Below are 72089 nucleotides of genomic sequence, written 5' to 3' on the forward strand. Positions count from 1 at the left end.
GTGCTCTTAACCAGGGACCACCAAGGAAGTGGGGAAACACATAAAGGGAATTTGTTTCACTTTTTCATTAAACAACAAGTTCTTTGAATTCTTAATTGGAAACTTTCACACATGAATTGAGGTTGCTGCAACTCATTTCCTGCAGTCCTGCTTACCGTTTATTTTGAGCAAAATAATTGTCAAATGGGGAGGGTGACCTTGGACCTCTGATGTCTGCCTACGATATACTTTACTGGCTCATTTGAATATATGGGTGTTGGAAAAATGTGCTGGCACATTCTTCTCTTTTTACATAAAATGCTGATTCCTGGATTCACTAGGGACTAAAAAAACAAGAGCTCAAGACAGAACACGGCCAGAAAGGACTGGAGATTTTTTTCCCCCTTCTTCTGTTGGCAAAGAAGGTCTCAGTTCAAATCAAGAAGCACAGTTGAGTGAGACACCGAGTCCGGCCCTCTGAGGGAAGGGGTGGCCACTGTGCAGAGTGCAGGATCCAGAGCATTTGCCCTCTGCTCTTGTACAAACGATGAGATTTACAAACAACAACAAGGAATCTTTCCTCCGTTGGACCTCCACATGGGACCGTCACTCCTTGCCCAACAGACCCTCACCCACCCTGAGAAGGTAGAGAGGAGGAAAGAGATGACAAAGCCGGGCTCTAGAGGAGTCTGCCTCTGTCCTGATTGGGACAGGGAGGGAGGGACAGAACTGAAGCTGAAGAAAGATAGCAGAACAGCCTCCCAAGGCTTTGCCCAGCCCCCTCTCTGGCCTTGGCCCTTCCAAATTCTGATAGCAAAAGGACTGAGTCAGTGAGTCCTAAAAGTGAGAGGCAGGTGTTTTTCCATTTGCATGACATTAGTTGGAAATACTATATGCCCATATACATCAGAAATACCCTTTATGGACTCTGGCGCAGAAGTGGGTTTTCTGGGTTATAGACCCCTTTTCACGCATCAGCATTAGGTGAACACACCTCCTCCAGGTCCCCAAGACATGACAAACTCTTCTTCTAAAAGGAGAGCAGAAGCAATGCTTCCATGAGGCTGGCTCCTCCTAAGAACCCGGTTCCACATCTCAAGCAGGTTTCAGAAGATTTAGAAGAATCCAGAGATTCCAGAAGATTCCGATTCCTTTTTCTCTTTATAGCCGGACATGTTTCCGAGTCTTCTCATGGAAAACCCCTGAGCCAGCTACTTCCTGTTTTTGTTTTGTTTTCCTCCCTCTCTGGTGTACCCTTTGACCTTCTGTCCTCCATTGGAATCTGATCTTGGGCTCAAACTGGAAAACTAATTCCTGGCACCAAACGGTTTCACTCAGCACCCAATTGGGACAAGTGAGATTTCCACCTCAGCCCTGCTCACTCCCTGTTTGAGCTTAAGCTCATTCTCTTAAGGGTCCTCTGAGTTGCTCCCTCACCCAAAACAGAGACCCTGAGAAGACAAACAGATTTGTTTTTAAAGATGTTCGTCCAATAGGAACACAAATGTTAGTAACAATCACCTTTGAGTTCTGATCCACTTTTATTCTGGGCTAATGCATGTCCTTTTGCTTTGTTAACTAGACTAGCTAGGAGTGTGCCCTGAGTCATGGGCTGTTCTTTTTCCTTCTTTCCAGTGCTTTGTCCCCTTCCTCTGGGCCCAGAATTCCTGACATATTTGGAGAGAGTAGGAGCTGGCCCAAGGCTACTCTTCTAAGTATCTTCTCAGCTCTGCAGTCCTGTTTCCAACACAGTGTCTTTGCTTTGTTTATTCTCTTCTCACTCCCGGGCAAGTACCAGATGCCGGACAGGCGCATGGCAGGCAGGCCTCCCCAACACTGGCCACCAACACTGAGCCACAGGCAGTGGCTCTAGATCAAGCTGGCTGGAAACTCCGGGGCCCCCCATCTCCAGAGGGGGAACATGTGACACGGTCAGACAAAGGAGGTGTTAACTATGCACTGGTCTAATGGGGAATTTCCCCCAAACACATCTGGCACATACAAGTAAAAAGGAAGAAAGATACCAAACAATAAACCGCCACTGCCTCTGAAAATTTACTACTGGAAACAGGTGTCCACTGCCACTTAACGAGGGCTTCTGGGTTGAACTTGACTTTCCCTCAGTCACTAGCTCCCTGGGTGACCCTTGCTAATACACTGAACCTCTCTGGGCGTCAGTTTTGCTCTCTCTGCAGACAAGGAGGGGAGCTAGGCACCTTCAGTTGGAAAGAGCATGGCAGCCAAGGGAGAAATCTGGTGGCACCTGGCTCCCTCACTGTCTGTCAAGCCCAGCTGGGTCTCCCTTAAATCTTACCTCAAGGAAAGGTCAACCAAATTCATATCTGAAGTTTATTCTCTAAATTGTTTTCAATTTCCCATAGGGGAAAGAGATTGATTCATTTTGTTAATAAGCAAAGGTCTTACTTTTCCACCTTTGGTTTTGTAACTGTCAAAGAAAAAAGCTTCAAGTTCAATCAAAGAACAGTTCCAGCTTTTCAAAAAAGTCAAGTGGAGATAAAGCAGATGATATTCCAAAACAAAAACAAAAACAAAACAAAAAACACAAAAAATGGGCTTAACTCCAAAACCATAATACTTCAAATTATCTAATGTTTAACTCTCTCAAACAAAGGTCTCGTAGAAATGTAAAAAAAAAAAAAGTTAAAAGCATAGACTGTTCAGAAGTAACAGCCCAGATGAGTGCAGGTTTACCATACCCTGAGATGAATCAAATTACTAGATTATAGAATCCTTGAGGGATGCCTGTAACTCAAACTGTAACATAAAATTCAGATTTCTGATGGCTAATTCATATTCAAGCAGCATTATTCATATTAGCCATGGGATGAAAGCACCCAAATGTCCATCAGTGGATGAATGGATAAACCAGCTATGGACAATAGAATATTATCCAGCCTTAAAAAGGAGGAAAATTCTGACCCAGCCTACAATGTAGATGAACCTTGAAGACATTATGCTAAGTGAAATAAGCCAATCTCAGAAGCACAAGTGCTGTATGAGTCCACTCATACAAGATCCCTAGGAGTAATCAAATTCATAAAGATAGAAAGTAGGATGGTGGAGGCACCGGGGTGGCTCAGTCAGTTAAGCATCCGACTCTTGGTTTCGGCTCAGGTTATGATCTTGGGGTCCTGGGATTGAGCCTGGCTTCGGGCTCTGCACTCAGCGAGGAATGTACTTGATATTTTTTCCCTCTTCCTCTCTCTCCCTCTCTCTCCCTGCACCCTTCTTCCCTTCCCTGCTTATGTGCTTGCTCTCTTTCTCTCTCTCTCTCTCTCTCTCTCTTTCTCTAAAACAAATAAATAAAATATTAAAAAAAGAAAGTAGGATGGTGGTTGCCAGGGGCTAAGGGGGAGGTAGAAGAACGAGGATTTACTATTTGATGGGGACAGAGTTTCAGTTGGGGATGATGAAAAAGTTCTGGATGGGGGTGATGGTGGCACCACAATATGAGGTACTTAAAGCCACTGAACTGTATGCTTAGAAATGGTTAGGATGGCCAACGTCATGTGTATTGTGCCACAATTCAATTTTATTTAATTAAAAACTTTTAGAATTCAGAGTTCTAAATAAAAGTATTGAGTGACTAACTCTGCCCCGTCTTTACACGTATACATACCAGCTCTTATCTGAGAAACCCACTGATTGTGCCTTTAATTTAGAGCCCACACAGACTCAGGAATCCACACAACCAAGTTTCTGCTTGAGAACTTAGCTGGAGCTACCACATCCACATCCGTGAGGCAGAGAAAGGGTAGTTCTTTGCCCCATTTGACTAATGGAAAAACCTAGGGTCATGGAGGTTAAGCAGCTTGCTCTGGGTTACACAGTTCACAGGGTCAGCCCCAGTTAAAAGTTCCTGGTGGAGCTGTCTCCAGATTTATAACCCCCCAAAGTATTGAATAAATACAGGACAAAACCAACATTGGTCTGGAGAGACAGGAGTATACCAGGACCAATTTCCAAAATGAGTTCTGAAATGTTCCAGAAGGACTACACATTCATTCGCTGAAAGTGTGTTCACAGGGCCCCTCCCATGGCTGGAGTCTCTGTTAGGCTCAGCATCGTGAGTCCTGGTCCCTCCCAGAGTACTGGGAAGTGGGTGGCAAGTGCACGGATGGGGAAGTCGTGTGTCTGGAGCAGAGGGGATTGTTCCAGGCCCCCTAAAGAGGAGGCCCATCTAGTGAGGACTGGGCAGGTGGACAGTCTGGGGGCCATGTGTGCAAAGGCCCAAGATTCAGAGAACCTGGTCTTTTCAGGGACCCATCCCTTTGCTCACCCACATCCCCCATCTTCCCTCAACCCCAGATCATTCCCATTGTCCTGTAAGCATATTGTTCCATCACCCCTCTTAAAAGGCCTGCAGTAAACTCCATGTGTGCCTCAGCTACCTCCCATGGTAGTTGCTAGGGGTGCTGTAACAAAGTACCACAGACTGGACCACTTGAATCACAGAAATTTATTGTCTCACAGTTCCGGAGGCCAGAAGTCCAAGATCAAGGTGTCAGCAGGGTGGGTTCCTTCTGAGAATTGGGAGGGAGAAGCTGCTCCAGAACTCTCTCCTTGGTTTGTCAATGGCTGTCACCTCACTGTGTCTCTTCACATCATCTTCTCTCCATAGGTATCTCTCTACATCCAAACCCTCTTTTTAGAAGACCAGTCATACTGGATTAGGGCCCATCCTAATTACCTCATCTCCAAAGACTTTATTTCCAAATAAGTTCATATCCATGAGTTCTGCAGTTTAAGACTTCAACATCCTTGAGGGGACACAATCCAACCTAGCACACTCCTCATTTCTCAGCTTTTCTTTGTAGCAAAAAGTCCTCAGAAGAGTAATCTAGAGCCAGGGGACAAACCCTGGGGCCAAGTGCTCTCATTCTGTCTCTAAAATACCATTTATTCCTGATGACCCTCAGATTTGTGTCTCTAGCCTCAACATCAGCCATAGCTTCAGACTCATACGCCCCCATTCCTTACTTCAGTGAACAACACTCTTATTCAGAGCAAAGCACCCCAGTCATTCTTGGCTATCCTCTTGCCTCCTCACACCTGACATCAGCAAGGATGGCTTTATCATCAGCATCTCTTGCAACCATTGCAGCCACCTCTTCAGCATCATCTCTCCCCTGGAACAGTGAAGGAACCTCCTAACAGCTCTACTACATCAGTGTACTCACTCCCCACACGGCAGCCTCCGGTCATGTGAATGGCTACCGTGACGTGAGCAAGAGGGTATCCATAGCATCCAGCTCTCCAATGGGCCGCCTCCCTTCAGAACATAGCTGGCCCTGTGTCAGCTTCCTCTGGATCCTCCAAGCAGCCTGGTGGAGACTCAGATTGGTTCTAGATTGAGCCATTGCCTCTGGGTCTTTCTGCCTTACTCTGAGGGCTCCTTTAGTGCTGTGCCACCAGCCTGTCTCTGCAACATCATGGCCCCTCCATAAGCCCAGGACTCAGGTGTGCCTTCAATCAAACTTAACGCCTTTCCAGGACACAAGCCCACTGTGTCCTTCCCCCAAACACTGGCCCTGCTTCTCTCCAGCCTCATCCCCCACCGCCCTCACCAGCATCTCCCACTCCGCTTACCATCCCAGTCGGCCTCTCTCCCTCCACCTTCCCCTCTTGTCACTCCCACCCACTCACTCCCACCCCCTCTTCAAGACTCAGCCCAAATTTAAGTGTTGGCTCCCACCTCCCACCACTTGGGCCAGCTAATTGACTGGCCTAATTACTCAGAGGGGTGTCTTAATCCATCCCAGCTGCTATAATACAGGCTGGGTGGCTTACAAACAACAGACATTTATTTCTCACAGTTCTGAAGGCTACAAATCCAAGACCAGGGTGCCAATGTGCTCAAGTTCTGGTGAGAACCTTCTTCCAGGTTGCAGACTGCCAACTGTTTGCTATATCCTCACATGATGGAAGGGCTCAGGAGCTCTGTGGGATCTCTTTTACAAGAACACTAACCCCACTTGCGAGGGCTCCACCCTAAGCATCTCCCAAAAGCCCCACCTCCCAATGACATCACATAGGGCATTAGGATTTCAATGTACAAATTTGAGGGGGACACAAACCATCAGCCTACAGCAGGGGGCGTTGGGATGGGGCACACAGTATAGAGTGATGGTGATGTCGCCAGGCTCTCCAGTCACATTCAAATTTCAGATCTATCACTTACTGACAGTGAGACCTGGGAAGGGTCCCTCTTAACTAATGTGGACTTCAGTTTCCCTCTATCTAAAATGGACCTAATCATCGGTACATAAAAAAATGCTCAGCATCACTCATCATCAGGGAAATGCAAATCAAAACCACAATGAGATATTTCTTCATATGTCAAGATGACTATTATAAAAAAAAAGTAAAATTTTAAAAAGACAAGACTTAGCCAGGATGTAGAGAAAAGGGAACCCTTCCACATTGTTAGTAGGAAAGTTGGTGCAGCCATTATGAAAAACAATATGGAGACTCCTCAGAAAATTTAAAAAATACGACTACTATACAACCCAGCAATTCTACTTCTGGGTATTCATACAAGAATTGAAATCAAGATATATTTTTTTAAATGTTTATTTATTTATTTGAGAGAGGGGGTAGGTAGAGCGGCAGAGGGAGAGAAAGAAACTCAAGCAGACTACTCCTTGCAGAGTGTGGAGCCCAATGCAGGGCTTGATTCCACGACCCTGAGATTATGACCTGAGCTGAAACCAAGAGCCTGATGCTCAACTGACTGAGCCACCCAGGAGCCCTAAAGTTAAGGTCCTGAACAGACATCCACACTCCTATGTCCACTACAGCATTATTCACAATTGCCAAGATGTGCAAACAACCAAAATGTTCTCCAACAGATGAATGGATAAAGTATGGCATATACAATACAGTGCAATGCTATTCAGCCTTTAAAAAGATGGAAGTCCTACAATATGGCACAACATGGACATTAATAAATTGTCCTCGGTGACATTTAAAAACTAGTATCCTTTGCCAAAGAGCATCCCACTACCTAGTCAAGCAGCAATGCAGATGGTGGTCCCCACACAACAGGAACAACATGCACTGCCTCGAGAGGCATTTTTTCTCTTCAGAGCTGAAAGCCAAAACAATTGACAAGGCCCGGCAAGGGGGGACATAATTCATTCACTTCCAGCAAAACTCCAAGACAAGGAGCACACAAGTGCAGGATGAAGCCTGCAGAGATTGTCAGGAGTGCAGAACCCCACGTCCCACTGGGGTCTGGCCCCCCCTTCATTCCATGAAGGATTTACTGTAAATCACCAGATCCTCAGTACACTGTTTTCCCACTTCTCAAGGGCAAATATCACACAAGCTGATCTAAGCCTTCAAGGGCAGCTTCTCAGACTTTCAAAGCAAACAACCCGTGAGTTCTATTCGGAATGGTCCCCAGAGGCCTTCAAAGCTGGGCCCTGTGGCCCCCAGGGAGAACTGAACTGTGTGCAAAGACCCCATTAGCCCCACGCCCCACTTCTTGGGCCTCAGCTCCAGGCTGCCAAGCACCTGTCCCCATGTAACAGGTCATCACAGGTGGGTCAGGCACAAAAGATGCCCGAGGACTGGCATGTATACCCCATGTTAGTAGGTCATAAATTTAAAGGACTGCATTTTTGCTATACACATGCACACAGGCATATGTGCGTGCACACAACTGGACAAGCTCCAGCACATGCCCAAATCCCCATGACAGCACTGTCCTGGAAGGAGTCAACTCTCCCCATTTCCTTCTCTTCTTAGGAAGTTACCCAGACGCTGACAGCCATCAGAAACAGAGCTCCCTGTGGCAGCCCTTCTTGGAGGGAAGTCCTGTAATGGTAGTGTAATACCTGCCCAGGGGACCTGAAACAGACTCTTTTTCAATGCACACTTTTTCAGTCAAAGTCTGGTCAAAATGCATTTATAGAAAAGTAAGAGATGGAGGCTCATGAGAGCTAAGAGGATCCACAGTTGGTTTGCAAGCCTCCCTCTGAAATTACAGAAAAACATATTCTATAATTCATCCTACGGGTGCCATCAGACAAGGACGTGTATGTGTGTGTCTGGATCCTGTGTGTGTGTGTGTGTGTTGAGAATCCTGTGTGCATGTATTTATGTGACTATATATGTGTGTGAATATACATACACAGTCATATACATATACAGGCAAGATTTTCACACACACACACGTCAAAACCAGTCCAGGACTTATCTTTGTAAATAAAGTTTTATTGGAATATAACCACACCTGTTCATTTACATATTTTACGTATTATTTTTGACCATTTAGAACTATAACCTGCAGAGTAGTTGCGATAGAGACATCTGGCCTACAGAACTGAAAATATTTATCATCTAGTCCTGACAGAAAGCCTGCCGACCCCTAGGTTAAATTATGAATCCTCTATATGCATCTGTTAAAATTATTATGCAAATTTATAATTTTGGCTGTAGAAAGTTGTTATGATATATTACTAAGTAAGAAATTTGGTTAGAAAATGTTGACTTAATCCCATTCATATAAAAGGAAAATATACTCACTTTTTAAAAAAGATTTTATTTGTTTATTTGACAGAGAGAGAGCACAAGCAGGCAGAGCCACAGGCAGAGGGAGAAGGAGAACGACTCCCCGCTGAGCAGAGAGCAGGACCCTGGGATCATGACCTGAGCCAAAGGCAGATTCTTAACAGACTGAGCCACCCAGGCACCCCAGGAAAATATATTCAACTAAGTGTGCATATTTGTGTAGAAAAGTACATCTATTTTCTCTAGAAAGTTGTGGAAGGAGAGAGGTAATAGGTAATTTCTTAATTTCTTCTTTATACTTTTCTTTTTATGTCTGATTTTTTTAAAATAATGAGTACACTTCACTTCTTTGTTTAAAAATTAGTAATATGTTCCTTTCATGTGGATTAAGCTGCTCACATCCCCCATTCCCCTATCCCCAAAGCCAATGAGGAGTGTCAGGGTTTGAAGGGCCCAGGTCAGGGTGGGGACGGACAGCTTGGCTTCTATGAGAGGGTGGCAGCAAAAGGCCTGGAGAGACAGCTCCAGGGGAGAAGACCTCACTGAAGCAGCTTCTGCTTTGGGGCTCCTCCTCCCACTATAATCTCAGCACTTGGCTGAGGTCCAGGCTCTGATGGTGAAACTTATCACCAAGCATCACCTCCATTGCACCCAACCGGGCAGACAGAGAGTCCAGGGAGCCTTCTCTCTCCTCAGCCAGTCCCTGGCCTCGATGCCTGCAGCAGGATGCCACAGGAGTTGGCTTGGCACTGAGTGCCAGGCCTCTGAGGAGACAGAAGCCTGGTGCCCAAACATGAATGGCTTATTTTTAGAAAAGTCCACTCTTGTATCCTGGCCCCACTCCAGGGTGAGAGATGGCATTCCCTCTGACTCAACTCCCCAAAGAGACCCCATTCCAGGGGGGTCTAAGTAGACTGCCCTGGCTGACATGAGCCAAAGACAGCCTAGTCCTTCAAAAAAAGCAACTTTACAGCAGTTCCAGATCCTTCTGGGCCTGTGTGAGGGCTGCTTCTGGAGAGAACATGGCCATCCCCTTTATGTTTATGCTTTGGAACAAAATGCAGAGCCTTCTGCACTAAATCTCCCAGGTCCCCATTTTCCCAGCAAGTACATAAGTGACAGTGGACCTCCCCCTATGATTTCTCAGCCCAGTGAGATTCCTTAAATCTATCAGATTGCAAGTCCAAGGAAAATGCAAGGCCACCTTCTCCCTCTTCCTCCCACACAGGTCAAGGTCCTCCTGCAGCCCTGGTCCTCAACTGGGGTCCATTTCTCAGTTATTTCTCTGTCTCTTCAGTCAGGCTCCAGTAAATGAGATAAATGAAGGGAAAACTAGCTTTCTTCCAAGAAAGACACCAGAACCCATCTTTCACTGTAACTCACTGTGTAGGTTTGACCAGAAGAAGCGCCATTAACGTCAAGGAGAGCGGTGCCACACATGGACGTCTCTTGCTAGAGAGGATCACAGACCTGGTGGGTTCACAGGGCAGAGGGGGCGGGCAGAGAGTGAAAGAGTGGGAGCTTATCTTGCCTCTGGAGGCTGGTGTTGCCAACATTCCAGAGATAGCAAGACACAGCTGTCCCTCCCCAGTTGTCCCTGGGTGACGGGAGTTGTAGATGTCAGTTGTCTCAAACCATGTATCTGAATCTTCTAAAAGAAGAGGGCTCTGTTCTTCTGAGCTAGCACCTGGGTTTCTCATTTGCCGCTGTCCCGCACATGCCACCACCTCTATCCTGAGCAACAAGGGCAGCCCTGACACCACTGAACAAGTCAAGGCCTCTCTGGGTGAGGTCAAGAGCTTATGCTGCCCCTTATTTTGTTAGTAGGCATCATGCATCAGCCTTTATTCATGCCCTTTGAAGTTGTAGCCTATAAGGTTAGGCTTGCCCCCACCTCTGATTCTCCACCCATGGACAGTGGCTCTGAGTCACGACTTCCCAGTGTGCCCCCCACCCACCCCAGAGGAGCCACCAGTCACATTTGAGCCTCGGGCTGCTCTGTGACATAGAGAAGTTGGCCAAGTCTTACCTGTGCTCATAAGGTCTAGGGACTTCTCAGGATGAATAAAAACAATAGAACCCTCTGGCCATCGCCCTTGGTCCACTCTCTTGGCCTTTGTTCCTCGTGCAAGGGTCAGACCTTCCAGCTCTGCCATTGGTCTTTCAGATCCTCAGTTCTACTGTTTGAATTGGCAGGATTCTCCATCCCCTTGGCATGGCAATGTGCTTTTCATGATCTTCATCTGGACATGAAGAGTCCCGGAACCCCCAGAGCCATCTTAACTGCAAGGGATGTGGCCCCACTATGGAGTCCAAGTCTCTCCAGAACCTCTCCTGGACTGTTCAAATGGCCCAAGACAGCCCTTCGAGGGACTTCCCTTCTTTGGGATTCAATTTCTTCATCTGACCAATGGAAGAGTTGGAGTCAATATTTGCTACATTTCCATCCAGCTCTAACATACCTAAAGCCTATGATTATCTGGGTTTTCACATTTCTGGACAAGACCTGATCCTGTTGAACTTTCACTTATGGCCACCATGCTTTAGTCCTCAGAACCGACCCTAACCCTCAAAATGGTTTTCCGTTCTTGATCATAATTCTCGCTTGAACCTCACCATACCTTGACGACATGGACAGTACTGTGACACAACCACCCCTTGGAGATGAGAAACAATTTGCCAGAATCCACAGAGCTAGCAGGTGGCAGAGCTGGACCTGGTCTTCTGCCACGAAGTCCAGGGCTCCACCCAGAAGCTCCACACCTCCCTGGTATGTGTCTACACACTGTGAACACTGGCCAAGGGTATAACCTCAACCTGGTGCAGTCCATGGGCATTCAAGTGGACATGCTGGATGAGAGAACAAGAATGAGAAAAGCAGGAATGCATGTTTCTTCTCCCATTCTGACAAAGAGTGGATCAGCCAGATTTCAGTAATTCCCAATCATCTGACAACCCCCAAATTAAACTCAGTTTTCTTTGTTCTTTTCCTCCTTCTTAGTCACATGGATCTGATAGATGCGGGGCTCTGGTTCTGAAGATACTTATGAGCTGTCCATGTGGGTCAGATTTGCAGCTCAAAATTCACAAAGGACCCCAAGATCAGTTCACATGTTCCCAATCCCACCCATAAAGGAGTGAAGATGTTATAATGGTACAAGCCATTGTTTGAGTTTAAATTGGGGCTCTCTGCCAGCCCCCCAATCCCATATCATGGTGGGCTAGAATCAGAGAGAAGGGAACATTCTCTCCATGAGCCTGGTGTCTTCTGAATGTGACAGGAGATGTGAGGGTGGAGGATAGAGGGAGGTATCTGTGTCTTGTCAGAGTTAGAAATTGCCCAGAGCATCAGCATGCATCATCCATCCTTCCTCCACAGGTCCCTCAGTCTCTGCAGTGGCTCAAAGTCACAAAGACACAGCCTTCTCAAAACATTTACATTTCTGCCAGGCAAAGATTCATGTGACTTCAAATCCCAAAGTACACAGATTTTCATGGGAAGACTAAAAGAGGAACCCGATCATGTTGTAACAAAGTAACCAGTCTGGCCAAATGTCATTGAAAAAATTAGAGTCTTTGCTTTACTCACGTGGGTTTTCTTTCTGGAATCCTACATGTATCAGTTTCCTAACTTCACTGACGATGTCTGATTAGAGCTTTATTTAAAGAAAATAGAAGGCAATGCCAACTTCATTTCCCTGTTTCTGCCTAGAGTACAGAAGGAGGTCACCATGAACAGACCTACGAAACTTGATAATGGGACCAATACTCACAAAAGGGTGTTGGGAAGCCAACTTGACTCAGTGACCTCTGAAGCTACTGAGGAAGATGCTATCACCTGAGCTCTGCTTCAGAAACATTCTCTCTGGGTATCTGGGTGGCTCCTGAGTGTCTTACTCTTGATTTTAGCTTAGGTCCTGATCTCAGAGTCATGAGATCAATCCCCACATTGGGCTCCGAGCTCAGCAAGGAGTCTGGTTGAGATTCTCTCTCTCCTTCTGCCCGTCCCCTCCAAAATAAATAAGTAAATCTAAAAAAAAGAAAGAAAGAAACATTCTCTCACAGTCTACTACTGAAAACACACACACACCTACTACCCTGCCCCCAGGAGGATTACTTATGCTGTCCTTCACGTGCCAAAGGAACAATCCTCGATGTTCCTCCCCATTAAATACTTTGGCCAGAAGCCTAAATTCATGAAAAGCATACTTATCTATTCACAGTTCCATCCATTTTATTAAATTTGAAAGTGAGAACAAAACATGTACATTCAATATACATGTATACATTAATAAATAGAACACTTTTGTACTGCTGGTCCTGATGTTAAAATATTATTAGAATATTCTTTTTAAGAATGAGATCTTGCCATTTGCAATGATGTGGATGGATCTAGAGTGTATTATGCTAAGTGAAATAAGTCAGAAAAGGATAAATACCATATAATTTCACTCATATGTGGAATTTAAGGAACAAAACAGATGAACATAGGGGAAGGGAAGGAAAGATGTAATAAGATGAACATTGAGAGGGAGGCAAATGATAAAAGATGCTGAACTCTAGGAAACAAATGGAGGGTTGCTGGAGGGGAGATGGGTGAGGAGATGGGGTAATTGAGTGTTGTGCATTAAGGGGGACCCTTGATGTCATGAGTACTGGGTATTATATGCAACTAATGAATCACTAAATTCTACCTCTGAAACTAATAATAAAAATAAAATAAAATTTTTAAAAACTTTAAAGAATATTCTTTCTAATCAGAGGGAAGATCTGAGGCTTTCTATTTGGGTTTTGATAATTGTTCAACACACGTCCTAATGATGATGAACTACAGTAAGATGGGCCTCATCTGACCAATAGATGAGTGTTACAGAAAGGTGGTGGGAAATGGGGCGGAAGATAGGAGTGGAATGGAGGCAGTGAGATACTCTGAACCAGTCACACCACATGGCAACACACAGACCCTACCACCCTATATCTAGAGACAGTATTCAGCAAAAGTTTTGTGTGATAACATGTAAATTCAGGATTGTTCAGTTTTGCTTAATTCTGAATTAGAGTATGCTATCTGTATTTCTCAAGACCCACCAGACACTGGCATTTCCATCTGCTAATGTGAACTATGAATATCTGAGTGGTTCTTGTGAGAAGAAGGATATTTTTCTAAGATTTTATTTATTTATTCATGAGAGACACATAGAGGGAAGCAGAGACACAGACAGAGGGAGAAGCAGGCTCCTCGCAGGGAGCCTGATGCGGGACTCAATCCTGGGACTGGGATCATGCCCTGAGCCAAAGGCAGATGCTCAATCGCTGAGCCACCCAGGCATCCTGAGATGGATATTTCTAAAAAGATGTATGAGGGTCCAAGATACAGGGCCACGCTATGGTCCTACCCCACTAATGGAGCTATTGCTTTGAAAATTAAGGTTGCCCATAGGGGCACTTTGCTGGATATCCTCAATGATGGAATAAAGAATAAATACTTATTCTCTAATGGTGGATATGATTTGTAGAGGTAATCAAAGGAAAACAGTAGGATATGAAGGTAAGGAAACAGGGTTCTTTCTGAGTAGTGTTTGGCTTCAGTGCAATAAAGTCCCACAGGACAACTCCCTTCTGTAGAAGGCAATGTCACCTCCTCTCATATTCCACTGGTGAAAACTAGTCATGGCCCCACTTGTTGGAGGGACCAGCACTAGCTATGCACCATAGAAGAAGAGATTTTCACAAGCACAAAGGACCAGATCACTCCCAATCTGGCCAGAACTCGTCCTCTGAATGAAACCTGCAGGCAGGGGAAGTGAAGCTGGGGAAGCAACAACACTTCTAAAGCTATGTTCACATGGACAATTAATCAGATCGGTGAAAAAAGCAAGCAGATCTGCAGTACTCCAGATGTCTCAAATATGCACACTTGGATTTATCTACTTGTCCAAACACCAAACCCCATATTGTCTTTGTCCACTCTGTTGAGTCTGCCCAGAAATCTACTCAAGATCCCCTTTAGGAGTCCTGGACCACAGCCCCACCTCCACAGACTCCCACGGTCCTACCCCGGTGATTGCTGTAACGCAAACTGCTTTACTTCCAGATGTATGCAACCTTCATTGTGCTTCTGTGGGCCATCTCATGCAAAGAACCAGGTAGTTACTTTCCATTATATCTCATGAGCTCAGCTAGTGTTAAACAGACATACCTGACTTTTCCCTGTATGTATACTTTCAGTTCTGTTTTTGGTACCAACCTGTTGTTACTTTTATATTTCATGCTCCACTTTACCCCTCATCAATTTGCTCTCCTATATTATGTATACAAAATATCTCCAAATACGTTTTTAAGAAAGTATCACACAGGTGGACTCTGGGGGGCAGAACTGGGTGGCTGTGGGACTGTCTGGGAGGAAAACTTGGGAATGTTTTTAGTGTCAAACCATATGAGCCAATATCAAATCAAAAAGCAGTTTTGCATGGAGACCTTTTAGGGCAGTGAAAATACTGTGTGTGATATTATTATGATGGATATGTATCATTACATTTGTCCAAACCCATGGAATATACCAATAATGTAAACTGTGGACTTAGGGAAATTATGCTGTGTTCTTGTACATCCATCAGTTGTAACAAATGCACTCCTCTGGTGGGGGGTTGTTGATGGTGGGTAAGGCCACATGTATCAGAGGACAGGAGGTATACAGGGAATCTCTGTAATTTCTTCACAATTTTGTTGTGAACATTAAACTGCTCTAAAAATGTAAATCTTTTTTTAAAAGCCAGCAAAAAATACTCTGAAACAAAATAATGAAAAAGATTATCTGATTAACAGGGAGTCCCTGTTGGTGAGAAAGAGTGTGAGGGTAGAGGGGCCCTCTGCCATCGGAAGTAGAATCCCAGGGAAAGAGAGAGAGATGCTAAAAAAATTTTTTAGACATATTTGTGGCATGATATGGATGTAACCACTTTCCTCCAACCTTCACCAAGAAACATTCAGTAAAAGTCTACAAAACCCATCAAAACCCCAGGAGTCAGTGATGTGGGGAAGCTGGAACACTTGTCACTTTTGGTGGGAATGTAAAATGGCAGTATAGCTATTATAAAAAAAAAACAAAACAGTAAAACAGTTCCTCAAAAAATTTAACATAGAATTACTACATGATCCAGTAATTACTCTGGTATATACCCAAAAGAATTAGAAGCAGAGTCTAAAAGAGACACTTATATTCTCATGTTTGTAGCACATTATTTACAATAGCAAAAATGTGGAAGCAACTCAAGCATTCATCAATGAGTGAATGGATAAATATGGTACATCCATTCAATGGAATACTACTCAGTCTTAAAGAGGCAGGGATTTCTCTTTCTTAAAAGATTTTATTTATTTACTCATGAAAGACACAGAGAGAGAGGCAGAGACATAGGCAGAGGGAGAAGTAGGCTCTTCACAGGAAGCCCAATGTAGGACTTGATCCCAGGACCCAGGATCATGCTAAGCCAAAGGCAAATGCTCAAATGCTGAGCCACCCATGTGTCCCAAGACAGGGATTTCTGATACATGCTTCGCCATGGCTGAACCTTAAGGACATTATGCTAAGTGAAATGAGCTATTCACAACAAGACAAATACTGGATGATTCCACTTATACAAGATCCCTAGAGGAGTCAAATCCGTAGAAACAGACATGTAGAAATGGTAGTTTCCAGAGGCTGGAGTGGAAGTGGGGAGGAGAATGGGGAGTAATTGTTTAGTGGGTACAGAGTTTCAATTTTGCAGATGAAAAGAGTTCTGGAGGTAGATGGTGATGGGCTTGCAGCACAATGTGAATGAACTTAACCCTGTTAAGATGTACACTCAGAAATGGTTGTGGTAAGTTTTACATTATGTGTATTTTACCATTATTTATATTTCTAAAGATTTCTTTCAAAATACTTTGTAAGGGCTGTGTGTGTGTGTGTGTGTGTGTGTGTGTGTGTGTCGGATTGCATGAGGGATGTGGGAGACAAGGATGGGTGACAACTTTCTAAGCCCAGATTCAAAGCCAAGGCAAGATGAACCAGCTACCTTTGTGTGGCATCTCCAGGGCAAACCCCTTGGGCCAGTGATGAGCAATGGTCAGGTGGTTTATTTGACTCCAGAGGTATCCTGATCCTCCTCCAACAGGAGTGCCAACTCTGGGCACACAACAGGGTATCACACACTTCCTGGTAAACACAGGTAACTGCCCTCCTTGGGCCTACAGGGTGACTTCTGGCATCTTCCTTGTTATCTTCAAATGAGACTTTCCTTAACTCCCTTCCCACATCTGCTCAGCCAGTTGGCCAGCAAATATTCACTGTTACATTCCATGGGCCAAGCTCTGTGTAATAGTGAGAACTGAGAGGTGAGCTTGCCAGGGTCACTGCCTGTAAGAGGCTCCCACTCCATCAGGTTAGACAGACAAGCAAACAAGCACCTGCAGTCAAGTACGAGGCACAGGATGATGAGTGGGTCCCAGGGGCTATGAGACCACTTGGTCTTGAGTGGCCGACCTCACCTACATGTCAGGGAGAGCATCGCAGAGGCAGTGACAATTATGCCCCAGCAGAGACCTCACATCCGACAGTCATTTAGGAGTTATCCCCACAAAAATTTAGGAGGAATGGGAGATGAGTAAGTAGGATGGAGCGACTCAAATGGAGAGCAGCACTGCAGAGGTCTAGAAGCAAGAGACAGCTTAGTGTGTTTGAGGAACATGGAAAAACAGGTATAACTAAAGCAAAATGCACAAGGAAAAGTCAAGGTGAAATGTGAAGGCTCCATAGAGGTAGGCTGTAACCCGGGGCTGAGGGCTGCATCAGTCTGCTTCGAAGCAGTTGGTCATGGTGCCAAGGACAGGGAAATACAACCGAGAGTGTGTCACAAGAGCAACATAATCCCATTTGCATCTTTAAAAGAATCCTGGACCTGCATTGAGTGGGAGGAAAATGAACTTGAATATGTGCAGACCAGTGTATTAGCTTCTCATGGCTGCTGTAACAAGTTACTACAAATTTGGTAGCTTAAAATCAAAGAGATACATTTATTCTTTCACAGTTCTTTATTTTAAGATTTTATTTATTTATTTATTTAAAAAAAGATTTTATTTATTTATTTATTTATTTATGAAAAACACACATAGGGAGGCAGAGACACAGGCAGAGGGAGAAGCAGGCTCCCTGTGGGGGGCCCGACATGGGACTTGATCCCAGGATCCTGGGATCACAACCTGAGCCGAAGGCAGACATTCAACCACTGAGCACCCAGGCATCCCTATTCTTTCGCAGTTCTGGAGGATAGAAGTGTGAAGTCAGTTTCACTGGGCTGAACTCAAGGTGTCAGGAGGACCATGGTCCCTCTACTCCCTGCCTCTTCCAGCTTCTGGTGGTGGCCAGCGCTTGCTGGTTTGGAGCCCCCACCCCCAACGCCAATCTCTGCTTCCATTTTCACATGGCCTTCTCTACATGTGTCAACTGCCTCTGCCTTTTTCCTATAGGAACATTCCTGATAGCATCTGGCGTCTGGACAATCCAGGAAAATCTCCTCATCTTAAAAATCTTACCTTAAACCCTTACATACGGTTGGTAGGAGTATAAAATGGTACAGTCACTGTGGAAAACAGTAAAGAAGTTCCTCAAAAGATTAAAGAGATTATCATTTGATCCAGCAATTCCACTCCTGGCCCAAAGAATGAAAAGTCAGGACTTGAACGGGTACTTGTACACCCATATCATAACAGCATTATTCATAATAGCCAAGAGGTGGAAGCAATTCAAGTGTCCATCAATAGATGAATGGCTAAATAAAATTCGGTATATCCATACCATGGAATATCATTCAGTCTTTATTTTTTTTGAAATAGCTAAATTCTTGGCTTCTTTGGGCATATATTTGACTTTGAAACAATGTACAACAAATAGTTCCAATTAAGATATCACAAACTAAATTTTTCTTCCAGAATTCTAAATGCTCATGGAGAGCCAACTCCCATGGTACATGGCACACAGCATACAGTTGAGAGTCAGCCCCACAGAAAATATTCGTGTAAGCCAAACAAGAAAGATGCTATTTGTTTCTCATTACATAAACATCAGCTGAACTTATCTAACCAACAAACTTATTTTTTTTTAATTAATCTGACTGAAAGTACTATCATGTTTTTGGGTGCCATTCTCATTAGAATCATATCCAAAAAGTCTAGAAACAACTCAGAACTAGAAAGTAGCCCAAGCCCTAAGGCTGTCTATGGCCCCCGCTACAAAATAGTTGCCAGTATAATTTGAATGTTTAAAAAGAATGACAGGAATTACAGGGTTCTTCTTGATTTCAAGAGAACTTTCCAGAAGGAGGTGGAGGGCCAAGAAATCCCCCTGCCTGCTTGGTGGCAGCATGTGAAGGGACAAGACCAAGAATCTTCTGGATGTTCTGTCGAATTGACATGGTACAGAGAATATACAGAAATATGAAGGAAGTCTGTGGTATCATCCCCCAGCAGGTTTCAATGAGACAGTCCTTGGATATAGGAAAGGGGGGTGAAAGGGAGTTTTGCCACCACTCTACCATCAAATACAGAATTGAACATTCCCATTAGGGCAGTAAACAAAAGCCAGTTGCAAACATGGATTTCATTCGGACCATGGATAGGTCCCCATTGTTATTTTTCAGTTCCTCTTCTTGCCTCTCTATTTTCTTTTTTGTTGTTGTTGACTAGCTGACTCTTATTGTTTCCTTCTTCTTTTCCAATTTTTTACTCTGTTTTTCCACTTCCACTTTGAGTCTCTTATACTTGTCTGTCCTGTAAACCAGGACCCACGTTATACCCTTGGCCAGAAGAGCTTTGCACATGGAGATAAAAACAATAAGCAGGGTGTCCGCGAATATGGTGCTTATCTCACACTTTCCTCTCTGCACTCCCACCCGCCGGGGGGAAGCACTCTCGAGAGCCCGCAAAAAATTAAACGACGACTTCCCTAGATTTCTGGACCACCCTCATTCAGTCGTTAAAAGGAGGGAAACTCTGGCCCATGCCACAACATGGATGAATCCTGAGGATGTCATGCTAAGTGAAATAAGCCAGTGACAGAGGGAAAAATACTGTAAGATTCCACTTATATGAGGTGTCTAGAGAAGTCGAGTTCATAGAAACAGAAGGCAGAATGGGGGCTGGGCTGCCAAGCGCTGTAGTAGGGATCAGGGGAAAAGGCAGAGACTAAAGCACACAGAGTTTTAGTTTTGCAAGATAAAAAGAGCTCTGGAGATGGAATGTGATGATGATTGCAAACAGTATGAACATACATATGCCACTCTACACTTAAACATGATTAAGATGGTAACTTTCATGATGTGTATTTTACCACAATTTAAATTTTTCAAAAAAATTCTTAATCACATCTGCAAAAACTTTCCCATTTAAGGTGCCATCTCAGGTTCCAGGAATTGGCGCCTGATACTTTGGGGCCACCGTGCAGACCACTACATCTAGCTAGGAAGCTACTAGAGCTGTTCAGAGGAGACGTAACGGTGGCTTGGATTAGACACAGGCAGTGCAGCTTGATTCTGGAGCTCCTAAGAGGTACAGCCAGTGGTGCGTGGGGCAGAGGGAGGAAAGAGCCAAGCCTGGTCCCCCTCCACCTGGTTTCTGGCTGGGTGATGCACAGAACCCAGGAATGTTGAGAAAAGGACAATTAGGGGTGGGGGAAGCATCGAGATTAGTTTTAGAGACATTTTCAGACACCAACCAAAACTGGATCACTGAGCAGACTGCTGAAATCTTGAAACCCCACGCAAAGGTTGCTGCAAATGGCTGGGAGAGAGCCTGGGGCATGCTGTTTGTCACTGGCATCCAGAGCCACAGAAAATAGTGACAGGGGACCCCTGTGCTGGTGCTGGCTCTGCTGCTTACTTACTCAATCCCCCTGGATCTGTTTGCAGCTCTGTAAAACAAGAGGAAATAAATTGAACAAATCCCCATAGCACAGACAAGGTACCCAGCACTATTCTTCATGCTTTACAAAGAGTAATGAATGCAATCCCCAGAAAAATCTCTGATGGGCGCTAATATTATCATGTCCGTTTTATGGATGAGAAAACCAATGCACAGAAAGGGTAAGTCACTTGCTCAAGAACACACAACCATGCTGAGACAGCGTCTGGATTGGAACCCAAGCTCCAGATTTTGCACTCTTTGCCAATACTCTACATTTCCTCTCTTTTCTTGATGAAGCCCTCTCCCCAAACAAACTACAAAGCCAACAGCAAAGACCCCAATAATTAAATAAGTGGAAGTAAGTTGTTTATGGAAAATGGGTAGATAACAGGTAATGTTCCTGTTAATCACAAAGACGAGGAGCCCAGGGATTAAGACCCACTCCTTCCCTGTGGCCATTCACCTCAAGACAGCTGGCTGCTGAGGAAAGGTGCATGAGGACCAGAAAGTGGCAGATAGTTTATAAGATCCCTTCCTAAAGCACCAGAGTTTCATGCCATCTGCCCAGTTACCTTTTGGGATGAGGGGGAAACCAGCAGGAATGGCAGCCATGTGGGCTAGTGCTGGGGAAGCATCCTGGGGAGTCTGTAAGTATGGAAGAAGATGAAAACAACTAGAATTGGGTGGAACCATGGCAGAGGAGGAATGTTGGGAGGAGTGAGTTCAGGCCTCAGGCCAAGGTAAGCATGGGAAGCCAGAGACAGAGGGTCAGGCATAGGTTGGGCAGACAGGAATGAGGAGAGTTGCATCAAAGAGGTGAGGACCATGGTGATGCCCCAGCAAGGTGCTGGGTGTTGGTGCCTGCCCAAGATGGAAGCAGCGGGAAGGTCGGGCCACCCTGGCAGGCCGGCTATGGTTGCTGAATGCAACACCCACTACCGTGACAGCAAGGCTATCTGGGTGAACCATCCACCTTCCCAATCCAAGCCTCACTCCTGGACCTCACACCATATTTCCATCAAGAGAGCTTGCACCCCAGAAGCCCCTGGAGAGAAGACAAATCAAGAGGAGGGAGGGATGCGGAGTCAGGTCACACTTCCTCCTGGACTTGGAGGGGAAAGTCTTCATGAAATGAACTTTAGAACGAGAACAGCAAAAATTGGCAAAGAAAGTCACAAACAGCTGAAATGAAATGCTGGTTTCCCAGGAGCAGCGGAGACCTTCGGTGCCAGTCCTTAGACATTCATCCAAGTCAGACTCCACTGGATCTTGTCAGTGGCTTTCCCACTAAAGTTCCCAACACTGCTGAAGAACACAAAGTATAAAGCTCTAACCAGAGCAAGGGCTTCTCACCCTGCAGAATACCCACTAAACGGATTTTGTATGGGGTTTTTTTTCCCACAGGGCAATAGGGGATGCCCAAGATTTGGTCCCCAAGCCAGAAAGGCTATGGGTGCCTCAAATAGAGCAGGGAGTTTTAGCGCAGTCCCCACGGGGACTCCGGGCGCCCACTTCACCCTGGCGCTGCTGCACCCCCACCCCGCCCCGCCCCACCCCCTGCCCTCTCTTCTCCCTCCTCCTTCTTCAGCCCCGTCTGGCAGCCCACCTGCCTCCTCTCACTCCCCCACGCACAAAGAGAGTTTGCCTCCAGGGACTTCCCATCAGTCTCACCCGAAAGTCAAGGCTCTCAGCTTTACTGTGCCTGAAATCTCTTGAGGGGTTTATCAAGGTCCCGCCCACGGAGCCGTGGGGGGGTTGGGGGGAAGCACCCAGGAATCTGCATGAACAAGCATCCCAAGTGATGCCGACACTTCTGGTTTGTTGCGTGGCCTAGAACCCCCTGCAGGGCAGACACCTTGCCTTACACCTGTCTCCGAGACCCCAGCACGCACACTCCCGCACCCGCTCCTGCTGACTGTGGGCACACTCGGGGTCCCAGCGCGGCAGGCCCCGCGGGAGGTACGCGGTCCTCTCTGCTCAATCAGCCCTGGAGCAGTGGGAGCCTGTGAAGACACGCATAACGCCTATGTTGGAGTGCCTCGGAACACCTCGCCTGCTATCTGACAGCTTCCCATCCAGAAACCACACTGTACAGTAAAAAACAGAAAAAAGAAAGCCGTTAGACCCCAGTGAATGTTATTTTTAATGAAAGTGGTACATTTTGACTCACAATGTTGAAACCAGATTATAAATGAGTCATCAGTGAATCAACCACAAAGAGCCTTTGTGAAGGTGATTTACAGGAGGGCTCTGACGTCTGCTGTCCCTTTACACACTTTGCAAAGATGCTGTCAGGCTTGGAGCTGGTCTGGAGCATCTGTTGCCGCGTCAGCGCAAAAGGATGCTGTGTTGTCACCAGTGGGATTCCCCAGCCAGCCGGCACTGAGGTCCCACCCACAGAAGGAAGGCAGCCATCACTGAACAAAGCCTGTGGCTACATCATAGCTGCTGGCCTCCAGGTAGTGACAAGTAGCTGCTGGACAGAGTTCCCGGCCCTCTGTTCCTCCCATGATCCCAGACTCTTCCCTGATGCCCACACCCTTGCATCTGGTCTTCAAGAGGCAGCCCAGCATGAGGGCAGAGGAGCGGGATTTTCGGGGAGAGAGACCTGGGCTTGAGTCCCGGGTCTAGTGGAGGGTCTGGCAATGGCCTTACTTGTCCTATTCTCTGAAATGGGAACATTATCACCTGCCTTGTGTCCCTCCCAGGAGTGTTGCAAGGCTCTCATGGGAACGTGCATGTGAAAGTGTTTTGAATACTATCACAGGCTATCCCAAGGTAAGTGGTCAGCAAAAGATGAAAAATCTGCTGTCTGAATGTGCTTTCAGCAATCAGCAGCCCCTGCCTGGGGCAGAAACAGGCCCCTAGGCAGAGCAGGGTGTGGTTAAATGCTCTGTACCTCCTACCCAGGAAGGAGATACTATTGCACATCTCTCCTCTTAGAAACAGGCCACGGAGGCCAGAGGGTAAATCTACACACAAGTATATCCCATCTTCCCAGCCAGAAGGGCGAATACCCAGTTGCAGCCCACGCTCTCTAGAATACTGCCTGATGGCCACATTCCAAAGATAAAAGACTCTTCAGGACATCTCAGGGAATGCAGCACGACTCATCGCACCTGGTTGCCTGCTCAGAGCTGCCTTCAGTGGGGCAGAAATCTGCAGCAAAGGAAATCCCCTGCCAACATCAGGCACAGGAAGGTCAGTCTGGCAGGACAGCAAACCACTGACCAGCCCAGCAACCCAGAGCAGCCCGGTCAACGGCGAATACTGTGCCTGGATGGCAGAGTCTACCATAGGCAGAACTGTCGCTCACGGACAGTAACTACGCAGTAATGTTAGCTATTAAGTGTGTGACCAAAAAAAGAAAAAAAAATCCTCAAACCAGGTGAAAAACTCATCAACTTTGGAAACAAGAGAAAGAAGGCAGAAGAAAGGGGGAAAAAACAGAAATGCTTGGCAGAGCCAATGGAATCCCTCTTGTACACACCACAAATGCATGACCATTATCAGTGTTAAAAAAGAAAAAAAAAAACAGGCTTTCAAAGTCAGACAGATCTGGACTTGAATGCCAGCTTTCCCCTTGCTGGTTCTGGGTCCTGGGAGAGGCCATCTGTTGTCCTGGGACCTCCATTTCTTCACTGGCCTCTCGACTCAAGATTGCTATGAGGATTGAGCAGAATCACCTATGTGTTGTACCTCCGCGGTGTCTGGAACATAGTCAACACTCCATAAATAATGGCTGCCTTCTGTGGGAGTTCACAAAATGTGACCACAAAACCTTCCTATCTTGGTAAGCATGCCCCCTGACAATGACTATCCAAGGCTACTCCTATCAAGAGTTGCAGTCTGTTTCCTTTATCCCTAGAATCTGGGCTAGCCTGTGACCTGCTTTGATCAATAGAATTTGGCAGACGTAACCATGTGTGACTTCCAAGGCTAGCCCTGGCAGCTTCCACCTTTGCCTTCTTGAAATGCTACCCTTGGACCACCATGTAAGGAAGCTGGTATAATCTACTAGAAGAGGAGAGGCCTCATGGAGGAGAAGTGAGGCCCTCCAACTTGACTGTCAGCAGCACCTGCCACATGGAATAGAGGCTATCCTGAGATGAATGTTGAGCCATGCTGAGCCTCTGGCTGGATGAAGCTATATGAGTGAGCCCAGGCAAAATCAGCAGAGAGACTTCCTAGCCAACCCATAAAATCATGAAAAATAATAAATCCATGTTGTGTTAAGTCACTATGCCCTAGGCTGATTTATTATGCAGCAAATTCTCACTGAAACACCTTTCCTATCCCTACCTCCAAAATATTCTCTGTCTTGAGCGTTCTTGAATTTTCCCCTAGCCACACCTGGGAGATTATTCAATGAAAACTAACTGAGAATGTATGGGGAATAGGAGCTGTGATCAGCCTTTCATAAAGCATTTTCATACCCACCCTTAATTCATCAATCAAACAATTAAGCAGCATCTACCAACCTACATTGATAATTAGCAAGTCTGCTTTTCTACCTTTAAAGTAGATCACAAATGCAACTATTTACCTCTGCTTCCACCACTGGCTCTTGCCTGAATAATGGCAGTAAGTCTTTTTAATTTGTCTCTCCCTTTGAATTCTCTCATTCTATACCTTGCTGGTCTCCACAGAGGGAATTTTGAAATGTATTCACTGATTCAACAAAAAATTTAGTTTTGACCAGAAACATCCACCTCCATGGAATTTATGTTCTACTTGACATTTTATTTATTTATTTTTTATGATAGTCACACACACACAGAGAGAGAGAGAGAGAGAGGCAGAGACACAGGCAGAGGGAGAAGCAGGCTCCATGCACCGGGAGCCCGACGTGGGATTCGATCCTGGGTCTCCAGGATTGCGCCCTGAGCCAAAGGCAGGTGCCAAACCGCTGCGCCACCCAGGGATCCCTCTACTTGACATTTTAAAAATTAATAACTAAATTAATACAAAGCACCTGGATGGCTCAGTTGGTTAAGCATCTAACTCTTGATTTTGACTCAGGTCATGATCTTAGGGTCATGGGATTGACCCCGAGTTGGCTCGGCACTCAGCATGGAGTCTGCCTAAGATGTACCCTCTCCCTCTGCCCCTCCCCCTGCTCCTGCTCCTGCTCTCTAAATATGTAAGTTAAATACAATCAAAACATTTAATAAGTAAATTAATAAATAAAAGATGTGGTAATAAGTGCTAATTAAAAAATGAAGAAGGAAAGGTCAGGGATAGGGGGAATAGGTAATGTTGGGAGGGGTTACAATTTTAGATCCGGTGGCCAGGGCAAGTTTTGATGAGACAGTGACGTTTAAATAAAGGCCAATGGGAATAGCAAGTGTAAAGACCCTGAAGCAGAACCACTTCTGGTACACTTCAGAAACAATAAGGAGGACAGTGTGCCTGCAGTGTCATAAGCAAGGTGGAAAGTGGTATGAGATGAGTTCAGAAAGGTAATGGAGAAGAGAGGTGGAGACAGTCAGATTACATAGCACCTTATAAATCAATGTAAGGATTTAGGCTTTTGCTCTAGTGACACTGAGAGTCGCTAAAACATTTTTATTAAAGTGGTGAGAAGATCTGATATACATTTTAATAGCACCATTCTTGATAATGCATTGAATACAAATTGAAGATTCTGGGATGATATCATAAGTTTTGAATCTTCTCAAATTCCATCATGAAAAATAGCACCAGTAGTACAGAACAGCAAAACCAAAATTCATGAATCATATGTACCATAAAACTAACTGACAAAGCATCCCCAGGATCCCCAGAATATAAGTAGGTAGAGAAAAACCACCAACAGATACAAGACCTGAGTGATATTAACATCTGTACAAGAAGAAGCAGAGAGTCAGGGATCAGACCAACTTTAAATATCTCAGAATATCCAACAGGTACTCAACAGAAAGCTAACAAAGACAATTGGAGAATGGCAGCCAACACTGGAAGGGTTTTGCCTACTTAAGTAAGTCATGGGTAAGTTCAAGGCATTTGCAGTACAAGTCTGGAAGGGGTAGACCTGTCTGAGTCAAAGGAAGAAAACAAATCAAAGGGCCATCTAAAAAGAGTAGGGGACACAGAGCCTAGGGACCTCAGAAAGTAAGCCACTACATTCTTTTTTTTTTTTTAAGATTTATTTATTTATTTTAGAAGTGGGGAGGGACAGAGAGGGAGAGAGAGAGAGACAGAGAGAGAATCTCCAGCAGACTCCTTGCTGAGTACACTTCTTGACACAGGGCTCAATCTCACAACCCTGAGATTATGACCTGAGCTTAAATCAAGAGTCAGATGCTTAACTGACTGAACCACTCAGGCTCCCCAAGTCACCACATTCTTGAACACTACATGAAAACAACAGAAGGAGAAATTCAAGAGCAGTGAAGTTAGAGGAGCCAAGCAGAACTACATCTTTGGCAAATTCAGAAAAACTATTTTCATATAAAAATTTTCAACACACAAAAAAGTAACATACCAAGTTATTCAGGAAGAAATATATAAGCTGTAGGATTACATTCCTACAGACTATAAAACATGCTCTAAAGACATGCCCACCAAACAAATGAAATTTACAGCTTATTTCCCAAAAAACCTAAAGGAACAACATAAATCAGAGCTAGAAAAACTCAGGAGCAAAATGATAGAATTCAGGAGAGTACTAGAAAATTTTTTAATCATATCAAAAATTAGATTAAATTAAAAAGAAGAATTGTGATGTTGTGGTATAATAAGAAATATACATTTGGTTGTCATCTCTAATTTCTGGCACAGAGTTCCTAAAACCTTTGTAATTTCCTGAGTGACAGGGCAAGAGAATTATCTTTTATTATTCACAATAAGCTTCTTTCACCCCCTGAGTTTATGCTAAGGAGGTGACTCTTGGTGGGCCCCTAGACAGCTTCAGGGTGAGGGCTGGTTGCCAGAGAAACCAGCTAAATGCCAACAATGTGATTAGAAGGTTGGAACTTTCTGCCCCACTGCCTGACTTCTGGGAAGGGGAGAGTGACTGGGGATTTCATCACCAATGGCCCATCGTCTTAATAATTTGTGTCTATGTAACATAATCACCGTAAAAACCTAAGTGAAGGAGTTCAGAGAGCTTCCAGGTTGGTGAACACATCCATGTTCCAGGAGGGTGGTGCACTACAAACTCAAGAACAGAAGTTCCTGTGGTTGGGACCCTTCCAGGTCTTGCTCTATATACCTCTTCATCTGGCTATTAAGTGTTTCCTTTGGTCCCATGAGCTATTATACCAGATTATTTAATTTGTTGTCATGAATCCAGACATTTGTTGTAGCGGTGTTATCAAAAACAAATCACGGTAATAATAAGAGTGCAGAAATTCAGCAGATAATGCCTTAAGAGAAATAGAAAATGCAAAAGGAAAATGTTACATCAAAGGAAATGAAGAAATAATGAAACGGGATTTGAGAGAAAGTAACAAAAATAGAAGGTAGGCAAAGAAGATCCAACATTTGTATAAAAGGAGTCCCTAAAAACAGAAAACCGAAACAAAGAATAGAACAAAAACTAAAAACTACAATTCAAGAAAATTTTTCTGAAATTAATTAAAAAATCTGGAACTACATATATAAAGTCAAAATCAACCCCAAAATAAGTAATAGCAAAATATATTCTGGTAAATTTCTAGATCTTAAAGAAAAATATAAAATCCCTTGGACATCTAGGCAAAAAAGACCAAGCTACTAGGAAGGAAAAGAAAATCAGACTGTCATCAGACTTTCCAGCAGCATACTTTGTGTCAGGAGAATATATGGAAAGAAGGTGAGGATGAGAGCAGAGGGAGTCAATGGGAGCAGAACTAGTAGGATTTCATGATCCAACAAGGATATGAAAAAAGAAAGGGGTCAAAGGTGACCTGAGCAACTAGAAAGACAGAGTCACCATTTGACAATACTGAGTAGACAGTAGGAAGAGGAAGTTTGGGATAGGAAATAAACTAATAGTTCATACATATTACATTTTAAATACCTATTAACAATCTGTGAGAAGAGTTGAGTAGGAAGCCATGTAAAGAATCTGGAATTCAGAGCTGAGGGCTGGGTGAGAAATATATATTTATACCTTATTAGCATACAGAAGCTATTTGAAGTTATGAGACTGGATAAAGTTAGTGAGGGAGTGAGTACAGAGAATATTCCCCTGTTCCAAACCTCTTATTGGTTTACAATAAAACTCAGATCCTTTATCAAAGTCAGCAAAGTCCTTCATATGGCTCCCTATCATTTTCTATCCCTCCCCCACCTCACTCTCTGAGCTTTAGGCACATAGGCCACCCTGCTATCCCTTGAATGATCTCATTCCATCTTAGGGCCTTTGCACTTGCTGCTCCCAATAACCAGAATCTGTTTCCCCCAGAGGTGAGCCTTGCATGTTCACACAATTCCAAGTTCTACTTAGATGTCAGATCCTCAGAGAAGTCTTCTGACAAGCTATCCCAACTGTCTTCCCCCACCTACACCTGTCTCACTCTCTAACACCTTAATCTGCTTTATTTTTCCACCATTTTACACGCTGCCTGTTCCAGTTTGTATCGCTGTATTAACAGATTACCCTAAATTTACTGGCTTAACACAACCATATTATTATGCACATGGATTGTGCGGGTTGGGAATTTGGACAGGACACAGAGAGGATGGCTTGTCTCTGCTCCACAATGTCTGGAAGACTCAAAGTCTGGGGGTGGTTTGACAGCTCGGGTTTAGAATCATCTGAATACTTGTTCACTCATGCATCTGGCATCTGGCTCAGCTAACTCAAAAGACTAGGATTTCAGACCAGAGGTCTACATGTGGCCTCTCCATGTGGTTTGGCTTCCTTGCAGCATGGCAGCCACAAGATAGGCAGGCTTCTTAGTTGGTCACAGAGATCCAAGAGCATTGTCTCAGCAAACAAGACAGAGCTTTATTGCAAGCCAGCTTCAGAAGCTATATGGTATCGCTTCTCCCATACTTTACTGGTCAAAGTGGTCTGAAGTCTGTCAACAGGAAGGGCATAGACTCTGTCCCTTAATGAGAAAGAAACTTTTTTTAAATGTTGAGACTATGTCCTGCCACATTGCCCGAGATAGATTCTCAATGTTGAACTATTCTCCCCAAGCCAGATGTCTGTCAGAAGAACTGTCTCCTTAATGTTCTTTTGTTGACCCAAAAATGTCTTGCTCTGTCAGCCTCCTGCCCCTAACTGAATTCTCAGCTGTTCCTCTATATATCAAGAAGTCTCACTTGATATAGGATACTGAGTCCACAAAATGGAGAACACGGTATCTCCCTCTTTACAGCTGGGCTGCTAAATCTGTCAATGGCCCCTCCCCCATGACGGATGGTCCATCTCCAATTTACAATCTGGTCCCTGTTAATCCTCTGTAACTTCTTGTCAGGACTCCTTAAAGGGATAAAATATTTTCCTGAACATTGCAACAACCGCAGAAACATAACAGAAGAGTTACTGAACAAGTTCACAGTGGCTTCTTCACAATGCCATTTGATTGAAAATAATTGGACAAGGAAAATTAATTCCAGACTGAACTGCATCGTTATTTTTCTAAATGGAAAGAAATGCTCCTCCTTCCACCATCAAAGGCCCTAAAAATGCCACGAAGATTGTTGAATAACACTAACTTAAGACAGGAAACCAAGTGACTGGAAATCCAGCTGCCTCTGGTTTATTCATATTTACACCCACAGATTCACCCTTTTGCCTCATCGTGGTGGACCCAAGAGCTACAAGTGCCTAAGCACCTCGCACCAGAGTCAGGGAGCTTCAGACAGCACTGGCCAGCGAGAATGTGTCTCCAGGTGAGGACTTGTGTGAAATAATGGCCCAGAAAGAGGCAGGGACCACATCCCAGAGGGAGATCAAATAAAGCTCAACAAAGGAAGAGAAGGACCAGACCCAAACCCAGACCCCACACACAGGCCAGGACATGACTTGGACTGTCTGGAAGCAGTTCCCAGACAGAAACCTCAGTGTGATGAATCAGTTTCCTTGGACATTGGGGGGATAAAGAGTCTGTCAGAGCATATTTATTCAAGGAAAGGCTGCGAGAATGAGTACAGGCCATGGTGGGGCAGGGAGTGTAGAGTATGTGGTGGGCGAAAGCCACCATGAATCCCCAGTCTAGACACTGAACCCATCATGCCCAGGAAGCAGCTAGCGACCTGAAAGAAAGGGCAGGTTTGGGAGAAGCCAATTGAGCCCAACTCTGAAATGACTGGTTGTGACAGCCGAGTCAGATACAGCTGATGAGTGTTGAAAAATCTCAGAGAGGAGGAAGCAGAGGCGATTTTGAGATGAATATTAATAGCCACTCAAGTCTTTTCTCTCCCATAAATCAAATTCCATTGTAAACAATGCCATTAAAAAATGTCTCCACCTCTAAAGAGCAAAGATTTCTGAGTATTAGAAGAAGGCTCCCTGACATGAGGCGACACAATTACACTGGGCATGAAAGCAGAATTTTGATGATCTGGGGTTACAGACCCATTTAGGCTGATGGCATGCCTCCCGTGCCCACACAAAAGACAGAAGGCCAATAGGTGGCCTGCGGTGGCCTATGTTATACACGTTTCATCTGATCGCCCAGCCCACCTCAATGGTAGAACTCAATCCTTCTCCTATGACCTGCACCGCAAAGGCCTGACACATGCCAGGCTGCCTCTGGCTGCAGAGACAAGCTCTGGGCTACTTTCCAGGGTTTTCACAATGAAGAAATAATGGCAACTCATACTTGCATCACACTTTCATACTTAACGAGGCATTTTCATGTATATTATCACAATTGATTCTCACAAAAAACCATGTGAAGTCGGTGTGGCACAGTTTGGTCTGACATGCTACACACTCTGAGCCAGAAGCCTCTGTCTCTCCTTGCGAGAGAGGCATTTGGAGGGACAGAATACACTCCTTGGCTTTGCTGAAGACCAGGGCCTCCCCAGTCCTCCAAGAAAATAAACAAGTCTCTGTGGCCCACTTTGGTGGGCAAGAGGGACCACACAGCAGGGCTTTTGTGGAGGTCCTCAGACGAGGGAGCCATGATGGGGAAGGTGTCATTCTCCAGGCCTTGGGGACTAGAGATGGTTGAGGGTCCCACAAGTTTGAGGGCAGTGCCAGTAGACAAGGAGCACTGTAAGGGAGTGTCCTAGTCGGGGGGCTGGGTAGGACCAGAGGAGCCAAGCCTGGCACCAAGAAGGGGAGGCGATTTGCCCCAGTAGGAGCCCCATGGGACTGGAATGTGAGATCTTGTGCCTTTCTCTGGGTGGGATCAATATCCTGCCAGAGCTTCTAGTGCCCCCAGCTCCATGACAAATTGGTCAGCCACCCCACAACATCTCAGACACTTATGAGCCCCCAGCCAGACCTTGGAGCTCCCACGATGATAGGAGAAAGAGCTCCCACTCCTGTTCTTTGGGTCCAGATGGGTGCTCTTGAGACCACCGCAAGCCAGGGACACCACCCCAAGCCAGTGAACACCACCTTTCTGCTGGGTTTTTCTTCATCATCACCATCACCATGATCGTCACCATCATGAAGAGAATGTGCACGTATGTCCACCATTTCTATATATTCCATCCTCACCAGTAAGTTAAGGCCCAAAAAATTTGCCAAGATCTCATAGCTGGTGAGTGACAACACTATCCCATGACTCAAAGGTCCTGATTATTTTATTCTATCATTGTCCTGCTGCAAAGATAAATAACGCCAACCAGTTTGTTCATTTGTGAAGTGAGGGAAGCCCTACACTCTCTCCATCACCAGCATCCCTGGCTCCATTGTTCCAGCCCTGGGGTCCTGACTGAGAGGCAGTCAGCATGCTCACTGACACATTCATTTCCCTATGGAATGAGCACCATCCTTCTGAATGCCCTTGGCCACCTCTCAGCAGTGTTTCTGGGTCGCTGTCATGTGCCTGCTTTATAAGGTGAGAGGCCTCCTTCTCATAACAAAGGCTTTTTAATCCTGAACAAATGGAAAGGCTTTGCTTGGGAAGAGTCTTGGACAGACAGACACAGCTCATATAGAGCCATACAGACACCCAGGACGGCTGTGACCAGCCAGAAGAGCCCTCTTCTGTACTCTGCCTGTGAAAGTAACAGCTGCTCTGTGTGCCCCTGTCCAGGAAACTGGTGAACAACTCAGAAAATTCAGAGAAAAGCAACAAAGATGATTAATGAGCTAGAAAAAGCAAGTGATGGTCTTGGGTGAGCACGGTGGTGGAGCTGGATGGGTGGCACGCATGGATGGGGGGAGCTGGCCACAGAGAGAGAGAGAGAGAGAGAGAATGGATTATTCAGCTGGGCCCCAGGGAGTGTGAGCCCTAGAGGAGCAATGGGAGAGCAGAGAAAGATGTCAGCTGAATACCAGGAACAAATTCGTCACGCTGGGCACCCCTCAGAAGAGGGATAGAGAGAGCATTGCTTTGGCCTCCTCCTGGAAGACCAGACCCAAGTTCCTGGCAAGGCTGGGACAGCCCCCAGGGCCCCAAAGAGCAACAGCTGGCTGTTTACAGCCCCGTGGGGAGTTAGCATCTTTGGGCAGGGGTGGCTGGCAGCCGCTGACAAGCAGCCAGGCACCTCCACGTCTCCCGGGCCAGCTCTCCCTCCGCCCCCCAGCAGGCTCCAGCCCTCCTGTGAGCCCACGCCCCCTGTGCGGTCACCATGATTTATGGGATAATAGCCCTCCCCAACATCGACCCGGGACTTTGGGAACAAGTCTTCCTTTCTTGGTCCACTGAAGTCGCTGGAACCCATTAGTGAGGTTTCAGCCCTGTCCGTAAATCACGGCCTTTAGTCATGCAACATAGCTCTTAGACAACGGAGGGTGTTTGTTTTTCATTCCCTTAGACTGTGAAGCATATATGCAAACACTGGCCTGAAAGCAGCTTTTGTTCCTATTGTTCTTGCACACACAAACTCGCAATCTCCGCTCTTCTGTGGTGAGCTGCCAACGCCACAGGGCCCCTGGGTGGCTCGAGGTCCAGTGGATGTGAAAGGGGGTGGCCGAGAGGCTGCCACCAGGGACGGAGACGGCTGGGACATCAGAAGACTGATGTACAGCCATCACCTGGGTCCCCGTGCAGGTGATTTCTGCAGAAGCCTCTGCCTCCAGACGCCCTGCCCTCCCCTCTGACACATCCTCCTCCACGTTGCCGCTTCCACCTGCTGCCTTTTGTCACACCCAGCCTTGGAAGTGTCTGCTCTGCACCAACCCAGAGCTCCCGCCGACCCATCACACACCCTCCCCCTCAAGGGCTGGCTTTGAAACATCAGTAGGCACCAAGAGGAAGGGATTTCTCTTTCAACCTACACCAAACTTTCACACTTGACAATCCAAAAAAAGGACTTGTGGGGACTCCTATCAGCATCCCTGGAGCTGACCCCCAGGAAGAGGCTCACTGTTGACCTGGGGGGTTGTGCTTAGTCAGAGACAGTAGCACCCAAGACCACAGGACTCCACTCTCACTCAGACTCCTCAGCCTGGCTCTTGAGAAATTTGTTCTATCTTGGAGAAGCCACTTAACCTCTCCTGAGGTCATTTCCCACAATTCAATGCAGAGGCAGAAGACGCAAATAATTCTGCATGAAGAGAATGTGCACGTATGTCCACCATTTCTATATATTCAACAAACATTTGTTCAATAGACACTTGTTTTCTGCCTAATTGGAGCACAGTATTGTGCAGATGATAAAACCCAAAGGCTTGGGGCATTGAAGAAATATGCCAAACAAGCATCGCATTGTGTTAAGTATCAACGCTGTTTCAAACCAGATCTATCCTCTCTCACTCCAAAGTCCTTGATTTTTTTTCAGTTATGTCCTATGCTCTAAAATTAGTCCAACAAAATGCTTGTCTCCAGCCCTTGGACAGAACCCACTGTGGCCCAGTAATCATCTGAAGGTAACCACGCTTGTCAGAGCTCTCAGTGGCAAGTAGCTTAAGCAAAAAATACTCAAAAAATGAACGAACTACCCCACTACTAAGAAGTCTGGAAAACGAATGTAATTATGGTGAGGCCCAGGCCTCAGGCAATGCTCTCAAGCACTCCCCTCTTCCTAGGCCCTGCTCTGTTTTATTATTCCATGTCATTTTTAGGCAGATTTTCCCACAGGCAGGAAAACAGCTACAATGACTTCACATTCTCACTGAGCCGCCCAGAGGAAAGAAGCTCCAGTTAAAGTCTTGGGTTGGGTCTCATGGAGCCAGTTTTGATCATTGTGCTCATCCCTGAACTACTCACTGGGTTTAGAGGTTGGAATATGCCAAATGGCCAGGACTAGACACTTGAACCTAGGTCACACTGTTTATGGAAAAAGTGAGCCACAGACACAGCATAGGCCAAACAACTGAGGACCAATCAGCGGCCCTGAAGAAAAATTGCCAGGTGGAACCTTGGACAGGTGGCCAGCCCTGCTACTCCCCTGCCTCTTTCTCACTCCTTCCCCACCCCGGCACCACACCCTCTCTCACTACCCCATTGCCTGCCAGCTCCCATCCATCTTTCTCAGACAAGCTGCCTCCCACCTCCCTGGTCGGAGAGAAGAGACTTCCTTTGCATCCCCACTGAGTCCTGGGCTAGGCATGACCTCAGCCCTTCTCAGAGAGCCATCATCACCAGCTTACTTGCCTGTCTTCCCTACAGGACTAAGTTTCTTGAAGGTAAGACCATCTGACAGAATCCAGCAAAGCTCCTAGCTCATATTAGGTTCTCAACACATGAATATAAGGGAAAGATGGAAGAAATAATTATGTGTAAAATCCATTGCTTATTTTAACATGAATTGTAGAAAAATGAATACTATCTTGAGTTTTCAAATACGGTTTTTCAGTAGAGATCTTCTTAAAATAACCAAAACAAAGGAAGGCTTATTCCAAAAACTATTCAAATTTCAGCTTTGATATACTATGCCTTAAATGTCTTATTCAACTGGCACATTGAAAAGATAATAGCAAGAAGTGTTTGTGATTGGTGTACTAAATACTAAATTGATCACATTAGGTTTATCTCATTTTGGTGTGAGACTTTCAAAAAGTAAACAAATGAAGACGTGTTTTAGATTGTGTCTCCAGGGCCGCCCTGGTGGCTCAGTAGTTTAGCGCTGCCTGCAGCCCAGGGTGTGATCCTGGAGACCCGGGATTGAGTTCCACATCAGGCTCCCTGCATGAACCCTGCTTCTCCCTCTGCCTGTGTCTCTGCCTCTCTCTCTCTCCTCTCTGTGTATTCTCATGAATAAATAAAATCTTAAAAAAAAAAAAAAAAAAGATTGTGTCTCCAGGGACGCCTGGGTGGCTCAGTGCTTGAGCGGCTGCCTTCAGCTCAGGATATGAGCCTGGAGTTCTGGGATTGAGTCCTACATTGGGCTCCCCGCAGGAAGCCTGCTTAGTCCTCTGACTATGTCTCTGCCTCTCTCTCTCGCTCTGTGTCTCTCATGAATAAATTTCATTTTATTTTATTTATTTTATTTATTAAAAATAAAAAAAATTAAATGTGTCTCCACATTTTGGAGACAGATCAACAGATCTCAGGGAAGGGGCTGGGGGCTCTCCCACAAGCTGGGTGCCAGCTCATTTCTACCATATGAGTTAGGGAAGGAACAATACTACACTGCCAGTGCCATCATCACCACCACTACCACCACCTCTTTATGTTCATACTTTTGATCCAACAAATATTGTTTATGAGTTTAATAGACATCTAGTGAGGGGCACCTGGGTGGCTCAGTCAGTTAAGTGTCTGCCTTCAGCCCAGGTCATGATCTCAGGGTCCTGGGATGGAGCCCTGCATCCGGTTCCCTGCTCAGTGGGGAGTCTTTCTCCCTCTCCCTCTGCCCCTCCCCCTGCTCATGCTTGAGCTCACTGTCTCTCTCAAATAAATAAATAAAATCTTTTAAAAAGATAGACATCTAGCACTGTGCTTCAACTGCCTCATTCAGCATTTAAGGAAATTGTTTGGGGCTGAGTCGTGCCCCCCTCAAACTTCATATGTTGAAGTCCTAACCCCCAGCACCTCAGAATGTGACTGTATTTGGAAATAGGGTTTTTAAAGATGTGATTAAGTTAGATGAGGTCATGAGGATCTGTCCTAGTCCAAGAAGACTGGTGTCCTTATAAGAAGAGGAGATGAGAACACAGACACACAAAGAAATGACCATGTGAGGACATGGAGAAGGTGGTCATCTGCAAGGCAAAGAGAGAGGCCTCAGGAGAAAAGAAACTTACCCTACCAACACCTTGATTTTAGGCTTTAGCCTCCAGATCTGTGAGAAAATAAATGCCTGTTGTTTAAGCACCACCACCACCACCACTGTCCTTAGTACTTTGCAACCCAAGCAGACTAACACAAATGTGCTCACTGCAACAAGGATAAGCTTAAGTGTACCTGGGATCAATGGAAACAGAAAAGTCCTCCTCTGGCTCAGAATGCCTACTCACTTGTCTTAGCATGGGCTGCCCTAACAAAAATGCCTAGACAGGGTGGCTTAAATAACAGACAGTGATTTCTCATGGTTCTGTAGGTTGGAAGTCCAAGATCAAGGTGTCAGCATGGTCAGGTTCTGGTAGGATCCCTTCCTAGCTTTTAGACAGCCACCTTCTCTCTGTGTCTTTACATGGCAGAGAGGGGGAAGTCAACTCCCTCATGTCTTTTCTTACAAGGACACTAGTTCCATTATGCAGGCTTCACCCTCATGACCTACTTACCTCTCAAAAGCCCCATGTTTGAATGCTATCACATTAGGGGTTAGAATTTCAATATATGAATTTGTGGGGGACACAAACATGCAGCCCCAAGCACCAACTGACCTCTAAGAGTCAAAGTTCCTTTAAAGGGAAGCCAGCTGTTCATTCCATACTTAAACATAAGGTCTAAATGCAAATGAACCTACAAAAAGTAATGAAGGTCTCTGAATATCAAGGAGCAAAAATCCCCCAGGATAGCTTACCTGTGAAGAGAAGCATGTGGAAGGAAGAAAACACACAGCCTCTTTTGGGGGGCAGCAGGATGGGGGGAGCTGCAAAGGACAGGACAGTGGGACAACGTGCCTCCAGCCCACTCTGAAGATGGAGGCTCAGGGACAAGGAGTCAGGAGAGACAGATACCTCTCCTCACTCAGTCACGAGAATGGTCTGCTCTGGGTCTGTCCCTGAGTATGGGCAGCGGAACCAGTGCCTGAAGTTCTTAGCTTCTAGGGGGAAGTTTCTGTGATCACTGGAGCAGGAGCAGTGAGCAGAGAACCTCCACCTTAACCAAGAAGAATGAAACAGTTTCAGAAGCTCTGGAGACCACAGGGTTTCTCTGAGCAAAGAGCAGAGGTGGCAGAGAGCAACACAGCCTGATATTATTAAGGAAAACACTGGTAAACAAAAAACACTTACAAGGCTCAGCGATCTTTCTTAGAAAACAGCAGAGGGGCATGCCATGACCACATGGAAGCCAAGTTAGTGGCCAGTCTACTATGCTTGAGGTCCCTGAGGACAATAGCCATGAGGCCTCTGGAAGTGTGAAATGTGGGTACAAAGCTCATGAGAATTCTGCTCCAATCCCATCATTCATAGATGGGGAAATTGACGCCCCCAAGATGAAGCAAGATGCCCAAGGTCACACCTAAAACCAACCTCCAGGAGGGATGACAAATGCTTGCTGGGCACTATTGGGCATCTCTTTGGAACATAGGCCCACTCTAGCCTGAAACCTCTGCCCCTCTACCAAGGTCCACATCTGCTCCTCCAAGACCCCCCCAAGGCCTGTCCAACTAGATGTCTCTCAAATCTACTCCTCTCCACATTGGCCATGGCACCAAGATATCATCACCTGTCTAACTGAGGATGTGGCAACAGCCTCCTTTCCCCCTCCACTGAAGCCAGAATGATCTTATTAACATGAATTCCATGGTCTGTCCACCCACATGCCTCTACTGTCTCACCCTTGGCCTCCTTGTCCTCTCTGCCCTGCAGCCTCCATGACCTTCATAAGCTTCCTCCAGTCATCTTTCATTCCTGCAACCTCAGGACTTTTGCACACAGGTCCTGGGTTTCCCATTGTCTTAGCCAGGTGAATGCCTTCATGAGACTGGTGTGTGCAGGGTAGGCTGGGATGCACAGCAGAAGGTGCTCCTGCAGAAACTTTAGCATCTTCCTATAGGATTAATTAGCACTGCTGCCCTCCTCACAAGGCCCCACAATGAGACTCAAACTTTTTGCACATCAGAATCACCCCACACCAAGAAATTCTACTATAATTGTTCTGGGGTGTGGCTTAGGCCACAGGGTTTTTCAAAGCTTCTCAGGTAAGTCTAATGTTCTGTCCAGGATGAAAATCACTGCCCTAAACATAGTGTGAAGGTTGAGAGTGAGCTGTTATTCTCTCAAAGATTTTATGTATTTATTTGAGAGAGGGAGAGACAGAGAGAGAGAGAGTGTATGTGTGTGTGTGTGTGTGTGTGTGTGTGTGAGAGAGAGAGAGAGAGAGAGAGAGAGAGAGCGGAAGGAGGGCCAGAGGGAAAGAGAGAAGCAGATTCTCCATTGAGCAGGAAGCCCAACACAGCACTCGATTCCAGAACCCTGGGATCATGATCTGAGCTGAAGGCAGATGCTTAACCAACTGAGCCACCCAGGTGCCCCAAGAGAGTGAGCTGTCTTATAGATTCTTTTTACTGAGTATCCCATGTACCAATCACTGAATTAAGCACTATATGGCTTGTTTCACTGAAGTCCCACCAAGGATCTAGGAGATGAGGATAATTATCTCCATTTTACAGGTGAGAAGAATCAGCCTAGGAAAAGGGAAAGAAGTCTTCCAGAGTCACACGGCCCTGCCTGCCACCAAAGCCCACATCCTTTATTATTCTAAACCATTCACCCTCCCAGGGTTTTGGTTAGATGCATAGGGAATGCCACACTTCACAGCCATCTCAGATGTAAAGTACAGAAGTGCCACAACAAAGGAACCAACGGGAAAAAGAACCTGAAGTATAGGAACACATGTTTGTTTCTGGTGTCAGATTCTGCAAATACCAAAAATAACACATAAGTTTGTCCTTCCATCATTGTAAACAAACTATAAAATGCCTTATAAACAGACCAGAGTTACAACATATACAAATCAAATTCAGCAATGAGCTTCCCTAGGGATGGACTGCTTAACTGACTGCTTCTGCTTCTTTATAAGAAAATCTGGTTCAAGTTCATATGCAGAAGCTTCTTGAAATCTGTAAAAGACAGGTGTGCAGCTGGTCCTCATCAGCCCCCAGGGCTTCTACTCAGGCATTTACTGTGAATTGTCTTTTTAATTTAGCCTTCACAGTAATCCATGGCCTGATTAAATATAAAGAGATTTTAAATTATTTATATAATAACATCTTACATTTACATAGTGCTTTGCCATTTTCCAAGTATTCTACATATCTTAGTTCACTTGTAGATCAGGTATTAAGTACGGGTTAAATTTTTACAGAAAATATATTGACTTCTCAAAACACTGTGTATTTCATTATCACCTCCAAACACTGTTTTGTTTTGTTTTGTTTAAGATTTATTTATTTATGATAGACATAGAGAGAGAGAGAGGCAGAGACACAGGAGGAGGGAGAAGCAGGCTCCATGCCGGGAGCCGGACGTGGGACTCGATCCCGGAACTCCAGGATCGCGCCCTGGGCCAAAGGCAGGCGCTAAACCACTGAACCACCCAAGGATCCCCCAAACACTGTTTTAAAGAAGACAAATAACATATATAAATGGGAAGCACACATCCACAAAGGTATCTTTTACAAGATCAGCAAAGTAGTGAACATGATTAGGAGCCCAAAACACATTTCTATCTGAATTTTCATTACCAGCAAGATGGTAAACTGATAAGCTAGTCAACCCAGTTACTGAAAGCAACACAAAATTTTGAATGAAATATTTTTTTAACCATAATACTTTTTTAATTTTTAATTTTTATTATTTTTTAAAATTTTTTTATTATTATTTATTTACGATAGTCACAGAGAGAGAGAGAGAGAGGCAGAGACACAGGCAGAGGGAGAAGCAGGCTCCATGCACCCAGAGCCCGACGTGGGATTCGATCCCGAGTCTCCAGAATCGCGCCCTGAGCCAAAGACAGGCGCCAAACCGCTGCGCCACCCAGGGATCCCCTAATTTTTTATTATTTTTAAGCCTCACCCAATGTGGGGCTCAAACTTACAACACCAAGATCAAGAGTTGCATGCTCTACTGATTGAGCCAGCCAGGTGCCCCAACTAATGATAATTTTTGAAAAGAATAAAAAAAGAAAAAAAAGAACACTTAAGGCAACACTAAGTAAAGTCAGGAACCTAAAGAATTCTAAGTTAAATTACTTACCCAAAGAGCACCAAAGTCAGCTCCCCCCTTGAAATCATCAGCTAAGCTCAGTAACTTGAGCTCTTGCTCTCTAGGTCTTGAGAGCTTGCATGAAACAGGAGATATGGTGGAAAGTCTAATAAGAACCATACAGAGCTCCCTGAAAAGCTGGCACATCTTTAGGCAAGAGTGAAATAGACCAGAAACTGCAAAGAACGTTCCCTAACCTGAACCTTGGCACAGCACAGAAGGGGAAAATTTTCAACCTAAAAATCTGCAACCACAAGCTAGCCCCTATGTGGGCCTGCAATTCTAATCTACCCTGGCAGCCCCTAATAACTCAAGTAAGAATTTAGTGGTCAAAAAAAAAATCCTCAACTGAGAATTCTGTTTACAAAGACCTGCTCTAAAGTTCCAGTTCTAGGTAAGATGGAGTGAGCACATGGCCACACTGTATCTCCCACTAAATTCACAAGCAGAATGCACAGATGAACTGAGGACTCTGAAAAGTAAACAGTAGCAGGAAAATTGGGTAAGAAAACCAGAATTCAAAATAGTACTGAAGTGGAAAGGAACTGGACATTTTTCCCACTCTGGTAAATGAACTCACAAATTTAGCAAAAGATATAAATTTACAGATTCAGTAAGTTCAAAAACTCCAAACAGAATAAACTCAGTGAAATACATGCCAAAATATCATAACTGAACTGCTAAAGACTCAAGACAAACAAATATAAAACAGCCAGAGAAAAGTGACACATTGCCAACAGAGGAACAGCCACTGAAATTCCTGTGGATTTCTCACCAGAAAGCATGGTAGCCAGAAGGAGTGACACAATATTTCCTGGTGCTGAAAGAAAATAACTGTCAAACTAGAATCCTATACCTAGCAAAAATATCCTTCAGAAAGGAAGATGAAACAAGTGACAATCCCAATTGAAAGAAAACAAAGATTCACCAAGAACAGGCTAGCTCTAAAAGTATTGCTAAAGAAAGTTCTTTAGACTATAAGAGAAATGGTACCTAAAGGGAACTCAGAGCATCAAAAATGAGAGAAGGAATGGAGTACCTAGCTGGCTTAGTTAGTAGAGCATGCAACTCTTGATCTTGGAGCTAGGAGTTCAAGCCCCATGTTAGACATAGAGATTATTTTTTTAAAAAATCTTTTTAAAAAAATGAAAGAAGAGCAACAGAAATGGTAAATATTTGGGTAAGTATACTAAACTGGTTTTTCTCTTCTGGAGCTCTTTATAACATGGTGATGGCCAAAAGCAAAAAATGTAATATCTTCTGATGAGCTTTTCAATATGTGTAGATGGAAAATACCATACAAGAACAACATAAAGAGGGAGGTAAGGGGACCTACATGGTGAAGAGAAGAGATAGTAAAGACAGAAAACTAAATCGATGAAACAGAAAACAAGCAAAGAGAAATAAGAAAGAAATATTTAAAGTTAATTTTTATTTTTAGAGAAATAAAGACAATAATCAAGAAACACCTCTAAGGAGAATAATAAAGAGAGAGAGAGAGAGAGAGAGAGAGAGAGAAGTCAGAATTTAAAATATTACAAATGAGAAAGGAGAAAAAAATTACAAATGCTACAGAGATTTAAAGGCTATGGGAGGGGCAGCCTGGGTGGCTCAGTGGTTTAGCACTGCCTTCAGCCCAGGGTGTGATCCTGGAGACCCAGGATCCAGTCCCATGTCAGGCTCCCTGAATGGAGCCTGCTTCTCCCTCTGCCTGTGTCTCTACCTCTTTCTCTCTGTGTGTCTCTCATGAATAAATAAATAAAATCTTTTAAAAAAAATAAAAATAAAGGCTATGGGAACAGCTCTACAACTTTATGCCACTAAGTTAAAAATTTAAATAAAATTTATATATTTCTAGAAAAAAACAATGATCAAACCATTACCAAAGAAATAAAAACATTGATGAAATTGGAGCAGCAATTAAAATTTTCTAACAAAGAGAACATTAGGCCAAAACAATTTATAAAAGAGTTTGACTACTATGGTTAAGGAACAAAAAAACCTAAAAAAATTCTTCCAAGAAATAGAAAAAGAGAGACAATGCCACAACTCCACAATTATGAGGCTAGTATAATATTGACACAAAAATCTAAACAAGGGGGATCCCTGGATGGCTCAGCGGTTTGGCGCCTGCCTTTGGCCCAGGGCACAATCCTGGAGTCCCGGGATCTAGTCCCATGTCAGGCTCCTGGCATGGAGCCTGCTTCTCCCTCCTCCTGTGTCTCTGACTCTCTCTCTCTCTCTCTCTCTCTCTCTCTATATATATATATATATATATATATATATATATATATATATATATAATGAATTTTTAAAAAATCTAAACAAGAACAATATGGGAAATTAAAAATTAAGACCATTTAATTAATGAATAAAGATGCAAAAAATTCTAAACAAATATTAGCAAACCAAACCCAGCAGCATATAAAAATACATAATATAACACAAGATTGAGTTTATCCCAGGAATTCAAAAATAGTTTAACGTTTTGAAGTTCACTGATGTTGTTTACTACATTGAAGATTAATGGAAAAAAGTCTTATCATCTCCACAGATGCAGAAAAAAACATTTTGTAAAATTACACACCCATTCATTATTTTAAAAAAGAAAGAAAAAACTTCCAGTAAACCAGGAATAAAAGGTAACCTTAACCTGGTAAAAGAAATGTATTTAACCTTCCCAATGTATCATCAACAGAAGGAAAATTCACCCTACAGAGAGAGAAAGTATTTGCAAATCATACATCTGATAAGGGGTTAGTATCCAGAATGTATAAAGAATATCCAGGATGTATAAAAAAAATGTTAATCAATTTAAAAGTGGGCAAAGGATTTTAACAGAGATTTCTCTAAAGAAGCTATACAAATGGCCAACAGGTACATGAAAAGATGCTCAACATCACTAATCATTAGGGAAACACAAATCAAAGCCACAATGAGTAATCACCTCCCCCTCATTAGGATGGCTACTATTAAAAACAAACAAAAAAAAACATAAAATAGAAATGTCTGGGTGGCTCACTTAGCATCCAACTCTTGAGTTCATCTCAGGTCATCATCTCAGGGTCCTGAGATCAAGCCCCACATCCAGCTCTACACTCAGCAGGAAATGTGCCTGATGATTCTCTTCCTCTCCCTCTGCCCCTCCCCCTCTCACACTCTCTCTCGATTAAATATATAAATAAATCTTTTAAAAAAAAAACAGAGGGATCCCTGGGTGGCGCAGCGGTTTGGCGCCTGCCTTTGGCCCAGGGCGCGATCCTGGAGACCCGGGATCGAATCCCACGTCGGGCTCCCGGTGCATGGAGCCTGCTTCTCCCTCTGCCTGTGTCTCTGCCTCTCTCTCTATCTCTCTGTGACTATCATAAATAAATAAAAATTAAAAAAAAAATTAAAAAAAAAAAAAAAACAGAAAATAGCAAGTGTTGGTAAGGATGTGGAGAAATTGAAACCCTTGTGCACTTTAATGGGAATGTAGAATGGAGCAGCCACTGTGGAAAACAATATAATACTTCCTCAAAAAATTATAAGTAGAATTACCATATGATCCAGCGATTCCATTCCCAGGTACATACTCAAAAAAATTGAAAGCAGGGTCTCCAAGAAATATTTACATACCCAAGTTCATAGCAGCATTATTCACAATAGCCAAAAAATGGAAACAACCTGCATGGCCATCAGCAGATGGATAGATAAACAAAATGTGGTAAATGCAGACAGTGGAATACACAGCTCTAAAACGGAAGGAAATTCAGGTACATGCTACATAAATGAACCTTGAAGACATCTTGTTAAGTGAAATAAGCCAGTCACCAAAGACAAATGATATATTTTCCCACTTATATGGGGTACATTGAGTAGTCAAATTCATACAAAGTCAAGTGGTGGTTTCTAGGAGCCAAGGGAAGGGAAGGATGGGGAGTTGTTTTATAATAGGTATAAAGTTTTAGTTTTGCAAGATAAGAGTTCTGGAGATTGGTTCCATAACAATGTCAACTGCATACTGAAAAATGGTTAAGGTGGGGATGCCTGGATGGCTCAGCAGTTGAGCATCTGCCTTTGGCTCAGGTCCTGATCCTGGGATCTGGGATCAAGTCCCACATAGGGCTCCTTGTGGGGATCCTACTTCTCCCTCTGCCTATGTGTGTGTGTGTGTGTGTGTGTGTGTGTGTGTGTGTGTGTGTGTCATGAATAAATAAATAAATAAAATATTTTTTTAAATGGTTAAGGTGGTGAGGTACCTGGCTGGCTCAGTCAGAAGGGCATGTGACTCTTAATCTCGGCATAGAGATTACTAAGAAAAGATGGTAAAGATGGTAAACTTTATGAGTACTTTACCACAGTTAAAATCTTTTTATTTTTCTTCTTTTTTTTTCATTTAGGCTAGGCATAGAGCCTAATGTGGAGCTTGAACTCACAACCCTGAAATGAAGCCCTGAGCTGAAACCAAGTGACTCTCATGTGCCCTCACAAAATTTAAAAATTTTTTTAAAGATTTTATTTTATTTATTCATGACAGACACAGAGAGAGAGACAGAGACACAGGCAGAGGGAGAAGCAGGCTCCATGCAGGGAACCCAATGTGGGACTTGAATCCCAGGGCTCTGGGATCATGTCCTGAGCCAAAGGCAGATGCTCAACCACTGAGCCACCCAGACATCCCTAAAATTCTTAAATTAAAAAAGTTCCAACAAATTTTATTATAGATATTTCCCTTAAATTAGAATAACACTGCAGCACTGTTCAACAGAGTCAAGATGTAGAAACATCCTAAATGCCTACTGATAGATTAACAAATAAAGTTTGGTACATATATACAATAGAATGTTATTCAGCCTTTAAAAAAAAAAAAAAAAAAAACTTTAAAACTTTTCCAAAAAAATTAAGAGTAATTCAGGTCCCACCGGGGGGGCAGGGAAGCATTTCTTAGAAAACATTAAAAAAAAAGCTAACCCTAAAAGAAAAATTAATAACTTCTGCTCATAAAACCTTAAAATGGAAATGACAAGCTACAGAGAGAAAAACCAATAAAACTTTGCCATACTGTGGCAAATGAAATCTAAAAAAAAAAAAAATTTAAACTGCATAAAAAGCAGCATTGCATTATTGCAAGAATTGTGAAAAAATATTTCTGAAAAAATATTTTTCGATCAGTATTCCAGTTACTGCATGAGAAAAAATTGGAGGAGGGGATGTATTTATGAGATGTGTAGGAAACAGACATTTAAATGCTGACCAAGAAAATCTCAAGTAACAAGTGCTAGTCCTCTCTCAATGAGGAAAAGAAATTTAGCCTACTACTGTTTGTGTGCCTAATAAAAATGGGAATTATTTTTTAAGGTGAAGGATAAAAGGCACTTTTAGACAACCCACCCAGAAGAGTTTGCCATCAAAGAGACCTTTGCTAATTTCAGAAAGTAGTAAAATGACTCCAGAAGAGGAAGATCTAAATACAAGAAGGAATGATGAGCAGACAAAATGGTAAGTATGTGTATAAATCTGAATAAAAAATGATGGTATTAACAATAATAATAATGTTTGATTTGTGCAATTAAAAAGTCAGAACTTGAATACATGACAGTAAGAGCACATACATCAGGAGACAATGATGGGAGAGTTCAGGTGTCTAAAGATCTTTGCATTACCCAGGAGGAATGTAAAGGCAGTTGTGAATTTTACATTTTAAAATTTCAAGGTTAATTACTAAAGTAATAGAAATAAGAAGTATAACGCTCAAGTTTATAGAGGGAATTAAATGGAATAAGAAAAAAAATTCATTCAATCAAAAAAAGTCCAAAAAGATGAGAAAATTCAAGAAAAATGTAAGAAAAACAGGAATCACAAAAGATACTAAAAATAAATGCAAAACCAATAAGTTAATTATAGTAAATCAAACAAATTAAATGCTCCAGTAAAGAGACAAAGATTGTCAACTAAATCCAGCTTTACGATGTTTGTAAAAGATACAACTAAAATAGAAGAATACAGAAATGGTTGAAAACAGAAAAAAAAAAAAAAGCAATATTCCAGGCATGCATTTAAAAAAAAGAAAGCTTGTGTATTAATATAATACTATAATTTAAAATAGACTTTAAGGGAGAAAAATTGCTAGAGAAAATATCCATGCATAATTGTAAAAGGTTTAATTCTGAACTTGTACCACCTAATAACATAGATTCAAAGTGTATAAAGGAAAAATAGAATAAACTTCAAGAGACAAAATGCGGTGCGCGCAGGTGGCTCAGTTGGTTAAGCATTCCACTCTTGATTTCAGCTCAGGTCATGAACTCAGGGTTGTAAGACTGAGCCTGGTGTCAGACTCATCTAGTGGAGATTCTCTTTCTCCCTCTTCCTCTGACTCTCTCCCAACCTAAAAAAAAAAAAAGAGAGAGAGAGAGAGAGAGGGAGAGACAGAGAAAGAGAGACAAACGATCATCACAGGAGAAGATTTTAGTGTATTCTGTCATAGAATCAACAAATAAAGTCAGGAAACATATAGCATATTTTCACATCACAACTGACAAGCTTGATCTAAGGCATCTATACAGGAAACCCATGTGTAACAACTTCATATTACACATTTTTTCAAACACATACAAAGATTTATGAAAATTAACCACATGCCCAGCCATACAGCAAGTAACAAATTTCAAGAGATTGATACTTTACAAACCTTATTTTTTAACTAGGATGCAGTCAAGTCAGAAATTCACAGTAAAAAAAATAAAAATAAAAAAAATAAATGCAGGGGCACCTGGTGGCTCAGTTGGCTACTCAAATGGCTACTCTTGATTTCAGCTCAGGTAATATCTCAGGTTCATGAGATCGAGCCCTGAGTTGGGCTCCACACTCAGTGGGAAGTCTCTTTGAGGATTCTCTCCCTCTGTCCCTCCCCCCCACCCATGCATGCTTTCTCTCTAAAATAAATAAATAAATCTTTTTAAAAATAATAAAAGTAAATAAATAAATGGAAACTTTTAAATTTTCTGAAAAAATTATTTTTCAACCATTATTCCAGTTACTGCGTGAGAAAAAATTGAAGGGGGCGGGGAATGCATTAATGAGATGTGTAGGAAATAGACATTTAAATTTCAATTTTTAATTTTTAATTTTAGAAATTAAGAAATACACTTCCAAAGAACTCATGGATCAAAAGAGCAATCCAAATAGAGAAGAAGAAATATTTCCAATCGGAAAGGCATAAATGCCATATATACACCTTTGTGGGATACAGCCATCACGCCACTTTAATAGAAATGTATAGCCTTGGGGGAACCCCGGGTGGCTCAGTGGCTTAACGGCCGCCTTCAGCCCAGGGCCTGATTCTGGAGACCGGGATCAAGTCCCAGAGTCCCACGTCGGGCTCCCTGCATGAAGCCTGCTTCTCCCTCTGCCTGTGTCTCTGTCTCCCTCTGTGTGTGTGTGTCTCTCATGAATAAATGGATAAAATATTAAAAAAAAAAAAAGAAAGAAAGAAATGTATAGCCTCAAAGGCTTATATCAGAAAAGAAGAAAGGCAGAAATCTAACAAGTTTTCAACTTAGGAAAAAAGATTAAAGGAAAAAAGCTAAGAAATTAAAGGAAAAAATAATAAAGAGGAGAAATCAATGAAATAGGAAACATATATACAATAAGATTTGAAAAGCTGATAGTTGGGTCTAATAAAGACTAGTAAAATTGCCAAACTTAGGTTCAGATTAATCAAGAAAAGATAAGAATACAAATAAAAATTATTAAGAATGAAAACTGATCATTTTACCAGTGGTTAGGAGCAGGAGGATGGATAGGCAGAGCACAGAGAATTTTGAAGGCAGTGAAAATACTCCAAATGGTATTAAAATGGTGGATACATATCATTATGCATTTGCCAAAACCCATAGAATGTACAACACCAAGAGTGAACCTCGATGTAAACTACAGACTTTGGGTGAAAATTATATCAACGTTCATCAGTGATAACAAATGTACCATTATATTGGGGAGTGTTGATGATGGGGAAGGCTGTGAATGTGTGGGGACAACAGGTATGTAGGAACACTGTGTTTTCTGCTCAATTTTGCTATGAACCTGAAACTGCCCTAAAAAATAAAGTGCATTAATTTTTTAAGTGACTTAAGTATAATGTAGAGAAAAAAGGTTAGTAAGAAGATAGTATAAAAAATAAATGCCAGTAAGTTTGTAAATGAATGCATTTCAAACTTACGAAAACTCCACGCAAAAAAATAAGTAAATAAAAATAAAAAAAGGAAAGAAAGAAAGCGTTAGTAGTCTAACAACCACTAATGAAACTGAATTCAGTAGGCAAAACTCTTCTCACAATGAAAACTCTAAACCCAGATGGTCTTACCAGCAAGTTCTACCAAAGCCTTAACTTGCACTACCAAGGAACCAATACTATTCCAGAACAGAAAGAAGAAACAGTCTCAAATCTTTTTGTGAAACTATCATACTCTTGATTGTAAAACTTAGCAAGAATATTACAAAAAAGGAAAGTTATAGGCTGCATCAATAAAAGTCCCAACAGGAAATAAGATAATTCGACGAGGATTTGTTTACAATTTATGGTTGAAATGGAATAACCAGGGATCTTGTACCTGGGATAGGAACCAGGGAAGACAGAAGTTACCAGAACCCGCAAGGATAAAGTGGGCCACTTTGGGAGGACCAGTGACCTTCCATCAAAGGATCCAACCAGCCTGGGATGACCTCGCTCTCCTCCCTCCATCCCTCCAGTCTCCTACCATGGCTCCCACTGGCCCAGTCCAACTTTGAGCCAGAGAGCTCATTACAGAAATTCATACCGTCATACTGCCCAGCTCCCCATTGGTAGTGAACATGGTAGGGCAAGGGAGAGACCACATCTGGAAGGGCAAATGGGAAATCTCTAAATCACAGCCCAAACTTGATCATGAATTTACATCTAAAATCTGTTTGTTTGTTTTTTTAGGATTTTATTTATTTATTCATGAGAGACACAGAGAGAGAGAGACAGAGACAGAGACATAGGCAGAGGGAGAAGCAGGCTCGCTGAGGGGAGCCTGATATAGGACTCGATCCCAGGACTCCAGGATCACACTGAGCCGAAGGCAGCGGCTTAACCGCTGAGCCACCCAGGCATCCCTAAAATCCTTTTTTAAAAACTAGCAAATTAAATCTAACAACATATAAAAATGCTAATGTAGAATAACTAAGATGGATTTAAATTAAAAACACAAGGTTGACTTAACTTTAGAAAACAAACTAACGTAGTTCTCAATATTAGCAAATTAAAGGAGGAAGAGTCTTGGTTATCCCTGTGAGAGTAGGAAAAGAATTTGCGAAAATTCAGTAGGTGTTCATGATTTAAAAATTGGAAAGTCCTCAGCAAACCTGGAATAGAAGGGAACTTCTTTCACATGATAAAGGATAGTTACCAAAAAACCCTACAGCAAACATGAGACTTATATCCCCACTTATATATGATGAAGGCTTTCCCTCTATGTCTGGGAACAGGACAAGGATGCCTGATTCTGGAAGTCGTAGACAACTCTGTAAGGCAAGAAAAAGAAATGAAATACAGGGCTTAGAAAGGAAGGTGAGTAAGCGAGTGGCCCAGTCGGTTAGGTGTCTGCTTTCAGCTCAGGTCATGATCCCGGGGTCCTGAGATCAAGCCCCACATTGAGCTCACTGCTCAGTGGGGAGCCTACTTCTCCCTCTTCCTCTGTCCCTCCCCCTGCTTGTGCTCTTGCTCTCTCTCCCCCGCCCCTCAAATAAATAAATAAATAAAATCATTTTTTTAAAAAAGGGAAGGAAGGAAGAAATAAACTGTAATGGTTTGCAGATGATATGGTTTCTACAGAGGAATCTCCCTAATTCATCTACATATAAATTCTTAGAGTTAATAAGGCATAACAAGATTGCTGGACATTAAATCTAAATATAAAAATCAGTTGCCTTTTTGTACACCAGCAACAAAAACAAAATGTAGACTTTAAAAACACCAAAAGCGCAAAAAAATAAAACACTCACAAGTACAGAAGCACAAAAGATGTGTGAGTCTTTATGAAGATGATAAGCCCGTCGGGCTCCCGGTGCATGGAGCCCGCTTCTCCCTCTGCCTGTGTCTCTGCTTCTCTCTCTCTCTCTCACTGTGTGCCTATCATAAATAAATAAAATTAAAAAAAAAATGAAGATGATAAGCCTTTCTTGAAAGATCTTAAAGAACTAAGCAAAGGAAGGTAGATGCCATGTTCCTGGATTGGAAGACAATATTGCAAAGCTGTCAATTCTCTCCGAGTTAGGGCACAGAGACTGAGCAGGGTTTCCAAGTGACCCTGAAAGCTCCAGATGATTCCCCAGGTCACAGCAGGTATGGGGAAGAGGGGCTCAGCAGGGAACCCCTGAAAAACCCAAGAGAGGGACCATGAACTGAGAGACAGCTTTCACCTTTTTTTAAGGTGCCAACTTTTAGGTGATTTTTAAGGTACTTTTTGTTTTAGGGGCCAGATGTTTTTCTCACATAGTCTTTTGTTTTCCCTTGTTCTGTGAGTCCTGTTCTATGTCTAGCCTCTTGCATGTGTATCCTATCTTGAGTTTGCAAATTGCGCAGGGCCAGTCCAAGACAGCTCTAGCTGAGGGTGGTGAGGCGTCAGCAAGAGGGCGGAAGGAAAGGAAGAAAACAGTTTCTATAGCAGGTGTATTCGTTTGCTGGACTGCAGTAACAAAGCACCATGGACTGGAGGGCCCAGACAACAGGAATTTACTTTCTCACAGTTGTGGAGGCAGAGAGCCTGAAATCAAGGGGTCCCAATTCACCTTAGTCCTGATTCTCAAAGGCAATAATGTTGTTGGCTTGGGTGGGGATCTGTTCCAAGAGGGCACGTCTCTCTTATTCTGATAATCCCAGGGGGAAACTAAGGAAGATTTAGGAACAGGCTCGCAGCCAGGGTTTCTCCAGTGTGATCATCTTGAAATTTGGTGACTTAGTTTGCCAGGGAAAAGTACCAGAGTACCACAGACTGGGCAACTTCAACAATAGGAACAATATTTCCTCATGGTTCTGGAGGCTGGAAGTCTCAAATCAAGATGTTGTCAAGGTTGGCTCCTTTTGATATCTCTCTCCTTGGCTTGTAGATGGTCATCTTCTCCCACACCCCGTGTCCTCACATGGTTGTCCCTCTGTGGGTCGTGTCCTAATCACCCCTTCTTATAAGGACACCAATCATGGTAGATTAGGATCCACTCCAATGACTTCATTTTAACTTAATCACCTCTTTAAAGACTCTACCTTCAAAAACAACCACATTCTAAGAAATGGAGTCAGGACCTCAGCATCAGAATTTGGGGACACAGTGCAGCCCCTAACAGCAGGTATCAGGGACTTCCTACACACCATTTCAAGTAATCCCCCCAGCAACACTGTGAGGCAAATATTACTATCCCCACTTATATATGATGAAACCAAGTCCCAAGAAGATTAAGCCACCCGGCCACGGTGGTGTACAAACTTGCCTTCTCAGTCCCCTGTCCAATGCCCTTTGGGGGCTCCCTTTTTCCCAGGTCAGCCCTGGTGTTCATGTTTCACTCAACTGTGACCACTGGTAGCAATTGAAGAGATTCCCTCTTTGTAGGAAGGAAAAGGTATGTCTAAAGGGAGCAAAGGAAGGATGCTCAAAGCCATGAAGGGTCCTGTCCCTGATGTTGGGCTGCTGTGCGAAGAAGCTTGGAGGCTGGAGCAGGACAATTAGAAGGAAGAAAAGAAGTCTGTGAAGCTACAGCATGAGTGGGAACAGGGTTTTGAGCAGAAAGGTAGCCAGACCCACTAGTTCCCGTGGACTTCCATCCCAGTCCAGTCCAAAATGGCTGAGTTCAGATCAGGGGTTCCCATGGTTAGGGGTTGAATTGTGTCCCCCAAATTCATGTGTTAGAGTCCTAGCCCCCAGTACCTCAGAATGGGACTATATCTGGAGAGAGAATCCTTAAAGGTGAGTGTGGTAAGACAAGGTCATGTGGGTGGCCCCTAACAGAGTGTGAGTGGCATCCTGATGAGAAGAGGCAATGAGGACACAGACACACACAGATGGACGACCACGTGAAGACACACAGAGAAGGTGGCCGTCGTCAAGGCGAGGAGAGAGGCCTCAGGGGGAGCCGACTCTGCCCACACCTAGATCTCAGACTTCCAGCCCCCAGAACTGTGAGAAAATACATTTCTGTGGTGTTAGCTGCCCCGTCTGCAGTGTTCTCTAGCTGTCCTGGCAAACGAAGGCACCAGGTAACATTTCAGACTTATCACACTAGAGGAAACCTGGCCGGGAGTCTGTCTCCAAATCTTCCTCAGTTTCCCTCTGGGATTACCAGAGTAAGGGAGACATGCCCACTCGGAACAGATCCCCATCTGAGCCAACAACATTATGGCCTCTGAGAATCAGGACTAAGGTGAGTTAGTAGAGAATAGGAGAAGACTGGAATTTTGTATCAAGTCACTGATGGGGGTGGCAGGTGGTGGTGGTAAAAGGAGAAAGAGGGAGGGATGTTTCAGTAAAGAAAAAAAAAGCCAAAGGGCCTCTGGCTGGCTCAGTCAGTAGAGCATGTGACCCTTGATCTCAAGGTAGTGAGTTTGAGCCCCACATTGGGTGTAGAGATTACACTTAAAAAAGCTTTAAGGATTTTACTTATTTATTCATGAGAGACTCACGGAGATAGGCAGAGATATAGGCAGAGAGAGAAGCAGGCTCCCTGCAGGGAACCTGATGCAGCACTTGATCGCAGGACCCCGGGATCACGACCTGAGCCAAAGGCATATATTCAACTACTGAGCCACCCAGATGTCCCTAAAATAAAATCTTTTAAATCTTAAAAAAAAAAAAAAAAAAAAAAAAATCAAGCATGCTGACAGATCCCTGAGGCATCTTGGCCTTGGAAGACTTAGTCATTTTGAACAATGACTTTACTCATATTTGTCAGTTTCTTCTTCTATAAACAACAGTTTTCACAGGTAACTCTGTGAACAAATGGGCTTCGTGTTAACCAGCACACCCAGGTCTCTAGAAATTGCACCCAGCTCTGATTTTTCATTCTCTTGTCTAACAGCCAAGAGACAGGCCACTTGTCTTCACTGCTAAGGTGGGAGAAGGCGATAAGAGGATTTATTACCTAAATATTCTGGAACCTTCCAAACACATCTGTTCCATTTTTTCTCCCCAAAAGCTGGACCCACATCCTGAGAGCTGAGGAGTACATTTTCCCTCCAGAACAGCGGGACCATCTCGGCTTCATTCACACAAACATTGAGCCCTTATCAAATGACAATCTGCTAACCCACAGAATAGGAAATTTCTAGATCAGCACTCCAGCTGCAAGTTGGAAACCCAAAGACTGTAGTGGGTCTGCATCATTTGTCACCAGGGTTCCACTGGCACGCTGCAGCATCTGCTTCTCCCAGGCTGCCACCAGCAGTCCTCTGACCATCTAAGGACAGGACACAGCGTCCTTAGGGGAAGCGAGCAGTTACATCCACCGGCAGCACCACGCACCGTGGTGTGAACTCACAAAAGCAGCTCCATGCTCTCCACAGATGGAGGCATCTGAGGCCAGGGAGCCAGGGTTGCCAGATGTGGCAGGCGCCCCGTGCCGACCTTGATGCACACGCCCTTGAAGGGGACAGTCCCGGGCCCCATCAACCACTAATAATTCCATCACAAATGGAACAGAATGTTAAAAAGTGGCACTCCGGGTGCCACGTGGCTTCCACTGCAACATTTCAAAACAAGAAGAGGTGTTTGCAGGAAACAGTCAAGATCCACAACCTTGAACCTTCCCACTGCCCAGAGAGTATTCAAAAAAAAAAAAAAAATCAGCTTGTTGAGAGACAGGACTTTGAAGAGAGGTTTTTCCGAGAGGAGTCTCTTTGAAGAAAGCCGTGCTTCCTGCAGTTCAGGTAGGGGCCTGCCCGCTCACCCCACGCACGTGGAGGTTTCCACCCCGTATTAGAGAGTTTACCACGTGACCCCTCGAGCTGAGGGCAGAGCAGGCTGGGGCCCTCTCCCAGCCGGGAGATCCAGGGGAGGAGGGTCAGGCGGCCGTGAGCTAACATAAAGGCCCCACAGAGGTCAGATCTTCTTCCGGGAAGCTCTAAATGTGACCTTATTCAGACAAAGAGTTTCTGCAGATACGATTAAGTTAAGGCTCTTGAGGCCCGGAGATGATCTTGGATCATCCAGATGAGCCCGATACTCAGTGACATGTGTCTTTACAAGAGGGAGGCAGCAGGAACTTTAGCCACATACAAAGGAGAAGGCGACATGACAAGGGAGGCAGAGACCCAACTGCTGGGGCCACAAGCCAAGGGATGCCAGCAGCCCCCAGAAGCCAGGAGATGCAGCGAGCAAATGCTCATGGCAATCCTCCCAAGGGAGCTTAGCCTTCCTGACACCTTATTTCAGCCCAGTTTAAAACAAATTTCAGGGACACCTGGGTGGCTCAGCGGTTGAGTGTCTGCCTTCAGCTCAGGGCATGATTCTGGGATCTGGATTCGAGTTCTACATCAGGCTCCCTGCATGGAGCCTGCTTCTCCCTCTGCCTGTGTCTCTGCCTCTCTCTGTGTGTCTCTCATGAATAAATAAATAAAATCTTTAAAAAATATATAAATAAATAAAACAGATTTCAGACTTCTGTCCTCAGAACTGAGGGAGAGTCTGTTTCTTTTTTTTAAGCCATCAAGTTCATGGATATATGCTACCGCAACCACAGGAACTGATCTCCAGGGGACTCCTGCTTGGGTGATGGGACAAGGAGCAAGCCCCTGGGTTGGGGTTGCCTCCCATTCCAGAGTTTGTCAGGGCAAGTGATATGTGAAGGCTGGAGTGAGATGTGGGCCCCACCGGGAGGGAGCCAATATAGCATCATCTCAGGGCCTGACCAATAGGGCAGTCTGGAAGGCGAGAGGCCCAGCAGCAAGGAGCTGGCGGTAAACCCCAGGAATGGAGGGAGAAGTTGTGAGTGACCACCCAGAAGAGGGACACCTCCCTCTGGCAGAGAATCGCAGGTCCTCCAAGAGCCCCGCTAGCCGGGAGGAAACTCAGCTCAGAGTCTCAGCCAGCGCCCCCCCCTCAAGTGAGAGCTGCCTTCTCTTCTCCACTCCTCTTCCACCCCAGCTTCCACCTTGGGGGAGCCAGTGGGAGTGGGGTACAGGAGTCCAACTGAGCAGCCCCCTTCCCATGCAGGCTTCCAGCTCTAAACAAGCGAAGCTGGAGTGGGGAGATGAAGGAGATGTTAAAGTTTACAGTTTTGACTAATATCTTGGCCTGGACATTCAAATTCCAAATGGAGAGTGTTTTCCATTGCAAGCGCCCTTAGGACAGACTATTTCCTAAGAGGAGCAGAAAAGTCAGCGCCTGCCAGTGTTTTCATCCAGGGCCAGGGAACATTAACCCCGCTGCATAAATTTTAAAGGGGAAGTATGAAGCAAAAGCTAAAGTTGCCTTGTAATTAAACTGCAAGCCCTGTTTATTCAACATACCAGCCGGTTGCAAAGGCTGGTGAAAACATCTCAGTGGAACTGAGAATAGCTGAGTTCCCGTGAAAGGAAAAAATGCAAATATGTTTTCGGTATCACTTTGAAGCTTCCTGAGTGGAGCCCTTGGCCTGGAGTGACTCTCATTGACGTCAGCCCAAGTTAGCCATATCAGAGCAGCTGTCTGCTTGCTCCCTTGCTTCTGCCCCGGGTGCAGAAAACACACTGATTTTGTTTCTTGGGAGATTAAAAACATTTGCTGCTGCGTCCATAATTCACAACCTCTGTTATCACTGGGACCAGGAATACCAAACAAGAAACACTTGGCGTCCCCCCACCCTGATCCTCAAAACCGAGGGGAAACCCACAGAGAGATGTCAGAGACAGGATTATGCATCAGCTGGGACCCAGCCCAGACCCCGGTCATTACATCCCTTCCCAGTCTCCTGGAACACGAGGCAACGGATCCATAGCACACACTTAGGGCTCTTAGAAACCGTTCAAAACATGGCCATGTGTGTGAACCCGGTGTCCCCCTATACTCTGGGAGGGAGCTGGGGCAGTGGGGACACAGCCCAGGCTGAACGCCCCTTGCCTCTGGTCTCACTGCAAAGTAGCAACAAACCAAGATGAGAAAAAGAGAAGTTCCCTAGCTCTTCCTAGGGTTGTTCCAGGGCTGCTGTAGATGGTGGCAATGCTGACAGTCACGCAGCTCTCCCAGGACCTGCGGCTGAGACCCTGGCTCTACCTTGGATCCTCCGGTTCCTTCCAGCCTCCTGGAGGAGTCTCTGGCAGGCAAAGCCCAACAGAGATGGCTAGTGCAGCACATGGCTGCTCTCCTCCAGAACCCTGATGGGACGGATCACTTGTCAAGCTGGTAGATAATTCCATGCCCTTCAAGAGAGCCACTCAGATACATATGTAACTGTTTTCTGGAACCTTCGTTAGAATGCAAGGCAACAGGAGCCCCCAGGTGGCTCAGTGGTCAAGTGTCTGCCTTTGGCTCAGGTCATGATCTGGGGGTCCTGGGATCAAGTCCCACATCGGGCTCCCTGCAGGGAGCCTGTTTCTCCCTCTGCCTGTGTCTCTGCCGCTCTCTCTGTGTGTGCCTCTCATGAATGAATGAATGAATGAATGCATAAATAAATAAATAAATAAATAAATAAATAAATAAATAAAATGCAAGGCAACAGAAGCCAGTGGATTCTTTATGGATTCTTTATACCGTTCATTTGTCTAGTCCCAGGAAAGAATGATCTTCTCTGACTTGGTCAGTGATGTGGGTGTCAGAGAAGGGATGTGAGATGGGTGGAAACAGGGGCTGGCAGGGCTGGTGTGCACCATCCCACCTCTCTGCGGTCTTCAGTTCCCCTGTGGGGACCTGGGAGTAGGTGGGTGCGCCTCAGAGAGAGCCCCCTCCCCACCATTCCTCTGAACTCAGAGAGCAGGTTGGCAGCCGGCCTCTGCGTTCAGATGCTCCTCACTCTGTCACTCGTCCCAGACATAGCAATAGCTGTCTGAGCGCTGCACCAAGCTCCAGCTAGTGCCGGAGGCCCGGGGCTGCCACCGCTCCTCTCCGCTGGCCTGGGGGCCTTCCCTGCACCTCCCCACACCAAGGCTGGCTGGGGCCCCTCTTCTGATCCCCGATCACAGTGTGCTGCAGTAGGCTGGGAGCCACGAGAAGGCGGGGCTCACGGCCCGTCCAAGCCCCAGCTCCCATCACATAAAATGCACCATGAAGTGTGCCGACTGACCGCAGTCAGGATGTTATTGTTGCTGCTGTTATTATTTATCAGTGAGTGATGATAGTTCAACACGTTTCCCTTTCTTGAGTCTGAGTAAGCCCATACGGATGTGTGGATTCACATCACTGCTCAGAACTGGGGGGTTTCCTAGAGGAAGGCAGGCTTTGGGGGAAAAAAGGACTCCTTTTGGTGTTGCTACTTTTAACCAGTCTTTTACTCACAGCTATGAACTTTTACTTAATTATGGATGAACCAAGAACCTTTTTCAAATGCTAATAAAGAAACATGTACCAAGCGAGCAAAGTAAAATGTAAGTGTGAGGGAATGAGCCTGGGTTGTCTACCGCATGCAGTCCACTCAGAGGAGAGAGATGGTGGCACCAACAGAAAGGAAATGGGGAAATCTTGTCTCCCCAAATTGCCAAGTGCTGTTGAAATACTATGGCAGAACAATAAAATGAGGTTCAGGGTTGGCATGGTAAAGACGAGATGCTGTCATTATCATGTGATCAGTCGGCACACTTCATGATGCATTTTACGTGACGGAGCTGGGGCATAGACGGGGCGCGAGCCCCGCCTTCTCGTGGCTCCCAGCCCACTGAAGCACACTGTGATCGGGGATCTCAGAAGAGGGGCCCCAGCCAGCCTTGGTGTGGGGAGGTGCAGGGAAGGCCCCCAGGCCAGCAGAAATGAGAGGTGGCAAATAGTTACTGAGTCACCTCCACGTGCCAGGTCACAGTCGTAAAGGGGCGTGTCACTGCCACCCAAGAGTTTCCAGCCTCCAAGAGACAGCCGTTGTCAGCCTAGGCTAAGCAAATGCTCTCAAGCCAGGCCTGTAGGAGAAAACATGAGAGCAGACAACGGATGCTGTATATAGTGTGGTCATAACAGCTGAACTTGAACATCAGAAAGACCTGGACCAAATCCCAGGTCCAGATCTCACTAGCTCTGGAACCCTGGCCAAGTCACTTAACCTCTCCCAACCTGTGTGTGCCCCTTGAGAATGAGACTACTGGTGCCTACCTTGTAGGGTTGCCATAAAAAGATGACATAGAACATACAGCAGAGCGGCCAGCCTAGACCACAGCCCAAAGAAAATACTAATATTGTTGGCTCTTGGTCTTATTAACTGTCTGACAAAGAGCAGGTTCCACAGAGGAGGTAAGATTTGCAATGCATCATGAGGAATTTCACTTATAAAGAAAGAGGTCGGGGATTTGGTGAAAAGAAATATTCTTTACAAAGATGCAGATGCAGAATGTTGCACAGTGTGTTTGGAAGCCAGCAAGGAGTTCAAAGTTGCTGCCCCGACAGGCACACAAAAGAATAAAGTTGGATGAGTGAGTTCGATCCCTGCTAAGAAATTTGGACTTTATTCCATGGGCATCTGGTCAAATGACGATGGGTTTTGGAATCAAACTTGTGTTCCGTCCTACCACACTTTGGGTGGCAAGATGGAGAAAGCCACACTACCCTCTCTGATTCCAGTTCCCTTTTGGTTAAGTGAGGATAATAACATTCACCCCTGAGGGCTGATGAATGGTTTACATCAAGGTTCAGAAAACTTTTTCTATAAAGAGCCAGACAGTAAATATTTTAGGATCAGCAGACCATACAGTTTCGGCTCCAACTATTCAACCCTGCCACGTAGCGTGAGTGGACCCATTCAAAGATGTACCGGAGTATGGCTGCATTCCAATAAAACTTTATTTATAAAAACAGTCAGTGAGCAACATTTGGCTGTGGGCAGCAGAAAACAAAACTAAAATCCCTATCACAGTGCCTCAGAATTCCTGCTTTCCCCCACCCTCCTTTCCACATTCCAACAGGGGACATTTTTCTTAGATCCTTGTATCATGGCCAGTGGTTCTAAGACATTGCTAAATGATTTGAAGATTATGGTGAGCTCCCCCTCATCTCAGCTCTAGAGACTGCAATGTATAAAGGTAATTTGTTCAACAGAGAGAACTGCTTGGCCAGGAGCACCAAGTGAGTATTCAACCAATCAGTCCATGGGAGAGCCCTCATTATGCGTGTGGCACTATGCCCTGCGGTGGAGATGTGAGGGGCACTGAGGCAAGAGCCTCATGAATAGCAGCACGTGGTTTGGCAAGAAATTCCCATGTCCATGTTGCCTGAGCTCCAGTCAACAGTTTTACACAGTTTTCATTCCATGCAATTCTTGAGTGCAAACTAGTGAGTGCATGCCCTGTCTTAAAGAGATGCTAGAATTTTCCATTTCTTAATCTGTACAATGAAGAAATTCAACTAAATGGCAGTGTGATTCTGTGTGTGCAACAGAGGGATTCTGGGAGTTGGGGAAGGCTTCATGGAGCTGTCTCAAAAGAAGCTATGCCCATGGCCTGGCCTTCTGGGGTCAGGCTGGCAATCCTTGCAGGGAAGGGATAACCAGCAACCAGTGCATGGATATCAGTGCATTGAGGGAGGGAGCTGCAAAGGAGATGCTATAAAATGGAAGAAGTTGATGGGGCTAGTCCAATGAAGACTCTTAGTATTTTTGTTGTCACTGGAAAAAGTAGATTTTTTGGCACATAGTATAGATCAGGAGTCAAAAACTCAATACCTAAAAAAAAAAAAAAAAAAACTCAATACCTGCCGGGACTGGACAAGAAGTAAATTAAGTGAGTAGAATGTAACCACAGGGAGGGATGGGAATGGGAACAGGCAAACTGGTGAGTACATGCCTTGTGTTAAAGGGATGCTAGTGCTTGGCTGCAGATGACTGCTGCTATGAGGTCCTAAGGGCTCAGCCTGGCAGATTTGATATTTTGGGGCAGAGGATGGGTTAAATGGGTGATGGGTATTAAGGAGGGTACTTGTTGTGATGAGTGCCGGATGTTGTATGTAAGTGATGAATCACTAAATTCTACACCTGAAACCAATTCTACCATATATGATAACTAACTTGAACTTAAATAAAAACTTGAAATTTAAAAAAAGCCAAAAATTTAGTGCTCACTTTGGCAGCACATATATTAAAATTGGAATGATACAGAGAAGATTAACTTGACCCCTGCACAAGGATGATATGCAAATTCATGAAACATTCCATATTTTTAAAGTCTCTGAATAGCCAAAGAATTTGGAAAAAGAAAAGCAAAGCTGGAGGTATCACAATTCCAGACTTCAAGTTATATTAGAAAGCTATAGTAACCAAAACAGTATGGTAGTGGCACAAAAATAGACACATATATCAATGATACAGGATAGAGAACCCAGACATAAACTCACAATTATAAGGTCAGTTAATCTCTGACAAAGCAGAGAAGAATATCCAGTGGGAAAAGACAGTCTCTTCAAAAATGGGTTTTGGGAAAACTGATCAGCTACATGCAAAAGAATGAAACGGAACCACTTTCTTACACCATACACAAAAAAGAAACTCAAAATGGATGAAAGTCCTAAAAACTTGAAACTATGAAAATCTTAGAAGAGAGCATAGGCAGTAATCTGTCTGACATCAGCTGCAGCAACATTTCTCTACCTATGTCTCCTGGGGTAAGGGAAATAAAAGCAAAATAAACTATTGGAACTACATCAAAGTAAAAAGCTTCTGCGCTATGAAGGAAACAATGAACAAAACTAAAAGGCAACCTACTGAATGGAAGAAGATATTTGCAAATGACATATTTGATAAAGGATTAGTATCCAGAATATATAAAGAACTAATACAACTCAATATCCAGAAGACACATAATCCAATTAAAATCGGTGAAGAAATGAACAGACATTTGTTCAAAGAAGACATCCAGATGGCCAACAGGTACATGAAAAAATGTTCAACATCACTCATCATCAGGGAATTGCAAATCAAAACTACAAGGAGACACCACCTCACACTTGTCAGAATGGCTAAAATCAACAACACGAGAAACCAGTGTTGGCAAGGATGTTGGAGCCACTTTGCAAAATGGTATAGAGTTTCCTTAAAAAGTTAAAAATGGGGGGGGGGCTGTATTTAAATTTCTTTTTTTTTTTTTTTTGAGAGAGAGAGAGAGAGTACACACGAGCGGCAAGGGGGTCAGATGGAGAGAGAGAATCCCAAGCAGACTCCACACTCAGGCCAGAATCCCAGGTGAGGCTCAATCTCATGACCCTGAGATCATGATCTGAGCCAAAATCAAGAGTTGGACACTCAACCAAATGAGCCAACCAGACACCCTAAAGGGGTACCTATCTTTTTAAAAAGGTGGTGGGCGGGGAGAGCCTGGCTGGCTGTCAGTAGAGCATGCAACTCTTGATCTCAGGGTTGTGAGTTCAAGATCCATGTTTGGGGATACCTGGGTGGCTCAGCAGTTGAGCATCTGCCTTCAGCTCAGAGCGTGATCCTGGGGTCCCAGAATCGAGTCCCGCATCGGGCTCCCTGCGTGGAGCCTGTTTCTCCCTCTGCCTGTGTCTCTGCCTCTCTCTCTGTGTCTCTCATGAATAAATAATCTTTAAAAATAAAAGAATAAAAATCTTTTTTAAAAATGCATGTTGGGTGTAGAGATTACTTAAAAATAAAAAAATCTTTTTTAAAAAAAATAGTTTTTAAAAAAGTTAAAAATAGAACTACCCTACCATCCAATAATCACACTACTGAGCATTTGCTCAAAAAAATATGAAAACACTAATTCAAAGGGATACAGGTACCCCTGAGCCTACAGTAGCATTACTTACAATAGCCAAGTTATGGAAGCAGCCCAAGCATCCATCAATAGGTGAATGGATAAAGAAGATAAAGAAGAAGATATATATATATCATATATATATATTATATATATATATTTATCAGAGTATTATTCAGCCATAAAAATGAATGAAATCTTGTCATTTGCAATAACATGAGTGGAGCTGGAGAGTATCATGCTAAGTAAAATAAGTCAGTCTGAGAAAGACAATTACCATATGACTTCACTTATATGTGGAATTTAAGAAACAAAACAAACAAAGGGGAAAAGAGAGAGAGTCAATCAAAGAAATAGACTCAACTATAGAGAACAAACTGATGGTCACCAGAGGGTAGGTGGGAGGAAGGGGGAAATAGGTGATGGGGATTAAGCAGCACACTTGTGATGAGCACAGGGTGATGTATAGAAGTGTTGAATCACTACACTATATACCTGCATATTAACTATACTGGAATTAAAATAAATTTTTAAAAAGAATGTCATTTAGATTTGTCTGTAGAAACTCCTGGTTTTCAAAAACTGACCAATTTTTTTTAAAGTCACCATGTCAGGGGTGCCTGGGTGGCTCAGTTGGTTAAGCCTCTGACTACTGATTTTGGCTCAGGTCACCATGTCATAGTTGTGAGATGAAGCCCTGCATCGGGCTCCATACTCAGCAGCAAGCCTTCTCAAGACTCTCTCTCTCTCTCTCTCTCTCTCTCTCTCTCTCTCATCACCCTCTCAAATAAATACATAAATCATTAAAACAAATCAACATCACGCCAGCTAAACAAAACATGGCTGGTCAGATTCTGTCCAAGTTGCCAATTTGTAACCTTGAGTGTAGATGGTGAAGCTAATTTCAGAAAGAACCCACAGAGCTCACGAGCCAAGCTGAATCCAGTCCCAGCCTCTGCAAAAGGAGCCTCCTTCAGCATTAGATCAGCTTCAAGTTTCACTGGGAACTCAAGTTAAACTTGAATTTTAAATAAATAAGGGAATACTTTTGTAGCATAAGTATATCCTAAAGACTGCATGGCACATAGTTATATTAAAACAAAAGTATTTGTTGTCTATTTGATATTAAATTCAAATTTAACTGGGTATCTTGCACTTTTATTTGCTAAACCTAGTCACTCTCCCTGGAATCCTACCCCAGGCTCCAGTGAAGTCACAGTCTCCCAGCTCTCCCCAGCAGCAAGCTCTACACTCAAGGACACAGGGACGCAGTCCACAATGCAGATCTCAAAGGAAAAAGGAAGCAAAGCAAATATTTGAGCACCTGAACACTGCAGTAACATTACCAGGTGATCTATGCAAACTGCCTTGATGTCAAAGGATGGACAGTCTAGAGCTGCTCGGTCCCTCCCCAGCTGTGTTCTTTGCCCCTCTGGTTTCCTCATCTCATAAATGGAAAAGGGAATTCCTATCTCATAGGATTATCACGTGAATTAAATGGAATAAAGATAAAAGTGTATCACACTTGTCTGACACAAGGCAGATGCACAACAAATATTTGTTGTATGTTAAATGAAATTCCTCAACCTCGGAATGATTGCATTCCCACCACTCCTGTCACCAAACTAAGACCTCTCTATTGAGGGTCCCAAGAAGCTGGAGCAGGAGGAACATGTGATCCTACCATGGCGGGTGATGTCTCTGGGGACTGGGAGATGGCCCGGGTGCTGAGCTCCTGGCGAACCATCAGGATCACAGTTCAGGGGGAGAATGAAGGCCCTGGCTTTCGACATTTTGGGGGCTGGATGCCAAGTGTACAGAATGCTCCTTCTTCTATTGACATAAAAATATTTTGTTTATGACATGCATTTGACATATAATATTGTGTCAGTTTAAGGCATACAACATGTTGATTTATATATTATAATATGACTGCCACTGTGTTTAACACCTCTATCATTTCACATAGTTATCATTTCTTTTTTGTGGTAAGAGCAATTAAGATCTAGTCTTGTAGCAAGTTTGGTAAATATAATACAATATTGTTGTCTATATTCACTATACATTTTATCAGATATCCAGGATTTACTTATCTGCTAGTAGCAAGTTTGTACCCTTCAATAACCTCTTTCCTATTTCCCCACCTCACCCCCAACCTGTGGTAACCAAGTTACCATGAGTTTGGCATTTTTATATTCCACAAATAAGTGATATTACACAGTATGTGTCTTTCTCTGACTTATCTCACTTAGCATAATTGTCCTCAAGTTCCATCCATGTTGTTGCAAATAGCGGGATCTCCTTCTCCGCATGGCTGAATAATACTCTAGTGTCTGTGTGTGGCGGGGGGGTTCTTTATCCATTCATTTGTTGACAGGCAAGTAGCTTGTTTCCATATCTTGACTATTGTTATTAATATAACAATAAACACTGGGATTGTGTATACCTCTTCTATATCCTCTTGATTTCTCTTGCGTATATACCCAGAAATTGAATTACTGAATCATACTATATTTTAAATTTTTTTTGAGGAACTTCCATAGTGGTTGAACCAATTTACATACCCACTAACAGTGCACAGGGTCTTTTCCCCACATCCTTGCCAACTTGTTATCTCTTGTCTCCTTGATACCAGCCATTCTGACAGGTGTGAGGTGCCATCTCATTGTGGTTTTGATTTGCATTTCCCTGATGATGAGTGACATTAAGCATCTTTTCCTGTACCTGTTGGCCATTTAGATGTCTTCTTTGGAAAACCATCTAATTCATTCCTCTGCCCGATTTTTTAATCAAATTCTTTAGTGGATTTTTAGGGGGGTCATTAAGTTGTACAAATCCTTTATACATTTTGGATATTAACCTCTTATCAGATACATGGTTTGCAAATGTCTTGTCCCATTCTACAGGTTGTCTTTCCATTTCCATATTGTCAATTATTTCCTTTGCTGTGCAGAAGCTTTTAAGTCTGATACAGTCCTACTGCACCAAAAACAAGTTTTGCTTTGTTTTCGTTGGCACTTATGCAAAAGATTATTGCCAAGACCGACATCAAGGAGTTTCTCCTCCATTTTCTTCCAGGAATTTTAGTTTGGGATCTTATGATCTATTTTGAGTTAATTTTTGTGAATGGTGTGAGACAGCAACCCAATTTCATTTTTCTGCATGTGCCCACTCAGTTTTCCCAAAATCTTTGTTGAGGACTATCCTTTCCACATTGGGTGTTCTTGACTCCCTCATCAAATATTAGTTGACCACATACTTGAGGGTTTACTTCTGGGCTCAGAATCCTTCTAATTCCTGCTTTGCCACTGTTCTCCTACAGCATGGCATCTGCTGCGGAGATGGTTTCTCATGGACCCAGAGTGTTCTTCGAGAGGCTTAGGCACATCCAGGAGCAGCTCCAACTACCCTCCCACCTCTTGAAAGCCACATGTGAGCAGAGAACAGCTGGGAAGTTCTTTGAGCATTGCAAGGCTATAAATAGAAACTGGAACTTCAAGTTCTTCATTTGATCGGATTCCTTCCCCAGACCACTTAGAGGATGACAAAGGATGGCTGTGCATATGACACTGAAACGTTGCTGCCACGTGCTTATACTACACACACACACACAAATATACACACGCACTTAATGATCTCTGAGGGATGTCATTTTAATCTGCTTCCCTTAGAAATAAAGTTATTGTATTAGTTTGGTAGGGCTGTGGCTTAGTCCATTTGGGCTGTTACAACAAAAATGCCATAGACTAGGAGGTTTCTCAACAACAAATATTTTTAAAAATAAATTAAAAAACACAAATATTTACTGCTCAAATATTTATTCTGGAAACTGGGAAGTCCAAGATCCAGGCACTAGGAGATTTGGTGCCTGGTGAGAACCTGCTGCCCAGTTCATAGATGATGACTTCTTGCTATGTCCTCACACGGCCAAAGAGTGAGGGACCTCTGTGGGGTCTTTTCTGTAACGGCACTAAACCTATTCATGAGGGCTCTATTCTCTTAGCCTCATAACCCCCAAAAGCTCTACCTCCTATCACCATCTCACTGAGGATGAGGTTTTTAACATATGAATTTTGGGGTTGAGAGGCTGGGGACATAAACATGCATGCAGTCCACAGCACCAGCTGACCTCTAGGACTTCGAATTCCTGTAAAGGGAAGCCATTCTTTTCATTCCACACTTAAATATAGGTTAAGTACTTGAAAACTCTTTTCCTGTGAAACTCAACTTCAAGGTAGCTATAAGGGAGCCCCTTGATGTGGTCATACTCACTGCATTTCTACCAGGAGGACTCCCAGCCACCCACCCATCAGCCTCCTTGTACAGGTAAAGGAAATGTTAACTCAGCATTCTGGAAACCAGGGTCAGGTCTAGAAGCCTGTTTCTAGAAGCCCGATGGGGGAGGAGGGTTCTCTGAGCCCCTCTGGATCAGCCTCACTGACCCCTGCCAAGCACACCTTCCAGGAAGGAGAAGGGCATGGGTGCTCAAGGGGCATGTGGGAACCAAGCTCTCCCAGTGGAGGATACCACCACTGGAAAAGAGCCATCCCTGCTCTGTGCCTGGATGGCCTGGTCAGTGAAATGCAGGTAACAGACTTGATTTCTCTCATTGTTATTCTTGAGGAGGGTTAAGAACCCATTAGGGGCACCTGGGTGGCTCAGTTGCTTAATCATCTGCCTTCAGCTCAGATTGTGATCCCAGAGACCTGGGACTGAGCCCTGTGTTGAGCTCCCTGCTCAGTGGGGAGTCTGCTTCTGCCTCTCCCTCTCCCTCTGCCTTTCCCCCAGTTTGTACGCACTCTCTCTCTCTTTCGCTCTCATATAAATAAATGAAATCTTTAAAAATAAAAAAAGAAATTAATTAATTAAAGAAAAAGAACCCTTGGGCAGCCTGGGTAGCTCAGCAGTTTAGCGCCACCTTCAGCCCAGGGCCTGATCCTGGGGACCCGAGATCGAGTCCCACATCGGGTTCCCTGCATGGAGCCTGCTTCTCCCTCTGCCTGTGTCTCTGCCTCTCTCTCTCTCTCTCTCTCTCTCTCTCTCTCTGTGTGTGTGTGTGTGTGTGTGTGTGTGTGTGTCTCATGAATAAATAAATAAAATCTTTACAAAAAAAAAAAAAAGAACCCACTAAAGACATATCCAAGTGCTTGATGGAAATATGAGTGAGCTACAGGGAACAGGACTTGAGCTGAGGGCAGGTAGTACTGTGTTCCAAGGAAGGAATTCCAGGGAAGGTTTCTTCCTCCTGTTGTGTCCTCCCTCTTTCCACAAATGGTTCTTAGTCTTGAGCATCTTGTGCTAGATGCTGGGGCCCAAATGATCAAAACAGAGGGCCCACTCTCAGGGTCCTTTACCACTAGACCATAGAGTCCTCCCAAAATCATCTGGCCTCCTGTAATTCTGGGCCAGCTGCCCATGTGCAGAGGGCCCTGAGAAGCCAGTCCCAGTCCCCAAGCAACTGAAAATAAGGATCACATGTCACCTGCCAGCTGCCGCTCGGGCAGATGGACTAGCTGCTCCCGCAGAACCGGGGCAGGCCTCTGATTCATTACAGCAAACAGAATCACAGGGCCTTGAGGGGGAAGTGTCATACAAGTCAGTGAGGCCAAAGATCTCCCCAGACAGGACCGAAAACTGAGGACCCCAGCTGGGGTCAGGCCTCTCCACTCCCCCCGAGAAGCCAACCTGCATCCCAGGCCCTCTGTCAAAACCAGGTCGATTTCCCCTGCCTAGTAATCTTATTTATGAGGTTATTTTATGGTCACAAGTTGGAACTGAACACACACTGAAATGCACGCAAATCATGGCAAGAGCAAAAAACTCTAATCTCCCTCCAGCGCTTCCAGAGCCTTTTCTCCTGAAACTACCTGCCTCAGCACAGTTCCCACAGGTTAATGACTGCTGTGGCAGAAATTGCACTGATTATATCCACTCTCATCCACTCGAGGCAAGCCCTGCAGGACAGGTGGGGGTTAACCCGCTGGCCCTTCTGCGGACAGGTGAGGGGGTGTGGCTGTGCCCCCCCAACACCACTTCCCTAAGCCTATCACACGCAGTGACTCAGCGGCGGGGATCCAGTTACCTGTCACCTGGACTTCACACATCTGATACTCTTCCCACCTGCTCCTCACAGCAGCAGCGGCCGAGCTCAAGGCCTGCTATTTAATTTGGCCCCTTTGAAAGGTTCCATCCATACCTGGTGAGCTCATCAGTTACAATGAAAGCTACCTCTTTTCTCCCTCTGGGTACCACCAAGCTTTTTATAATGACTGGCTCCAGAGGTAATTTCAAAATCTGGCTAGCTCACGCAGGAGCCAGCGGCCTCCAGAGCCTGGAAGCCAGGTCTGCATTTGAAGGCAGGGTGAGTTACAAAACAGGGTCCCTTCCTTTAAGGGAAAGCAGATAGAAATCGCTATGTAGGACTAGCCCCTGGGGCTCTGAAGATAGAGTTCTGGGTTCTCCTGTTGCACGGGATTTGAGAGCAGGCTGGCCCTGGGTCCCCCTGCGTGTGTAACAGGGCACCTCCTAGGCCTGAGAAAAGGAAGTCCGTAATCCATACATTGATATGCAAATGTGTGTTTACCCAGGTGAGGCGCATTGTGAGGTGCACCTGGAGCAGGTTCCCAGCCTGCACCTCACCTTTATTGGAGTGTTCCTATTTCACTGGGCTACCCCAAAGATGGCTTGGAAAGTTCTGCTCACACACCACTGCTGGTCTACAAAACCTTTCCTTTCCCTGAGCAGCTGTTTAACCAACAAACTAATATTATTTAGTTTGCACTAGTATATGTGGTCATTAGGTGCTTTTGATTTTAACAATGGCAAGAACATCACATCTAGATAGCACCTATCCTGGAAGATCCTCAATGGTGCTGAGTAATAAGCACCATTATAATACTTATTTATAAGAAGTATTGTACGTACTGATGACAGACAAGATGCCACTGCATTTTCTCTGTGAAAGGGGCTGAACAACTCTGCACTGACAACCATGCTGAGGACCCCAGGATTCGTTCTTTCCCACCATTTATTCACCCCCTATGGTTGGTTTCTTCCAAGCTCTCGAAGGTGGAGACTGCCTCAGTTAGCTTTCCACAGCTGGGCTGAGCAGTGTCTGGCCTAGTAAGTGCTCAGTGACATCTGGGGTAGGAGTGAGCAAGTACAGGTACATATGGATGGACAAAGGAACAAAGTCGATCCCATGGGCCAAGCTGCAACCACCAGTGAACCCCATTAGATGAGAGTCAGCGGAAAGTGTCTACTTCCTGGGAGCCATCTGAACATGCAGAATGGAGTCAAGTATCTGCAGAGGCATTTGGCACACAACATGCGGCATATTTTATGACCCGTTTATAGAGATCTTCCTGGAAGAAAAAAAAAGGGCTGAGGACTCAGGAAGTGTAAGCAGTGAGTCACCTGGTTAGCTAATCACAGGAGTTACACACATTTGGCTCCAGGATGAAGTCCACCCAGGTGTTATCCAGTACCCTGACAGACGCGGGGGACGCAAGCAGCAGGGCCCGGCCCAAACCCCCCACCGATGTGTACTTCCTTCACATGCTGCTCTGATGGGGGCTGCACACCCAGGTGCCATCACTCCTCAAGCTGCTGATGCATCATCCACTGGCTTGTGCTGTGGCTAACAGCACGACCAGCGCCCAGGCTTCCCTGGGTGTGTGACAGCTGCCTGTGCCTGGAGCAGCACAGGAGGCAGACCTGCCCGCCCTACAGTGGCCCCACCCACCCATCCACCTGCACCCATCCCCCAACTCCCATTACCACCCACTCCCACCCAGGAGTGTTAACAAATGCACTCGCCCAAATGGACGCTTTGTGGGCTCAACTTTGTGGTTTAATCACATATCCTACCTTAGACACATCCCCAAAGAGTGCTATTCTCTTCCTCAGCCATCGCCCCAATAAACAAACACAGCTGCTACTGCCCTTACCCATCGCAGACCCAAACCGCATCAAGGACTCCTGGACCGCGCGTTTGCCTTTATAAACAGCTCTGCGCATGGGCGGGGCGTCCCACATCCCACTTGCAAGTGTCACCTGCAGAGAGGACAGGTGCTGAATGGCATGGAGAGAACCATGGTGCCCCTACCGTTCACTTAACGCTCCCGGCTGCGTTACCCTATCGGCGGGTGTTTCCTTCAGCAAACTGAAGCTCCAGGAGGTTCAGGGTCAGTCTGTGACAGAGCCCAATCAAGCTCAGCTCCTCTGCCCAAAGAAAGGAAGAGCAGTCAACCACCCCAGGAAAGGGGAAAAGAGCTCTGTGTGTCTCTTGGGTCCCTGTCAGATTTTTTCTTTGATTGTGATTAGCTGTGATGAGGCCTAAGGACAGGGCCAAGGACATTTGCTTCTTGGGACAACCCTGGAAATATCTGAGGTCTCAACTCAGCACGTTTGTTGAAGGTCTACAGTGCTACACACTGTGCTAGAAAGCAGGGTGTACAGATGCAGTTCGCTGCCTGAGGAACGGGAGAACAGCGGAAAAACATTCATGGCAACAGAGTAATAAGGAAATGAGAGGTCTGCACGCACTTCAGAGGACTTCCACTGACTCTGCCTCATGCAAGAATCTGTCTTGGGAGGAAGCTGTGGTGACTCTGGGTAAGGATTTTGCAGGATGAATAGGAGTTCGTCAGGCAGATGAGAAGTCAGGAGGTGTCCCTGGCAAAGGGATCCATACCTATCAAGGTGTCCCTGGCAAAGGAACCCATACGTATCAAGGCAGCACGTATGACCGAGAACCAGATGCCAGGGACATAAGTTGTTCAGCACTTCTAGATCTCAGTGTGGTAAGAAATGGGGCCCAGGTGATGGAGCCAGCTTCACATGCCCTGCTAGAGGCTGGGGTGTGACTCCCAACTAATCAGGAGTCACGGAACATTTCTACAGAGGCGCACATGGTCAGATTGCTGCTTTCATTGATCTGGATGGAGTTTCAAGGGAAAGAGATGTGAGCAAGGGGGCTAATAGGTCAGCCATTGCATAGTCCAGACAGGAGAGGTGGACCAGCCTGGGTGCAGAGCTGGTAAGGGGTGCTGACTCAGGAGCACCTGCGTGCAGCCACAAGTGCCAAGTGCCAAGAGGGCCAGATGAGTAGCCTGAGCAGAAGTATTGTCAGTGGCACCGGGGAGGGCAATAGGTGAGGGGGTTGCAGACAGGACGGCAGACTACTCCTGGTCAGCAGGGCAAGCTGTGTGGAGAAGAAAGAGGGGGGTCCTGCAGAGTCACAGAGGACATTTCCTGAGGATGTGAGAGAGCCATGGGGAGAGAGGGGTGGCTGCCCCCCAGGCACAGTGAGGCCAGGATGCTAGTGATTGGCCTGGCCGTGCAGAGGACAAGGCAGCTCGTTGTCGTTCCTGGAGCAAGTAGGACACG

The 72089-nt window shown here is 44.6% G+C and overlaps 1 non-coding gene and 1 pseudogene across 1 annotated transcript; one reads left to right on the forward strand and one right to left on the reverse strand.

The window, feature by feature from the left end:
* Positions 1 to 18854: 18854 nt before the first annotated feature.
* LOC121487031 lies at positions 18855 to 21066 on the reverse strand (annotated as a pseudogene).
* A 39977-nt stretch (positions 21067 to 61043) lies between these two features.
* LOC121488439 lies at positions 61044 to 61150 on the forward strand. Its single transcript, XR_005987068.1, has one exon. It is a non-coding gene; the product is annotated as a U6 spliceosomal RNA (small nuclear RNA).
* The last annotated feature ends 10939 nt before the right edge of the window (positions 61151 to 72089 follow it).

Source organism: Vulpes lagopus, chromosome 3 (genome assembly GCF_018345385.1).
Source record: "Vulpes lagopus strain Blue_001 chromosome 3, ASM1834538v1, whole genome shotgun sequence".
Classification (NCBI taxonomy): domain Eukaryota; kingdom Metazoa; phylum Chordata; class Mammalia; order Carnivora; family Canidae; genus Vulpes; species Vulpes lagopus.